The sequence below is a fragment of the Nelumbo nucifera genome, chromosome 3, assembly GCF_055504915.1.
Source record: "Nelumbo nucifera cultivar China Antique chromosome 3, China Antique-T2T, whole genome shotgun sequence".
Classification (NCBI taxonomy): domain Eukaryota; kingdom Viridiplantae; phylum Streptophyta; class Magnoliopsida; order Proteales; family Nelumbonaceae; genus Nelumbo; species Nelumbo nucifera.
In genome coordinates this window covers 14,937,397-15,008,864 of record NC_142651.1, presented here as the reverse complement: position 1 = coordinate 15,008,864, position 71,468 = coordinate 14,937,397, and the positions used below count along the sequence as shown (strand labels likewise).

General features: G+C 38.3%; 4 protein-coding genes across 8 annotated transcripts; 2 read left to right on the top strand and 2 right to left on the bottom strand.

The window, feature by feature from the left end:
- The first annotated feature begins 665 nt into the window (after window positions 1-665).
- Window positions 666-6,645, top strand: LOC104597545 (uncharacterized). 2 transcript variants are annotated; one of them, XR_016083913.1, is made up of 9 exons: window positions 666-802; window positions 1,365-1,679; window positions 2,752-2,823; window positions 4,385-4,452; window positions 4,735-4,888; window positions 5,673-5,756; window positions 5,904-5,993; window positions 6,153-6,363; window positions 6,465-6,645. XR_016083913.1 is itself a non-coding variant. In XM_010259152.3 (8 exons), exons 2-8 carry the CDS (start codon window positions 1,404-1,406, stop codon window positions 6,273-6,275), a joined length of 867 nt encoding a protein of 288 aa, XP_010257454.1. In that variant the 5' UTR covers window positions 666-802; window positions 1,365-1,403; the 3' UTR covers window positions 6,276-6,645. The 2 variants fall into 2 exon arrangements, 1 of the variants encoding a protein (XP_010257454.1); XM_010259152.3 differs by having other exon boundaries at window positions 6,153-6,645.
- A 7,512-nt stretch (window positions 6,646-14,157) lies between these two features.
- LOC104597530 (putative arabinosyltransferase ARAD1) lies at window positions 14,158-18,133 on the bottom strand. The gene is made up of 3 exons (XM_010259126.3): window positions 17,895-18,133; window positions 16,231-17,637; window positions 14,158-15,173 (listed from the first exon to the last, which is right to left on the bottom strand). Exons 2-3 carry the CDS (start codon window positions 17,203-17,205, stop codon window positions 14,652-14,654), a joined length of 1,497 nt encoding a protein of 498 aa, XP_010257428.1. The 5' UTR covers window positions 17,206-17,637; window positions 17,895-18,133; the 3' UTR covers window positions 14,158-14,651.
- Window positions 18,134-39,252: 21,119 nt separating this feature from the next.
- LOC104597516 (putative CRM domain-containing protein At3g25440, chloroplastic) lies at window positions 39,253-61,513 on the top strand. 4 transcript variants are annotated; one of them, XR_016084161.1, is made up of 6 exons: window positions 39,253-40,315; window positions 43,700-44,174; window positions 44,520-44,921; window positions 46,729-46,883; window positions 48,514-48,569; window positions 60,589-61,513. XR_016084161.1 is itself a non-coding variant. In XM_010259101.3 (5 exons), the coding sequence occupies exons 1-4, from the start codon at window positions 40,209-40,211 to the stop codon at window positions 46,879-46,881; spliced, it is 1,137 nt and encodes a 378-aa protein (XP_010257403.1). In that variant the 5' UTR covers window positions 39,253-40,208; the 3' UTR covers window positions 46,882-46,883; window positions 60,589-61,513. The 4 variants fall into 4 exon arrangements, 2 of the variants coding, with proteins under 2 accessions (XP_010257403.1, XP_010257415.1); XR_016084160.1 differs by lacking the exons at window positions 48,514-48,569; window positions 60,589-61,513 and adding exons at window positions 52,465-52,892; window positions 52,977-60,582; XM_010259101.3 differs by lacking the exon at window positions 48,514-48,569.
- A 570-nt stretch (window positions 61,514-62,083) lies between these two features.
- Window positions 62,084-63,660, bottom strand: LOC104597505 (gibberellin-regulated protein 6). The gene is made up of 4 exons (XM_010259089.3): window positions 63,354-63,660; window positions 63,161-63,196; window positions 62,985-63,018; window positions 62,084-62,710 (listed from the first exon to the last, which is right to left on the bottom strand). Exons 1-4 carry the CDS (start codon window positions 63,423-63,425, stop codon window positions 62,529-62,531), a joined length of 324 nt encoding a protein of 107 aa, XP_010257391.1. The 5' UTR covers window positions 63,426-63,660; the 3' UTR covers window positions 62,084-62,528.
- Between the last annotated feature and the right edge of the window lie 7,808 nt (window positions 63,661-71,468).

Sequence of the window (71,468 nt, the reverse complement as noted above, 5' to 3'; positions counted from 1 at the left end):
ACCTTGCAATAGCAGCCTGTAGCAGCAACCTGTACCTGCCACACCTGCCTTGGCAGTAATGGCTAGGGCAGTGGCGGTTATGCCAGATATGACCGAGCTCCGATATAAAAGAACCCCAATCCTCACGAAACGGAGGTATTGAAGCTAGCACTTTCAGCACTCTTAATTCTTTGTATCTTCTTTAAGTTTTCCTCAGAGTTCTAACTTAGCCATCGGAGTGTTCCCTCTGGGAGAGCTTTCCGGAAACCCTTCACCTTCTTCTTCCTCTCAGGTGCTATCCATCACAGCTAAGAACCAACTCTCAGCCAGGTGCCGTCCATCACAACTAAGAGCCAATTCTCAGCCAGCTAAGAATGCTCACTGCACCACTAACCTTCTTAGACATGGGCATGACAACCGAGAGCATAGGTGTGAGAGACTAATAGTAATTCCGCTCGGTAAAGACTATGAAGGTAGTAGGGAGGTTTTAGATAATTTACCTTTGAGAAAAAGACATATAAAGGAAGGCAATGCTAAATCAAGTCAACTACGCGGCAAAGTTCATTAGCGGAAATGGCAGCGGATTAACGTCGGTTAGCAAAGACTAAAAGAGTTCGAAACTTGACAAAATGTTACTTTGGAGCTTTGGACGGACGTTACCGAGCCTAGAGACGAGGTTCGGTTGAGCCGAGCCTAAGACGCTCATATCGGAGCTATAAATGGAAGTCCCGATAGAGAATTTTCAAAGCAAAGTCGCGGAGGAGAGGATTCCTTTGAAGCTATTTGGACGCCCAAACGCGCTAACCAACGACGAACATATCAGGTACCCTTCCTCCCTCTTCCCTCTTTCTCTTCCTCTTCCTGTTCTTCTTCTCTTTTTCTCGTGCCTGATTTTGATTCATTTGTTTTCTTTTTCTGTGATTGTTTTGGCCGAAGAAATCCTTCGATGTGTTGAAGTTTTCATCGGCGTCTTTGATGCCTAGGGTTCGATTCTTGGATTATTCTGTGTTTAGTTTCTGCAAAATTGTGCTTTCCTCTCTTTAAATGCTGTATTTTCCGGGTAGGCTTGCTTAATCTTGTATGGATCATCGAAAGTAGTCGTTTTTTTTTAAGAGAAAGATGCTTTTTTTTTTTTTTTACTTTAATTTTGTCATGTGTGGGTTCAGGGAAAATGATTTTGATGGATTGGGGGAAATGTTGCTTAATCTAGAATATTCTACGCTTTATTCTGGTTTTTGAAGGTTTTGTCAGATTCCTTTTCTCCGTAAAATCTGAAAATCTTCTTATTTACACAAAATGGATCTAGAGCTCTGACTTAGAATAGGTCAAAGTTGATCAGAAGGTCTTCTTTTTTATTTGATCTTGGTGAACTTGTGGTGAAGCAGGAGTTCTTATTTGAGCAAGGAAGGGAATTTTATCAAGGAATGGGGGATCACTTGGTTTTGTATGTTGATCGCCTCATGACACCTGCGGCTTTACACTCCACGGTAGGAGGTGAAGCTCCGGGACCTTCCGGAGAAGGCCCTAGTGCCCAAATTGCAGTTTCATCCGGTTTTTCCAGTGAAGATAACAAAGTTGAGGAACATGAGGTCTCTGGTGAGGAGGAACCTCTTCTTCAGACCATCGAATGCCGCATTTGTCAAGAGGAGGACCACATCAACAACCTGGAAGCGCCTTGTGCTTGTAGTGGCAGTTTGAAGGTATCCATCTTATGAGTCTTTCTGCCCTTCAATTTCTAATATAAGAATATTATGCCTTGTTCTTGTTCTCCGTATTCGCTTGATATGTTGTTGCTGTTGCCTCTTTGATGTTAGATTGTAGAATGACATAAAACCCAATCTAGTTCTGTTTCCTATGTTGAACGACAGAGAAGAACATTTTATAGTAAAGTCAAAACCTTGCGCAGTGGTTAGAATAGCATGCAATTAGTACAAATAGGTCCTAAGAGTTAATCTTCTGTTTCATTCAACATAACTATTGTTCTTTCTATGAATCTTCTATTTGAAAATTTCTGAACTCCCATATATCTTTTTCAAGTAAAGGGTTATATGCTCACCCCATCTTTGAACGAAGTACTTTCCATGTATTGTAGAGAGGATTAATTTATGAATTCAAGAAGGATTCAGAAGCTCTTCTATGTTCTTAAAATCATGATTGGTTTCTATCTTTCCCATTGAGCTGATGAATTCTGCTATACTATTTTTTATTCATCAATATGCACAATTATTGATTTGGTCAAAAGGTATAAATTCTTCTTGATGCTTGCATTTAGGTTGTTCCTTACCTTTATGTCTTTTCCTCTTAGGAAATGAGTTGGGCATCTTAATATCAGAAGTGAAAACTGAACTTGGAGGAAATTTTGTAGTATTAAACTATGATTTTCCCAACTCTTTTATCTGTTCTGGATAATAACAGCTTTGCTTTCGGTTTTCTGATAAATAATGCTAATGAGGATTTTTTAACATTTAAAATATTTAGAAGGGGAACCTTTAGCACAGTGAACCAAGTAATGATTGCCATTCTTCTTCATGCACAAGTAGTTCTAATTTTGTAGTCTTTCTATTATTTGGCTCTAGCAGGAAAGATATCATCTGGTATTTGCTTTGATCTCATAAAACTGTTCCGATGGCTGTTTTTCAAATGCATTTTTTTGTTGTCCATTCTTTTCCATTTTCCCATCTCTGTTTGAGATATGTTTTATTGTCTAGTTTTTCTTTCTGGGGGTTTTATCTCTTGGATTGGACACTGATATTAGAGTGAGATATTATGCAGTATGCTCACAGGAAGTGTGTTCAGCGATGGTGCAATGAGAAAGGGGATATAACTTGTGAGATCTGCCATCAGGTATGACAATTTCTTCTTAATACCTTGACAAATGCTAGTTTTGTTTTCACACTTTGCATAAGGGGATTTCTCCTACTTCTTGGAAATATAACTCCTATTATTTTATTTTCTCCAATAGTGTAATTATAACTATATGTTGGTTTTCCTCTTCTAATTTATTTATATGATTTTAGTTTACCTACCATATTGTCTTGCATAAATATCATAATATGCTGGGATAATGTTATCAGGAAGAGGCAACATTATTTCCTATTTAACTTTCATATGTGATAACAATTTTGCCTCTAGGTGGTAACATAGGTTTTGCTATGGTCGAATTTTTCTTAAGATGGCAAAGTTTTGTGATCTCACCGGCTTCTAAGTTGCTATGAAATATGGTCTTTTGGGATTGTTTGACAACAAATAGGCCATTCAATATGGTGTAGGTTGAAATAAAACTCTAAAATTCTTGGGATTATTTTCCACTTCATCCATCCCTTAATCAGCATGTATCTATGCATAAAACATGAACTTTGCCAGCAATACATGTAAATGATCAATGATTTAATTTCTTGCAGCAATATATCATATACCCACACTTCTTTTAATTTCAAAATAATGTAAATTACATATGGAATGAAGTTGGATCATTCATTTATTTTCTAATTACTAACGAATAGTCTAGACAGATGAATAATCTATTTTTAAAGTACTACATAAATGGTTCTTATCTTGTTTGTCTAGAAACATGTTGTTACATTGCTCATCATTGTTCTTCTCTCGCTCTATGTGTCTAATTTTGTCTATCTGTATGTCTGTATGTGTATATGCATTACCACTTGTCTGTTTACTTGATAAAGTTATTTAATCATCAAACCAGATTTCTAATTGTATATAAGAATATTCTTTCACGTTCATCTCTGTTAGAAAATATATTGAGCATGGACATATGATGGCATTTGCCTATTTAAAAGGAAAACAGATTGCTATTTTATATTGTTTTATGCTCTGTCAGACATAAAGAAAGTACATACCCTAGTTGGTTCTATAGCCCATCTATTTTCATAATTTTTGCACGTGTATTGCAAAATGATTTTTGGTTAGCTGACTGCAATTGTGGAACTTTTCTTCCTATACAGCTTTATCAACCGGGTTATACTGCACCACCGCCTCCACCACAGTCTAGAAACATGTTGTTACATTGTTCATCATTGTTCTTCTCTCTCTCTATGTGTCTAATTTTGTCTATCTGTATGTCTGTATGTGTATATGCATTACCACTTATCTGTTTACTTGATAAAGTTATTTAATCATCAAACCAGATTTCTAATTGTATATAAGAATATTCTTTCACGTTCATCTCTGTTAGAAAATATATTGAGCATGAACATATGATAGCATTTGCCTATTTAAAAGGAAAACAGATTCCTATTTTATATTGTTTTATGCTCTGTCAGGCATAAAGAAAGTACATACCCTAATTGATTTCTATAGCCCATCTATTTTCATAATTTTTGCACGTGTATTGCAAAATGATTTTTTGTTATCTGACTGCAATTGTGGAACTTTTCTTCCTATACAGCCTTATCAACCGGATTATACTGCACCACCGCCTCCACCACAGTCTGAAGATACCACAATTAATATCAGGTAAGTTTAATATGTAATCTTCAGTAGATTTCTTGCATTTGGATGATGATGATTGGAGTTGTCACTTTGGAATTTGGAAATGCTACTAAGGCCATCACCCATTGTTGGTACCAGCTATTCTGGTGTCTTGGTAGGGGTTGACGGGATACGAACCTGATCTTTGGCACTTTTTGCACAATATGGATATGGGTGCTCTTATTTTTGTGTTTGTGGCTTTGACATTTGAAGTTGGGATGGTTTTTAATAATCATCATTTCTTTTTATCCTTTTTTTTTGTAATAGTGGTTGGACAATCTCTGGTGCCCCTGTGGATTTGCATGATCCTCGACTCTTGGCAATGGCAGCAGCTGAACGCCATTTTCTGGAAGCTGAATATGATGAATATGCTGCTACAAATGCTAGTGGGGCTGCATTTTGCCGCTCGGCTGCTCTAATTGTAAGTAATTATAATAACTATCCATCAAAAGTAATTGCAAGTAATTATAATTATTGTTTACTTGTAAACCATGGGAGGTGGAATGATGCATGGACTACCAAAAGGTAAAAAGAAAATGTTTTTTTTTTTTATTTTTTATTTTGCTATTAATCTGAACGATCTGGAGCTATGATTTGTAAAGAAGAGAATATTTATATTTAGGAGGAAAACAATGCCATGCTGCTAAAGTGTTGTCAGTGTTTTCAAAACTGGACCGGACCGGAAAAACTGGGAACCAGTCACCTGACCAGTTCCATTTCACCCCAACACCGCTTTTTGGCCAAAAACCATTGATTTGGTCAGTGAACCACTGACCCAGGTGATCGAACTGTCAAACCGGACAATGGTTTTTGGTCCTTTTTTGTTTTTATTTTTTATTTTTAATTTTTTTGTCAGAGTGGGGTGTCAGTTTGGTCCAACTCGGACTGTTCAACCTGGGAACCAGACCCCAGAACGGTTCCTTGTTTGGTCCAGTTGTAAACCTTGGTTGTTGTAATGCATCATGTCGATTGTAGTCGTTTTAAATAAAATAGAACATCTACCATTCTGAGGTGTTTATTGCATATATTGCAAAATGCAAACCAAAATGAAAGAAAGAAAAACAAACATCTCCCCCCTTCAACTTTTGTATATCCATCTATCGGGTTTTCCTCCTTTCAATTTTTGTCATATTGGTTGTTATTTTCATTAGTAGTTCTTGCATGTTCATACTCTGAATTTAAACTTTTTTGTTTTCCCATTGCAGTTAATGGCACTTTTGCTCTTGAGGCATGCATTATCTATCACCAATGGGGATGGGGATGAGGATGATGCCTCCACCTTCTTCTCTGTAAGCAGGATTAGCAACCCAGTCCATCTTTAAATGGGTTTATTTGTTTTTTCATTGTTCCTTGCCATAGTTTAGATGATATTTGGCTAGGCATCTTAATACATTTTTACCAATAAAAAGGGTAACTATTTTTTGTTTTCTCAACAGCTTTTCCTGCTCCGTGCTGCTGGGTTTCTTTTGCCATGTTACATTATGGCCTGGGCCATCAGTATTTTGCAGCGCCGAAGACAAAGACAGGTTAGTGGATCCCCCCAACATTTATACTTTCTTAGTGTATATAGGGGAGCGCATCCCTGTGGTGCTTCGTGTTTCATTTGGCAAGGGGAAATTCTTCTAGGTTACAAGATGTATGTTAGCTTGGTTGATATAGTAATTAATACCTACTTTGTGAATCAGGAAGCTGCAGCTCTTGCAGCAACAGAGGTCGCATTTGTACTGCAGTCGGGGCAACGTAGAGGTTTACAGTTCACCATAGCGCCAGGACCTGCAGTGACTCCTCATCAGGAACCACTGCAATAGTAGGGACATTTGAATGTTAAAAAGAGGGATATTCGTTTACTGATGAACTAGTATGGAAGAGGCGAGAGAGGTTCATCAATTCTCATTTGTAATTTCTACACCTTTTACTCAGCTTTGTTGTTGTATAAACAATTAGCTTTTTGCTATTTTCTCAATAGATATATGTACATAAACTTGTGATTTTCGCAGCAACAGCGAGCTTCCCGTGAAACTGATGATCTGCGGGAAATGTTTCCCTGACAAATGAGAATTGAGAAATAATCATGGCCATGGGGCTATTTATGAATCATCCGCTCCAACCGGACCCACCCGGAACACAGTTGTAATTAATTATTCATTTTTCAATTTTATTTGCTTGCATGATCCGATATTGTTGGTCTTTGGTGCTCTATGGATACGGTAGAGATTGTCATTTTTTTTAGAGAATTAATTCTGATGATTTTTTTTTATTCCAATATTTGTTTTTCTAAACTTTGTTATATGAAAATTGTTTAAATTATTTCTTTCATTTTTTTATTCAAAACACGTTTTATGAATCGATTCTTTTGGAGATGAAAGATTTAATTTCAAAGAAGAAACCGGTCCTGAGTCTCTCTATTTGAAGCAGGATTTAATTTCAAAGATTTAATTTTATTCCCGATGCAAGGTTACAAGAGACTGTTGGGACAGTATGAGCACAGGCTAGTCCTGACCGAAGCTGATCTCAGTAATATCAGGGCAGGCTTTTTGAAGAAACTCAACCAATCCAATTAACATCCGGCTGGCCTAAATTTTTGTTGCTCTCATTTCCTCTAACTCCAATGCTACTAAAATGGCTGCAAATGGATCCAATTAGATCTTATCAATTGGATTTTTATTGGATTCAAATTGAATTTGGATTGTAATTAGATATTCAATAGTATACATAAATTAAACTAAAAAAGTTCAAAATATTATATAGTATATAATAAAATGAACTAAAATTTGCTCTTTTTATTTAAGGTCTGATGAGGCAAGATTCATTAATTGGAGCTTAAATTACAGTCTTGAATGATACAAGAAGGAATCGAGGACATGAGGCCGAAGTCTGTGGCCTAGAAACCTTCAACCCAAATCAATGCATTAATTGGAAATCAATTAAAAACGATATTGATATTATATTTTATGAACAAAATTAATTAAAAATTACTCGTATGAAACTTGAGCCTATAGAAAATTTAGCAAAACAATAACATCAAAATCAACTTAATTTACTAATGTATACGATATATAAGTTTTAAGTATATATGAACATATATGTATATATTTAAATAAAATTGAATCCATTATATCATATTGGACGAGGGTGGATCTATTGGAATTCGGGTCACCCTTGATAGGATGGAAGAACTCAAATTCAAATTCGGATAATTGAATACCGTTTGCAGCCATACAGTCAGTCAGGTTCACTTCTCTTGGTCTCCTACCACTAGAGAAACAATATCTACACAAGCCTTTGATTTGGCTATCCGAGTTACTGCCTGCCCCTACCCTATGTATTAATGCTGACCTTCAACAAGGCTCACTGCATGAGAAAACTATAACCCTGTGAGCTTTTGGTTTAACAATTTCGTTCACACTCGAGGTACATAAGCTCTCGAAATTACATGAAGAATTGAATAAGCGAAGAGGATAAAAAATTAAAGTAGATTCCTCATGATTTTGGAGTGCACAATCTAGAGAATGTGTCCTTCTGGTACCTTAAGTCTTAAGGATCTATTAACTAACTTAGGGAAAAAAAAAGCAAGGCAGCATATATTCTCCAAAAGAAAAATATGTAATATAGCCTGTACAGTACTACTGTCATTACTCTTTTTCTTAACATTATTATTTATGAGGGCCAAGGCATGGATGAATTAAAACAACCCCAAAAGCGAAACAAAGCAAACATGTTCTTTATGCTTTAACATAATTGTGTTTTTTGACATGCCATTTGCAGCCCATTACCATTGTGTGTCAACCATTACATTTGTCATACCAAAAAACATTAAGTGGGCCATGAGGCCCATGACTAAACCTTGGGTAACTTTGTTGCTTTTGTTTATTCGGTAAGATTTAGGACTGCAAATGGTATAAGCATACATTAATTTAATTCAAATTCCATCTATTTATAATTGGATCAAATATAAATCTACATAGAATTAATACGCATTAATTTTCAATTTTGGCTTAAAAGTCATAGGTTTAAATGTGGTGAAAGCTATTTTCAAGTCATTTGTTTATGATAACACTATTAAATTCATTTTCAATTTATTTTTTTTGTGGCATATAATACCTTAATAAAGCTATTTTAGTTTATTAATTACACAATATATTCAAAAAATGAATGTGGTAGAAATACATATACTGAGATGGATGGACAGAAAAACTAAAAAGGAACGAGATCAAAAGTAAAGATTTGAAAAACCTTAGGAGTGGCTCCAATAGATAATAAAATGAGAGAAGATAAAGTAAGATGGTTTGATCACATGTATAGAAGACCATCAATAACTAAGAGTGATTTATTGCAAGTTGAAGGGCTAGAAGGGCTAGGTATAGACCAAGAAGGACATGAGTCCAACTACCAAGAGATGATCTAATCATCCATAATTTAACAATGGAAATGGCATTAAAGAAAACATGACGGCTAACAGGATTCATGTACCCGACCCCATATGGTTGGGATAAGGTTTGGATGATGTCATGGTGAAGAATAGAAGATGATGAACTAAACTCATTATCCGAATCAGATCCAAGTCAGATTTAAGGTCTAAATTGGATGGATCAGATTCAATTTGAATTTGAACATTTAGCGGCTGTTTGGCATTGTTGCCGCTTTCTGGAACACCAGCGTTAAAGTTGCTGTTGCTCTAGGAAACGTCCTACCTGACAGCAACAATTTCAAACAAAAATAAAGGAACCGTTTTCTAAGAAAACAGTACTCCAAGCTACACATCAACAGCACGGTTTTCTCATGCAATTGTAACATCAATGCTAAACATATACTTAATGAATCAAATTAACTTGCACAGTATTGTGCCAGCTCTTTTAAACAAAACCATACACGTTGGATAACACTCCCTTAATTTTTGTATAATTTCCAAATAATATAGTAGGGCTAACAAGAGTACTTCATGAGAGTGTTCCCAAACTTCCATCCAGACTTGGATTGGTCTGGATGCTCAAAACAATGCATGAGCCAATGAGCTTTCCTCTGTTTTTTTTTTTTATTTGACGGTTTTCATAGGCTAAATAATCGAGATCTTGGTAAAATCGGTACTTGTGATGGAAGACAAGGTCGAGAAGTTCCTAAAAGCTAAAACCATCACTTCTAATGTCTCTAAAAACAAACATGGTCACAGACGCCCCTAATAAATCAGCAGCTCACAATAGCCAAAAGCATCTGACGAGAGAGAGAGAGAATAAGCAAATATAGAAATGCCAAGTGAGAAGAGAATAGTGCAAAGTTCAGGTAATGACCTGTAACAACAGCGATTGAGGGTTGCTTTAATTTCTTTTTCACTCTTTTCTTAATTCTTTCTCATATTCCGGGACTAATTTTGTATGAAGAGGTAGAACCCAGCCTAGACTAACAGTGTTAAGGTAAGGCGGGAGCTGGAACCTGATGAAGTGGGTCTTTGTTTAAGTTTAAATAAAAGTTCAGAAGACTACAACTTTAAGACCAATCCAGAGAATCTACAAAGACCTCTCAAGTCTCAACTATAAGCCCCCATTATTTTCTTCTTCTTCTTCTCCTCCTTTTACAAATCTCTACAGGGCCTTTAGACTCCCATTCTCCTTGGAATAACAACTTTATGAAGAGGTAACTAAGTGGGGTATCCTTCTAAGTACCAAACCTTAAAAAGTACATACCCGTACATAGCCAAGCAAGGGACCCACCTACACCTTTCCATTTCCCTATTCAGCATATCCTCTGTTTCAATCTTTTGATAAATTGGCCCTTTTAAAGATATCCAACGCCCTATAATTCTACACGTGGCATTGTTCTTGCCATCTCCATAATACTCCTACTTCACATGTTTTACTTTTTATCTCCACAGTCTCTACCACAATACAAAGTTAATCTCTTCTCCTTTCATTTTTCTTCATTTTTCCTATTTTTTAATTAAAAAAAAATCAGGCTTTGAGTGCCATTACTTGGAAAAGGTCCAATTGTTGGAAGGGAGGGGACATACATTGGATATCTAATAAAAAAAATCCACAGAATTGGATAAATAAAATGGGTTAATGAATTTGTAAATTTCTTCATTCAAGCCTCACCGATATTCTTATTTTATTCATATAAGAAACAGGATGGTCAAGTAGTGAATTTCCTACATAAATCCACCAATTTCAACCACGCACACGGACGAATCCTATGGTTGATCGAAATCACTCATCAGATAGGGGATGAAGCAAAGATGTGGGGGACCTCCTTATAACTATTTTCAGTTGTACTCATTAAAATAATAATCAATATAGGAAAACCTAAATGCATTGACAGTAGAGAAATTTCAGGTTTTATCTATGGATATGCATGTCCACTAGAGATTGGCTACAACTCATATCAGTCATATTTCCTGCCTTGTATTGATGGTTCTTACAACTAATATTAGCCATTCGAAGTTTAATTTTGCAACAGGAAACCTAAAACCCCCCACCTATTAAAAAAGGGCTTCTTTTACACGTGGCAAAGTCTTTGAAGGCAAAGCCTTTTCTATGAACAAGAGAAGAATGAAAGGAATTTTGGAGGCCCCATTTGAACTCCTAATTAATTTCCCATTTGAAAGATTCATGGGTCATTAAGGCAAGCTCATTATTCATTGGATAGCCCAACCCAACTAGTATTCATTTCTATGGTTTTTAATATCAGACTGGACTGGATGGTCAGACCGGAAAAACCGAGAACCAGTCAGGTGATTAGTTCCGTTTTATCTTAGAACTGTTATTTCCCAAAACCGTTGATTTGGTCAGCAAACCCCTGACCCAGGCAGTCGAACTGTTCGAACCATTCAATAGTTTGGCCATTTTTTATTTTTTTGTCAGAACAGGCCAACCGTTCGACCCGAGAACTGAACCCCTGACCAGTTTATTCGCTTCACTTTTAAAAACCTTGTTCATTTCCTTAATCTTATGAGGATTTTATGCTTTTCTATTTTTGGTATTGACATGTTATAAAGAATTTATACGTAATATTATTGAACTGATGTAATATTAACTCGAAATTTATAAACTAAGAAAAAAGGAAGAATATGTATAAATGATGAGAATGAGGTAGAGTGGAGGTATACATATAATGCCAACGGATAATCTGTAGTAGCTCTTAAAGGGGGGAGTTGAACCTTGTGGCGTATGAGGAAGAGTAGAAAGCAACAGCTCCCCACTGTTCTTTTACTTTAATTGAAAGCTAAAAGCAAATGCCCACCTATTAATAACATGCTATCAAAGCCGCGGCATTCTGCTTGGACCACGACCAGTCCAAATTCCACCGTCTTAAGACACCACAAAATTTAACCCTAAATTTAATAAAGTGTGAGAATCGATGCTTTTGGAATTTTTTTTTCTTAGTTGCATGTGATTTTATAAATTAATAGAAGATAAAAATAAAGGGAAAGAAGGTCTACATGGATAACCGAGAAAACAAATTAAAGAAAAATAAAGAAAGAGATGGGGGAGGGGAGATAATGAGAATATGAGATGGTGAGAGGTGAGATGTGGAGAGGCTTGTAGTGGGTCTTCTTTGAAACTTTGAATGTGGGGTTTGGAGCTGAGCAATCCAAAGAAACAGCAAAGAAAAGCATAAAGAAACCCATTCAGCACACGAAACCAAAGGACTGTTATTTTGTTGCATGGAGAGAAGAGCTTGGAATTCTAAAGTGAGAGAAGATCTCAGAATGGCATAAAGCAAGTATTTGGTTTTCTTGAGGGGGTTCCATTCCCCACCCTTCCTCCCAGTTCTTCTCTACTTTATGGCTTGCTTGTAACTGTAGCAATCTTGATCTTTGGCTCATGGCTAGCTTTTGGCTTTCCAGCCACACCAGAGACTAGACTAGTCACTAGTATTTGCCCATTGTTTTTTCTTTTTCAATAACAAATATTAAAGGGTAATAATCCCAAGATGACAACAACGACCCACCTAAGTCCTAACTCTTCTTAGTTTTTGAATCTTGAGTATTCCGATGACCTATTTCTTACTTTGATTATTTTAGTTTTTGTTGGAAAAATGCTCATCTATCAGGCCTTTACCTAGGAAAATGCTCAGAGTCACAGACTCATAGGCCGTTTCTTGGGCAAGACCCCCCCCTGGCCCCTAGATATGAGATATCTTTGCTTGTCAAGCCAAGCCAAGCCAAGCCAAACAATTGCAGAAGCCAGAAGGGACACGCCTTGCGAGCAGGAGTTTAGATAGAGAAGTATAAGAGAGGCTACACAGCTTGTACATGTCAGCATGGTCGGGTGATGTGGCAAGTCGGTTCAAAAGACCGGGTTGTCCTTGTTTACTGGACAAAAGCAAGGCCAAATGATAGGGATGTAGGGAACCAACGAAAAGATGCTTAGCTTCTCAAGGGTGGTGTTCCGAGCTCTTTATTCATAACTGTCAGAGACTTCTAAAACAGCCTTAATTTGCTTCGATTGCAGGCTTATGATTGAGGTGAATCTAAAATTTCTCTAGGTGTTATGGGGCCCTCTGCTTTACGCTTTTAAGCTCCCTAAATAACACATCAGATAAACCATAGGCTTATATGTACAGGAATGGGCCACAAGCATAGAAGGATTACAGTCTCAGAGCCGCTTATTTTCTCATTACTCTAAACAAGAGATACTCCCATTCCTCTTGTTTCTGAGTGTTGAAACCATGGTTTTCTGTGCTTATAGGATGTTTGTCCTTGTTATCTGTATTGGGTTCTTGGTTGTTCAACCACAAAAGGTTTCTGGTCTCAGCAGTATAGACCTTGTCCTCAGATGGAAGAAAGAAGAACAGGCACTTACGCCCAAGAACTCACGTTTCCTTGCGGCTGTTGAAGTAGAGGAGCTAAACACCAAGAAGAAATCAGTGTCCCCATCCTCAAGGCTAGACCCCAATAGGTCAAGCAAAAGAAGAGTTCGAAGAGGATCAGATCCAATTCACAATAGGTGTTGACACGTTTATTGAAGTTCTTGCTTCAACTACAGAATCAAGCAACAATGAAGCTGAATGACAGAAAATGATGGCTTTTCTCCATTCCTGAAACAAAGAGAAACCAGAGGGTGGTGGACATTTTCTGCTTCAGTCAGAGTTTTTATCCTGTGGGTTGGTTGGTTTTCTCTATTTTGTTTGATATTTAGAGGTTTTGTTACAGAGATGTGTATACATAGAGCTGCACTAGAGTGGCCCTTAAAGCCATACAGCGTTATCTCCATATTGTAAACTGAGATCCTAACCAATTATAGAAGAGAAAAGATACTGTAAGGATCATGCTGCAGGTTATCGAAAGCAAAATTACAATACAGTGGGGTTTCTTCTTTTTCTTTGAAGAAAAAGACTTGTATCTGTCTGCATTTGCAACTCTAGTTTTGCAGATTATACTGAAATTCTTTCACATCATTCCAGATTTAAAATTTTTCTGTATAAAGAGCCTAAGTTGTGTCTTAACTTCCTCCAAGTACTGATCATTTTCCCTCTTCATGATCATATCCCCGTCCTTGATGAAGTTTTTTTTCCTGTCTTGCCATTTTCTTTTGCACCACGTGCTTGCAAATGTCCCTGAGTTTTCAGCAACAAAGACTAAACTTAAATATCTCGCACTTCTTTTTCAAATGCATATCTTTCTTTTCAGGACCTTCATATTTATTCTGGTGGATTCTTGAATTCATTGCTTGCTTGTGCAAATGAGCAGAATGCGCATTTGCTAGAAATGCTTCTTTATTAAGTGTTTTGAAGCCACAATGTTGTAGTACATTACAAGGAGTTCAAATTTAATAACAAAAAAGAGAGGAAAAGAGAAGGATCAAACAGATAAAGCTCTTCTTTCAATTTACATGTATCTCTCTCAAAAACCAAGGAATCAAATAGATCTCTAGATGTATTGCAGATAAAGCTCATCATTTTGAGTATCAAATAGTTCTAGGAGCTTCATGACAGTCTGTCAAATAAATTCCACATTCAAGGAACGTTGCTGCTGCTGCTGCTGCTTATACTTTGACATAGTTTGCTTCTACCAGATTATACACTGTAACGTGGACTAGTACTCCTGATTTTCTTGAGCAAAGTATCTTAAAGGAGTTGTACGCTGAGTTGTGACATCAACCTTAGGGCTTTCCAAAAAGAAACTCTAGGCAAGGATCCACACTGGTTACAGGTGAGAAATATATAAAACTTCCATGGACATTCTTGTAATCCTATATAATCTTCCCAATGTGCTCAAATGGACGGAATCTGTTCTGACGGTGCACCCTAAGTCGAATTGATGGTACCTTACAGGAAACTGCTTTCCAAATCATTTCTACAGCATCCCCTGGCTGAGATGGATACCGATACTCAAAATGATGTTCAACCTCCTTTAGTTTTTCCCACATTTTGTTCCAATGCTGGTGCTTAATTCCCCTGAGTAGATCAAGTAGGAACCCCTTCTTTAGAGCATCAGATTCCCGTACAAATATACAGAATTCTGAGTAGTCCAAGACATCCTCATATGGGAGCTCAATCTCGTCACTAATGATCACAGGGACACAGTGGCTTGCAATGGCATCAAAGAGACGATTTGAGGAAGGGGTGTCTCCAGCAATGTTCAGACAGAATTTGGATGATGTCATCCCTTGACCCACTTTACCGATCCCATTATCATGAACACTTCCATATGTGAAGTGAACATCCTTCTCATCTTTGAGAAGATGGTAGAGTTTTTGACGAATGACTCCTCCCTGAAACATAAATCCATCATAACAATGCAGAGTGTAGAAGCTCATAATGACAAGGAACTCAAATAAATCAATCTTTTGCATATTATGTGTAAACAAAATGTATGATTTTGAAGCTTATTGCAAAAAGTGGGGAATAGAGAGGGTAGCTGCTGATGAAAAGGCCAGGAAGTAGAGTATCTGAAAAGCTTATGTTGGATATTATGTTAGGGTTTCAAAATGTTTTTTTATACTTCATAAAATAGCAACTGTTTCCACTAATTTGTTAAAAGGACTACCACATTCAATACAGGAGTAACAACTTAGCATTTTTCATGCTGTAAACATGGCAAAGATGAAAGTTAAATCCAACCAGATTCAAAGAGTCTGACCTAGGAAATCTCTTAGATAAACAAAATAGAAATGCAGGATCTCTTATGACTTGTGAGGCCACAAAACCAAAGGTCCCAAGAGGCAAATTTTGGCTGCGAGAATGTTGGATCCTTGTATAGACCCCATATGTAGAAGAGGATAAGAAGAGAATTTTATAGACATAAAATTACTGCACCAAGTTTTGAGCTTAGAACCTATCATAAAAAGGTATCAATTCCCCAATCCAATGATCATTTTTTTTAGGGGGGTAAAAGATCCTCCCTACAACAAACAAGAAAAGAGGATTTTTTTTTTGTCAACTTTGAGAAGAGTATTTACAAACTAAAATACCAATTACCTAACTTTACTTTTTGAATCTTCACTATTTCTTCCTTTCAATTTGATCTCTTGATATTGCTAAGAAACAAGAAAAAAAAGGATAAAAAAACTCCCATTTCCATTCTTTATCATACACGAGCATTTATCAGCTCAAGATAATCTCTCAGCATTTAGGTAAATGGACTAATGGGATTCTATCAAACAACTTTTTGGTGGAAAACTGGAAAAGATTTCTGATGATGTACTTCATCACAGGTATTATCATTAATCCACAAAGCAGGGAGATCTTGTTTTTAATGTGATATAATAACAAATCATGAATACAAGCTGAGAGTAATACAAAACTGGATAGAAGAACAGAAATACTTACATCTTTTCTATAAATTGCTCCTTGAAAATACACCAAGGTTGGGCGTTCCTCAAATGGCACAGAGTTACCACCAATCCGCACAACATGCTTGTATGGAGCAATTATATCCTTATCTAAGTTTGCTATCTGAGCTGAATATCTCCCAAAATCTGCAAGCACAAACATGGCAGAACCAAGCTTCTTCCTAGCATCCAACATGCTATTTGGATGGTGTGCTACAATTAGATGATCCTTCCCACCAGATCTCTTCCACTCATCACGATGCATCAGAAACTGCACCAACTTACTCTGCAAAATCTTGTTCATATTAACTTTCTCTGTTCCATGTAGCTTGGAATGTCTATTGTAGCTCAAAGATGAGAAGAAGGGCACAAAAATTATATCTGCCTGACTGACATTGTTCACTCTAACTGCACTACAAGGCCTTTCCACACCTGGGGTGCTCGATGAGAGAAGATCCAATGTGAGCCAATACTCCATACTGTGTTGTACGTTCAATCCACCAGGGTATGATGGGATGTCAGTGGGGTTGCTCAAATCTGGCCATATTTGACCAATTTTCCCATTCCAACCCAACAAACCGAAGTGAAATTGAGGAGGCAAGTCATACATAAACACCCTGAGGATGACTTGGTTTGGGTCACAGGTTTTCTTGCTTCCTTGTTGCAAAAGTCTCATCTCATCATTATTAGAACTGCAATCTTGACAGACATTATTTTGGGTACTTGATTTGGGTTTTCTAATATTTGTTGGAAAAGACAAAGGAAGGTTATTAGGAAGCTCATCACTTCTACTAACACTGTTGGAATTGAAGTAAACTGATGTTTTATTAAGGACTATCCCAAAAAATGATCCAGGTAACGATGAACTGAAACTTGATTGAAGCAGGAAGACATAAGAAGAGATCAAAACAAACATGGAGACGGTTATCATGCACAAAAGGAACCTTGAAGGTTGCATACTCTTTTCAAGCATGGAGAAATCTTGAGAAGCCAGAAACAACAAGCATAATAAATTTTCAAGACAATTAAAACAAAATTACATTGCAAAAAATCAATGTGTATCTCACAGTGCTGACAGACTGATAGGTGTTTCAACTCCTACCAAATAACGATAGCAGCTTGTGCTTCGCAAAAAAGAGAAATAAATATACTACACAAAGAACAAAAGGGAAGGCCATAACTATAATTGAAGTAGCTTAACCCAAATTCCTTTTTTTAGAACCCTAAAGGGGTTGTCTTCCAATAAGAAGACCTTCTCCTGGCATTGATTGATATTCTCAACATAATTCGATCCCCAAAAGGAGAACTTTCTTTTCTAAGGAAAACCTTCTCCCCCTGAATATTTGTCTGGTTCTCTCAAAAAGCCAGAAGATTCTCTACCATAATCTGGACGGCAAAAATCAATCTACAGACAAAAAGGGAACATAATTAAATTAACAGTCTTCAGCTATTAAAACATAAAAGCAGCATGCTTTATGTTTTGTTTATTTCGAGCTTAAAAACAGTCTGAAAACTCTGTCAAACTGAAAATGGAACACAGAGAAGCAAGAGAGGAGAACGAAGATAGAATTAAAAAAAAAATTAATCAGAAGAGTTCATCTGGGGCGTTCATATTTTGTGAATGCTAAAAGTGGGTAGATGAAAATATTGAAGAAGAGGTACCTGATGAGCTTGAGAGTAGAGAGATTACGACTTACGAGCGCGTGCTGAAGCTGAACATTGAGAAGGCAATCAATGAGTGGGATTTGGGAAGAATTATCTTTGTTTAAGACATTCTCTAGAGAAGGGTCAGAGTGTTTTAATTTGTCTATTGCTTTTGTTGCTCGCTCTAGTGATTTTATCTATTATTTTAATCGATTTTATTTTTACTCCTTGTCGTGTTCATGAGATGGATGGAGATCTACAAGTAGGTTTACCCTTTTCCGGAGGACGTTTCGTGTAGACTTTGGAATGGAGCCGAAGGAGTTGCATCTCAGCAACTGTGCACCGTTTTTTCCGACAAGAAGCGGAAGGTAAATAATGTATCTGTCCTTGATGGTCTAAAGCCGTTGGATTGAGGAGTGATGACCCAGGAATTGATAACGTCCACCTAGACCCAGGCTTTACGACTACGAAGACAAAAGAAACAGCCAAACAGGCAAACAGTTAACAGCGGTAGGGGGTTGGGATCTGCTACCAATCAAACGCTCCCTACCCCCTTCTCAGTGGAGACCTGTCACAGAACACTCCTCACACCAACCTCACAGCATATTATTCATGGCCTCATGGGGAGATGTTCGAGGAGAGGATATAAAGTCTGGATATGGTCCTAACACAGGGTTCCAACAACCGATCCAACAGTCGTTATATCTGTACATGTGTTAGGACTAGATATGATCATATGAGGTTGGTGTGAATTATGAAAGGTCTCTTGAACTAATACAATGGGAGTTACCTGAATTATGAAAAGTTTCAAATACCCCTCCGGCCTTAATTAGTGTGTGACGAAAGCAGATTTGGCCCTCCACTGACATCATGACACATGTCATCTCGGAACAACTGTACATGTGTTAGGACTAGATATGATCATATGAGGTTGGTGTGAATTATGAAAGGTCTCTTGAACTGATACAATGGGAATACCTGAATTATGAAAAGTTTCAAATACCCCTCCGGCCTTAATTAGTGTGTGATGAAGGCAGATTTGGCCCTCCACTCACATCATGATACATGTCATCTCGGAACAACTAGGTGACAATTTGCCTTAGCCAAAATGATGGAGTCCCAGTTGGCAACTTGGTGACTTGGTGACCTGGCGACTTGCCCCCGCCACTGACATGGTGACCTGGCAACCTGCCTTTGGTGCCGACCTAGCAACCTGACGACCTGCCTCTACCGCTGACCTGGTGGAAACCTAGCTGGCGACCTCATCCACAACTCAAAGCGGCTAGCAGCACCTCGTCCAGGGCCGACCTATGGTACCTCGTCAGTATTGGCCGAAGCTACCTCAACGTGAGGAGCGACCTCCCTCAAGGGCTTGCCGACTTGATTGAGGTCCAGGTGAAGACCTACGAGACGTGCTCACTGACGAATTCTGCATACATCCCATCACTCCTGGGTCTCTCGGAGCTCTCACACCAAATGTTTTGGAGGAAACCGAGTAAGGCGCAAAGATTGGCCTATGTGCACGACTACCTCCGAGGACTTCGGAGCAGTTAGGCACGTCTTCCTAGAGATCTCAGACGCATTGCGTGATGCCCACACCAAACAATGCTTATATAAAGGCCTTACCTCCAACATTAGAAGGGACATGCGCAATTTAGTTTTCGCAGCTCTCTAGCTCTCTTACTTTAAGCTCTCTCACAAAATCTCCGCATTCGCTAACTTAAGCATTGGAGTGCCCACCCCGGGAAAAGCAACCCGGGCACTCTGACATTGTTTCCTTGCATGTCGCATTAGAGTCACCTCTCCAGCTCGTCACCATCCAGCTAGGCATCAGAGCCACCTCTATAGCTCGTCACCATTCAGCTAGACATCAGAGCCACCTCTCTAGCTCGTTACCATCCAGCTAGGCGTCAGAGCCACCTCCCAGCTCGTCACCATACATCCAGGCATCAGAGTCACCTCTCCAGCTTGTCACCATTTAGCTAGGCATCAGAGCCACCTCTCTAGCTCGTCACCATTCAGCTAGGCATCAGAGCCACCTCTCCAGCTCATCACCATACAACCAGACATTAGAGTCACATCTCCATCTCGTCACCATCTAGCTAGGCATCAGAGCCACCTCTCCAACTCGTCACCATTCAGCTAGGCATCAGAGCCACCTCTCCAGCTCGTCACCATCCAGGTAGGCATCAGAGCCACCTCCCAGTTCGTCACCATTCAGCTAGGCGTCCAAGCCACCTTACAGGAAGGAACCATTCAGCTAGGTGTCCAAGCCACATTCCAGGTAGGGATTATTTAGCTAGGCATCTGAGTCACCAACCAACCAAGAGCTGCCAAAACGCACATCATCAGTGTGCACGTGCTTTTGCACGTGGTACATTTTAGGGATGCAAATGATCAAATCATGTTCCAATATGATCCAAAGTTCGATCCTATTTTGTTGGATTTAGATATCTTCATTCGAGTCTTTGGATTGGATTGTAATAGGATCCTGTTAGAAATCAAATCGAATTTGGATTACCCCCATTTGATTTGAGAGGATCCAATTCGATATATATTATTTATTTATAAATATGCTATTTATATTGCATTTTTGTTAATTTATTATATTATTTATTTTTATAAAAAACATGTATATATATGATGAAAATAGTTAAAAAGATACTTGCATTTTTTTCTTTATTTAAATTATTATATTTTATTTTTCTTTCAATAATTTATTAATTTAAAAAAATAAATCAAATTGGATCAGACTCGAATATCCGACTTCCTCATCAAATTTGAATTCAAATCAATGTTTGTGAGATCTGTGGATTAGATCGGATTTGTTGTTCATGGTCAGATTCAGATATACCCTATTTTGAATCCAATCCAATATGTTTGCATCCCTAGTAACTTTATAGGATGATGAAGATAGTGATGATGCACGATCTGGCCGGTCTTAGCTGTCGATAATCTTGCCTCTGAACCGAGTAACAGGGACCTGAAATGGGAGGAGAAGAGAAGCTCCGGGGAGAACCCGGCATAAGGGCTCCGAAGCTTAAGTTAGAATCCTTCAAAGGCAAGAATAACCAGATAGCGCGAGAGTTAGCATACCTCGTCCCTGGGGGGTAGAAGCTTTTATAACCACCTCGCGCACTCACTTCCAGGCCTCCGTCAGGTCGGGCATGATTACTTCTGAACTCCTGCCAGTTCGGGTGTCATTTCCTCTGGTCGGACAGAACCGCCACTGTTCCTTTTGTCGGAGCCGTCTCTGCGGCTAGTGACGACGGTTGCAGGTGGCGGTGGCAAGATGCCGTTTGAAGTGCGGCTGTCAGGCGTCAGATCCCAAATCAGTCAAGTACGTCGCCCTTGGATAAAGACGTCCTTGGTGTCGGGTATGTTTGGCTGGCCTGGTGCTTTGGAAGTGAAGTGTTGGAGTGGCGAGCGAGGTGCCTTGAGTTCGGTTTGGAGTGTTCCGAGCTGTCACGGGTCAGCTCGGGTCAGCTTTGTGAGGCTTGGGGCCCAGTATAGTTCGTGCTCCTTGCAGGGAGCTCAGGTTCTCAATAGGGAGCTCGCTCTTGACAGCTCAGGCTCCTAGTAGGGAGCTCGGGTTTTAGGGAGCTCGGGCTCCTAGTAGGGAGCTCGGATTTAGGGAGCTCGCTCTTAATCAGGGAGCTCGGGCTCCTAGTAGGGAGCTCGGATTTAGGGAGCTCGGGCTCCTAGTACCGAGCTCGGACTTGGGGAGCTCGGACCTTTGACAGGGAGCTCGGGCTCCTAGTAGGGAGCTCGGATTTAGGGAGCTCGCTCTTAATCAGGGAGCTCGGGCTCCTAGTAGGGAGCTCGCTCATAACAAAGAGCTCGGACTAAGTACAGCGGTCTGGAGTTCGGGCTCGGTAGTGAGTTTGGACTTGCTTCCGATGCTTGCTTTGGGTGCTCTACTGTCCCGAGCTGCTTGCCTTTGCCACGTGTCGGGCGATCACGAGGCCGGGCCAAATTTCCCTTCATCAGATAGCAATGATATATTTTCAAATTTCTCAAATTTTTTATATTTTTGTGTATAAAAATGATTCTTATTTATCATCATTATTCTTGTTTAATACGATGAATATATGATATTAGAGATGCACTGAAATGATTTCTACAAAATTTATTCATTGTGTAACTTTTTTGTATTTCTATCTTTTCTTGTCATTTTTATTATTTAATTATGAAACCAAGGGTTAACATATTTGCACTTAAGATTACATTTGTTTGTAGTGTAAATGCCGATTCAATACATAAATGTATTCTAGTTCAGTTTTGCAAGCATTTTGGTAAGCATACATTTGTATACTAATAATGACAATTATTACAACTTCCAAAACATGTTTGTACTCACAATTGATACAAAGTTTGTATCAAATTTTTGTATAAGAACTTTGCACTCATAGTTGGTTAATGTAAAAAAAAGGTGGATTTTGGTTTTGGAACCTGTGTTTGTAATCATTACAACCAAAAACCGTTTGGTTGAAATATATAATTTCTTGGTGCAACATTAAACCAGTTTGTATTCATAAACCAGTCAAAGTGAATTTTTGAAAGGTGCTTTTTTTTTTTTTGCACCAGAAACAAATGCAGCCTAGAGGGCTGAACTATTGTCCTACTACTAAACACTAGAACAATTTCACTCGGGCTAGTTTTGAATTTTGTATTTCATTATCATCATCAATAAAACAAATCTTTTTTATCTCACTTTTTCGTTAATATGTTTAATAAAATATTATCATCAATTTTCTATATTTTTTTTGTTTGATATGATGAACGCATAATATTAGATATGTGCCAAATTTTTTCTATAAAATATCTGCATTTTGTGTACTTTTTTTTTGCTTTTTTATGTTTTTATATTTTTATTATTTAATTATGATATAAAGGGTTGAAACATTTGTTTCAAAAGGTTAAATTGATGACACTCTACCAAATAGGAAAACGATTTAATTTTTGGGTCAACATTATATTTTGTATATCATTTTCATGATCATAAAAAAACAATTATTGGTTATTACATTTATTTTTATTTAATATGATTAAATAAAATATTTGTAAATTTATTTATTTTTTCATTTTACATGTTTCATCTTTTATTTAATTTTTTCTTATTTAATTCTAACATCAAGGGTTAACACATTTGACACCAAGGTTGAATTGTTATAGGATAACAATTTCATTTTTGTGCTAATTTTAAATTTTGTATTTCATTTCCAACATTAATAAAATAATTATTATTTGGTGTTGATAATTTTATTTAATATGATTAATATAAAATATTAGAGATGTGCCCAATTTTTCTACATTTTTTACTTTTTATAATTTTTTTCATTTGTTTCCATTTTAAAAGTTTTATTATTTAATTATGACATCATGGGTTAACCTATTTAACTTGAATGGTTGAATAACTTATCCATTAGGGTAGAAGAATGGTGTCATTTTTGGTTGGTTTTAAACATGGGTTTTATATTGCTAAAAATATTGGATGTATATTTGGTGGACAAAAATTATTTGAAGCAAAAAAAATAATAAAATTTATTAATGAGAAAAATAGATTAAATATAGGACTTAATGAGAGAGAATGAGAATTAATACCTTAAATATAAAACTTAATGAGAGGGAATTGAATGAGATTATAAGTAGTTCAAATTACATTTTTCTACCCTGCCATCATAATTTGAGAGGCCAAATTATGATAAGGGCATTTTAGTCATGAAATATGATGGGAGTTAATACTTCAAATATAAGACTTAATGAGAGGTAATTAAATAAGGTAAAAAAAGAGTTGTTCAAATTACTTTTTCTATCCTTAAAATTAGGAAATAACTAAATTAAAAAAATGGGTGTTTTAGTCAAACAAAAGTTTCACTCTCTCGTTCATACAAAACTTCTTAATACAAAATTAAAATGCACATCAATTGTTCACGTTTAAAATCAAAAGATTGTGGCAATGGATGCATTAGTGAAATATCCTTTTTCTCCTTCTATTTAAGGTTGAATAATAGTGTCAATTTTGTGCACCGAAATAATAAAAGTTGAATGCAAAATCTTTACAAATCATCTTCATTCATTACTTGTCCTTTTGCATTTAATGCTAAGACAAAATGTCCTTTATTATCATCACTCTTTTTCATATTTAAATAAACAGAAGAGGGTAGTTTTATCCACTAAAGAAAACAGAACTACAATGTTAAAACAACATTTTTATCATCATCTTCTCTCATGTATTCAAAGTCGAGAGACGAGAACAATTATGTCTACTAAAAATTCCAGAAACAGGTGGAATTTATTCACACATTTTTATAGTAGTATAGTATAGGTATAGATATAGATATAGATTACCCTCTTTGGGACAATTCTAATATATATATATATTTTAAAACAAAGCGGTCAAGATCACCTAAATAATCTATTCTCCTAAAATTTATTCTAAACTACCTCCCCCACTTTCTACAGAATTATCTCTAATTGCTATTTATCTTCTAAATTATCTCTAAATCCTATTTATCTCAATAATTATCCCTAATTTATAGAGAGTTTCTCTCCTAAATTATCTCTAATTCCTATTTATCCTCTCCCCTCTTTTTTATCTAAAGAAACTTTGGATTAAAAAATTTAAGAATTATTTAAATATTCTAACAAAATTATATAATAACTTTAAAATATTTATTAAAAACACAAAAAATAATTTTATATTTTTACAAAATATATCACAAAATTATGTACTAACAATTTAAATTATGATTTTTCGGATTATCAATTTAAATGCTTTTCAAATATTTAATAATATGTAATAGCTATAAATAAATAAAATTCAAATATTTTATAGATTATTTAAATATTTAAATAACTAAAGGTTTATCACAATTATATTTTAAATAGTTCAAATAACGAAATTATCTAATAAATAATTTTATATTTTTTACAAAATATATCACAAAATTATGTACTAACAATTTAAATTATGTTTTTCTGGATCATCAATTTAAATGTTTTTCAAACATTTAATAATATGTAATAGCTTTAAATAAATAAAATTAAAATAACAAAAGAAATTAAATATTTTATATATTGTTTAAATATTTAAATAACTAGATATTTATCATAACTAGATTTTAAATCGTTAAAATAATGAAATTATTTAATAAATTAAAAAAATTTCTTTAAAGAAGAAAAATAAGTATAACATAATATTGAAATTAATAATAATTTAATATATTACAAAATGAATAATGAAATTATGTAATAATAGTATAAATTATGATTTCATGGATAATTAAATTCCATAAATAACTATTATTTTAAAATTTTAAAATTTTACATATTATTTAAATATTTAAATAACTAGGTATTTTAAATAACAAAATATTTAACATAACTAGATTTTAATTAGTTAAAATAAAGAAATTATGTAATAAATTTAAAAAAGTTTCTAAAAAGTAGAAAAATAACTATAACATAATACTAAAATTAATAATAATTTAATATTTTTAAATAATATTCTAAATAACTAATTTCACTTATATCAAGTAATAATTCGAGAAAATAACTTTCAAGAAATTAATTTTTATTAATAATAATTTTAAACTCTTAATTTGTATTTATTATATAATTATATATACTAAAATTAATATTTATTGTATTTCAGTAGTCATTTATTGTTTTTGTGATAATTTTTTTTTTCAATGATTATGTATAAATTTATTTTGTTTTATTATTTAATAGAAAACTTTCAATAATTATTGGAGATTAAACTACTATTAGTGAAATTTTTAAATTCAATTTATTGTACTTATTGTATTTATTTTATTTTTGTATTTTTGTTATAACTTATTGATTAATATTTATTAAGAGGTTAAACTGTTATTTGAGTTTATAGTATTTATTGACTAGGTTAATATATTTTTGTAATTATTCTAGTTTTTTCATTATCAATATATTTTCAATAATTGTGCATTTTTGCTATAAATTTTTAATAATTATTGGAGATTAAACTATTGTTATTTATTAGATATGAGACTATTAATTTAGTTGAAATTATGAGCGTTCATGAGTTGGTTCAGTTCGGTTGTAGGCTATTTGGCCAACCAAATTGATTTGGTCAGGTTAGGGAGTTGGTTAGCTAAAACCGCGTGACTAACCTGTTTTGTGAAAACCAATCCACTCAAGTTGTATCAGTTTAGGTCAATTTTTTGGTTTATTTAGTCGGTTCAAAAGATTTAAACTTAAAAATTTAATTTAATTTTAAAAATTAAAATGCAATTATTAACAAATAAATTTAAAAATTATATTTTTGATATAAAACATTTTACATTAATAAATATGGGAAATTTCCCACTTTTTCATATTAAAATTTATATTTAAAATATAAAATATTAATATATATCCATGGTTAGGTCGTTTGATTATGGTTGGTCTACAAATGGCCAAAGTGAAATTTATCCAACTCAATCAAACTGGGAAATTTTTGAACCAAAGCCGATCTAAAATAATAGAAAATCGACCAACTTGGGTCAAGTTGATCGGGTTGGTCAGTTTCATTAGTTTGATAAATAAACCTAACTGAAATTAATTATTGTTATTTTTGTATTATAAAAAAATTATTAAAATTAGTATATAAAATATGAATAATTATTAAATATTTAAAAAGTTAAAAATATAAAACAATAATGTACTCTTATGTGATTCTATTAGGGTCATTTACTAGAACACATCTTATAGTTTTATATATTTAGTTAAACATACCTTATAGTTTTCGTTTTATTAAAACATCCCATATATTTTATCACTTATTTACTTAATCAACCTTTCATTAAGGAGTGTTTATTTTTCCATTAGGCCCATGATTTTTTATTCCAAAAATACCCTTAACACTTTTTTTCATATAGAAAACAAAATTAACCAAATATAGCCAATAGAGTGGTTGCCCGTGTCTTATAAAGGGAAAAAATGGTATTTTATTTTTATTTTCTTTTGATTAAATTTATTTAAATGAACATTAGGGTCAACATTGTCATTTTCCATTGCCATCTAATGGAAGATTGATTAAATCCATTGCAAATTATAAGTGGTGTTTTAGTAAAATTTTAACTATATGGTAGATTTTAGTAAATCCATGAAACTATAAGGAGTATTTTAGTAAATGACCATTTCTATTATTTAGATTTCGCTTAATAAATCCCATGCATCGCACGGGTCCCCGCTAGTATATATATTAAAACAAAGCGGTCAAGAAATTTTCTCCTTTTTTTGAATTTTTTGTTTTTTTATTCCATGTCATTTTTGAAACAATCAATGAAATGCATTTTCCCAATAACCTAAATAACCTATTCTCCTAAAATTTATCCTAAACTACCTCCCCCACTTTCTTAGAACTATCTCTAATTCCAAATTATCTCTAATTCCTATTTATCTCCACAATTTTCTCTAATTTAATAGAGAGGTTCTCTCCTAAATTATCTCTAATTTCTATTTATCCTCTCCCCTACTTTTTATCTATATCTATCTAAAGAAAGTTTGGATTAAAAAATTTAAGAATTATTTAAATATTCTAACAAAATTATATAATATCTTTAAAATATTTTTTAAAAACACAAAAAAAAAATTTTATATTTTTACAAAATATATCATGAAGTTATGTACTAACAATTTAAATTATGTTTTTTTGGATTATCAATTTAAATTATTTTTAAATATTTAATAATATGTAATACCTTTAAATAAATAAAATTCAAATAACAAAAAAATAAAAATTTTATAGACTATTTAAATATTTAAATTACTAAGTATTTATCATAACTATATTTTAAATATTTAAAATAACGAAATTATCTAATAAATAATTTTATATTTTTACAAAATACATCAAAAAATTATGTACTAACAATTTAAATTATGTTTTTCCGGATCATCAATTTAATTTTTTTTCAAACATTTAATAATATGTAATAGATTCAAATAACAAAAAGGTTAAATATTTTATAGATTATTTAAATATTTAAATAACTAGATATTTATCATAACTAGATTTTAAATAGTTAAAATAACGAAATTATGCAATAAATTTAAAAAAATTAAACCAGAAAAATAATTATAACATAATATTGAAATTAAATTAATTTAATATATTTACATAATATTGTAAATAACTAATTTCACTTATATCGAGTGATAATTTGAGAAAATAACTTTCAAAAAATAATATTTATTAATAATAATTTTAAAATCTTAATCTATATTTATTATATAATTATATATACTAAAATTAATATTTATTGTATTTCAATAATTATTTATTATTTTTGTGATAAATTTATTTTCAATGATTGTGTTTTTGTTATTTAATATAAAACTTTCAATAATTATTGGAGATTAAACTACTATTAGTGAAAATTTTAAATTTAATTTATTGTACTTATTGTATTTATTGTATTTTTGTAATAACTTATTGATTAATATAAATTTTCAATAATTATTTGAGATTAAACTATTGTTATTTATCAGAGATGAGGCTATTAATTTAGCTGAAATTATGAGTGTCCATGAGTTGGTTCGGTTCGGTCGTAGGCTATTTGGCCAACCAAATTGACCTTGTCAGGTCGGGGAGTTGGTAAACTGAAATCAACTGACCTTTTGTGAACACCGATCCACTCAAGTTGTATCAGTTTGGGTCGATTTTTTTGTTTGGTCAGTTGGTTCAAAATATTTAAAATTAAAAATTAAATTAAATTTTAAAAATTACAGTGCAATTATTAAAAAATAAATTTAAAAATTAGATTTATGATATAAAACATTTTAGACTAAGAAATATGGGAAATTTCCCACTTTTCCATATTAAAAATTATATTTAAAATATAAAATATTAATATATATATCTATGATTAGGTTGTTCACTTTTGGTTGGTTTACAAATGGCCAAAGTGAAATTGATCCAACTTGGTTGAATTGGGAAATTTTTAAACCAAAGCCGACCTAAAACACTAGAAAACTGACCAACTCGGGTCGAGTTGATCGGGTTGGTTGGCTTCATCAGTTTGATGAATAAACCTAACTGAAATTAATTATTGTATTATAAAAAATTTATTAAAAGTAGTATATAAAATATGAATAATTATTAATTATTTAAAATGTTGAGAATATAAAGCATTTGCATACTTTTATGTGATTCTATTAGGGTCATTTACTAGAACACATCTTATAGTTTTACATATTTACTTAAACCTACTTTATAGTTTTCATTTTATTAAAACATCCCATATATTTTACAACTTATTTACTTAATCAACCTTTGATTAAGGAGTGTTTGTTTTGCCATTAGGCCCATGATTCTTTATTCTAAAAATACCCTTAACACTTTTTTTTGTACAAAAAAACAAAATTAACCAAATATAGCCAATAGAGTGGTTGCTCGTGTCTTATAAATGGCAAAAATGGTATTTTAATTTTTCTTTTCTTTTGATTAAATTTATTTCAACGACCATTAGGGTCAACATTATCATTTTCCACTATCATCTAATGGAAGATTGATTAAATCCATTACAAATTATAAGTGGTGTTTTAGTAAAATTTTAACTATAGGATAGATTTTAGTAAATCCATGAAACTATAAGGGGCATTTTAGTAAATGACCCTTTCTATTATTTAGCTTTTGCTTAATAATACTTATTGTATCTATTGTATTTTTGTTGTACTTTATTCATTGATATTTATTAGAGATTAAACTATTATTTGAGATTACAATATTTATTGACTAACTTAATATTATTTTTTTAGTATTTTTATAATTATTGTAATTATTTTATTTTTATAAGTTATTTATTTTATTTTTATTATCAATATATTTTCAATTATTGTGCATTTTTGCTATAAATTTTTAATAATTATTGGAGATTAAACTATTTTTATTTATTAGATATTAAAATTTTAATTTAGATGAAATTAGAAGTGTTGATCATAGCTTGGTTTATTTCGGTTGTAGGCTATTTGGCCACCAAATCGACATGGTCAGGTTGGGGAGTTGGTTACTTGATATCTACTGACCATTAGTGAAAACCAACTAAATTGGGTTGTATTGGTTTGGGTTGATTTTCAGTTTGCTCAATTGGTTTGAAAGATTATATTGAAAACTTGATTTTAAATTTTAAAGATTACATTAACATTATTGAAAAATAAATTTGTAATATAAAATATTTGAGACTAAGAAATATGAGAATTTCCTCACTTTCATGTTTTAAAAAATTATATTTAAAATATAAAAATACTAAAATATATCTGTGATTAGGTCATTCGATTTTGGTCAATTTACAAATGACCATAGCGAAACTGATCCCAATTTCAACCAGAAATCTTAGAAACTGAGCAGTTTAGGTCGAGTTGGTCGGGTTGGTTGGTTTCATCAGTTTGATGAACAAGCTTAGCTGAAATTAATTATTGTTATTTTTGTATTATAAAAAGTTATTAAAAGTATTATAAAATACAAATAATTAATCATTATTTAAAAAGTGAGAAATATAAAATAATTATACTCTTATGTGTTTTATTGTTTAGCAAAAAATCCTGTGCATCGGGTCCCCACTAGTGGTCCATTAAAATTAAAATTGTTGGAGGTACTCAAATGGGGATAAAAATAAACAGTGTAGAATGACAATAATACATTCAGCTAGGGGTGCAGAGAATAGCCATTTGTTTGAGGTTGAATCCTCTTGTAAGCAGATATGAATTTGGAACCTTCATGATTATTGGATGGAAAAAGAAACTACATCAAACTATTCTACATTTGGTTTAAATGTTGTGTATACTAAGTAGTGAATCAATGGGTTCAAGTATCATAATTTATGGTCATTGAATCATTTTATTCATTATATACAATATTTAAGTCATTTTTATTTGATTTTATGGATTTGACTATGATACTAGAAAAAGAACATGTATCCAATCAACCATTATCATAAAAGGGGTAACCAAATATGCAGGGGTTTTTGATTGGTCAAAACACCTCCAATATCATGTATTCTTTTCTACATTATAGATTTTCTTTCATTTTATTAAGTATATGTTACCATCGTTATTTTTAGTTTAATTTATATTAAATACTAGAAATCTAGCTCATAAAATTTGATTGGAATATTAACATATATCTGTTTTCATCCCATCCATTTGCAACCTTACCTTCAGCCCTATTCTTCATGATGCATAAGCCACACCCAGCTAAACCCCTATTCGCACATCTATCGGCACAAGATTTTACCATTACACACCAAACAAGTCAATTAGCAAACAGCTAGGGGTGAGCAAAAAAACCGAAAAACCGAATCGAACCGAAAGATTAGTTAATCAAATCGATTGGTTCGGTGTTTTTAGAAAACCAAGGGTATCGGTTTGGTTTTGGTTAACCAAGATAGAAAATCGGTGGTTAACCGAATAAACCAGTATACATATATTTCTATATAGTTTATATATATTTTTTATATATTATAAATTAATATATATGCATTATATATATTTGTAATATATGATATATTATTCATTATTTAAAATATAATATATATATTTATAAGTTTTTATTATATATTTATATATATATTATAAAAATTAAAAAACTGATAAACTGAACCGACAGTTAATTGAACCGATCAATCGATTAATTGATTGATTTTGATTCTGTTTCGATTACCGATTTTTCAAAAACTGGTACTATCGATTCAGTTATAAAAAATGCCCCACAATTCGATTAACCAAACTGTGAGCACCCCTACAAACAGCAACAATACATATGTATTGCATATAAATCAAAGGCTACGAATATAGTCTGAAAACGTGGATATCAAGTGATTAGCATATGCAAAGGCCGGGGCTGTTGATAGTACTTAGCACCGTTTGTTATTAATTATAACTCCTCATTATGTACTAAGCACTGTTGGTTATTAGTTGTAGGTTTATTCAATTCAGAGAGAGAGAGAAGGAAAAAGAGGAAAAGAAATGGTTTGAACGTGAAGTCAAGACAAATATTGGCATGAATTCTTTCTGGCATCATGATATTGCCTATTGATAGTTTGATGCTTTGCTTGGGTGGGCATCAAAATTCAAAATAATATAAATAGTGAGAGGAGAAAGAATATGACCTCGGGTATCTTTCATCTTACATTCAATCACTCTTGTCATTTCATTAAAAAAACTCGTCAACTTGTCAGTTCTTTCCCTTTCTTGGGTGGTAAAGGATCATCCCAAATCGATTTCTTCTTTGTTTTTATTGATGGTTGAATAAAAAATTACCTGAAATATACTACCATTCCCAAGTTGAAAGTGTCGAGAGGTTGGCTAATGTTGGTTTTTGTGTTTTGTTGCAAGTTGTTCTCAAGTGCAGCAAGGCACAAATTCGTTCATCTCGGTTAAAATTCAGTCAGAATCCAGAATCCTCTGTGGGTATTTTTTATGTTCGTCTCCCGTTTGAGAGTTTGACCAATTAAAACCCAGTCTGTAAATTTTAATGAATTTCTGATCTTAATAGGAGCCCTAGTCTACTGCTTGCACCAATGTGTATTTGCAATTTTGGAAAGTCAGTCATCTCTTTTAAAAGAATCTTAGAGTTGATTTGCAAATTAATAAACTCATCAAGAGTTGATTTGCAGGAATATTCACTACTCTTTATTCATCCAAACAATTGTTTTCTTTGAGAAAAGATGTCGTGGAAAAGATTTTCATTCAGAAAGAGGAATAATGCATGGGATGGTTAGCAAATATTAGCTAATATCTTGGGGGGTGCTTGCCAGTTGCCACATATTGTGCATAGTAGAAGTTTATCCATTGTTAATAAAAAGAAAAAAAAAAAACATTGAGAATACTATAACAACAAACTTAATCTATACTCAGTTTCTATACAGCCAGTAACAATCTAATGCAGTATCAACAAGTGAGTTGATTGTCTTGCTTTGTCGGCTAATGCCAACAGTCCCTTAGAAAATTAATATTGAAGTTCTAAATCTCCGATGTTGTCTCTATGAGATTCTCAAGAACATGTGAATGCTTTCTTCTCTGTCTCTCATCATCCAAATTGTCACCTCATCACTCGCGGAACTCTCATATGGGGATACTGGTAACATCATAGAATCTGTACAAGCTCCTGGGCTAAATCACTCTTTCTGATGCTAGTTCGATCAAACACCGTATCTGCTTCTTGAGAATCTACCAATCTGAAAACCTCTGCTGCAAGTCCAATCATTACTTCCTGTATTGCCTTGAGAACCTGTCACTGAGATAGATGGACAAATTAGGATATCTTATTTTGTACTCCGAGAAAACAACCTAATTCACTGTAGGCACATAGGTTGCTCATCAAATTTCTTGCTGAATGTATGCAAAGTATTGGTTCCCCCAGTGCCAGAACAAGCTTATGCAGTACCCCCAATTTCAATATCCGATGACAGTTTCTCTTGCTCTCCAATGCCAGCATTGCAAGCGCTTCTCAAGCTGCAACCCTCACAAGTCACATCTTTCTGTCTTTTTGCAGTAGGAATTTGTTACTTGAAGAAGATATGTAGTGGTTCTTTAATGGTTCCACCTGTGCTTCCAAGTTCCAATCCTCTCTGTTGCATCCTCCTCAAAGGCCAAACTAGTTAATATTTCTATCCCCAACTTTTTTGCAGCTCTGACTGCTTGTCACCATACTGTAGAATGTCTCTGATGTTACTAACTGCGAAAAATCTCCGACATCTCTCGCCAGAGAAGCTTTCCTGTGTCTCCTGTGGTACTGGCAAGCCTCTTCATCACTTGCGGGGATAGCTTCACTGTCTTGATTTGAGAATCTGGTATATGCTCATCCCTTAGCCATCTCTCGTAACATGTGTGAAACTCAATAATTTTTGGTAGGACACCTCTTGTGCTCCCTATCTTTCCACAGTTATCATGGTCTCCAGCAAGCTTCTTCAGAATACAAAGACCAAAGTGACTGAAGGCTGAAAATTCATAGTTTTCATGGTCCAAGACTACATGTCTCTGGCAGAATTCATCGGCTGTATCATTGGAACTCCGACCAGTGTGGAGCAGCGATGACATTGATTCCATCACACCAGGAATTCCAGCAACACGGAGGGAATTTTGCTTTTTCCCTCCTAATTCTGACAATACATCTGCTGTAGCTTGCCTGATCTCTTCTTCCTGTGGATGTCCAACATCTCCACCAGTCTCAATTACTGATATAGATATACCTATTTTTTGCAGTGTGTCTTGAAAACTTGAGATTGGTTGATAACTTTTGAAGAATCCTAGCTCCAATGAGCAGCTGCTCATCAGAGGAACCAGAGGCTAAGAACTCCATGGTAAAAGAAATCAGATCCATTGTCAAGCCATCAAAGATACTGCCATTTTCATGCATTTTCTTTTTGCAAAATTTCTACATTTTCTGTAATTTTATGCATTTTCTTTATTTTCTACAAAACTTGTGCAATTTCCGCATTTTTTTTTTCATTTTTAACAATTTTCTATAATTTGTTTTGCAGTTTTGTGATTTTTTTTTCTGCCTTTGCATGCATTTTTTTGCAAAATTTCTGCATTTTTTCTGCATTTTTACAATTTTTGGATATATGGATTGATCCAACCTGTATCTATCACGTGACAGTCATGAGAGTAAAGTGGTTCTCTCAAAATTGATTTACATGACAGGCATGAAAAAAGGATGAATAGTTCTCTAAGACTCCTAGAACGCTCCTTAACAGACCTCACAGCATATAACAGTCATACATTAGAAACATTTCTCGAATGTTGTGTGAAAAACGCTTGTGAGGAAGAGATCCCAATTCCAATGTAGATGAACAAGTGGGTCAATCAACATGGATCGACTAAGTAGGTCGGACCTTTTACCTGTAAAAAAAAGTAGGTCGGATCTTTGAATAAATACTTGCTTGCCTATGTTCTATGATGAAACGCCCGCCACCGAGGAGAGCTTGTGAACTTTGTGGAGGGTAAATTTGGAATTTTAAAAATTAAATCATTAAGGGTAAATCTCTTAAACTATCCCTATCGTTAATATCCATTAAGGTTTTGTTTTACACACGTCACATCATGTAATGTATAAATTTTCTTTAAAACCCAATTTTACCCTTCATCCCTCTCCCTTCTTTTTCACCATCCCTCTCCCCTGTCACTGCTACAGCGAACCACTACTCACGGCCGTCGGTGGTGCAACCATTCCACTAAAGCAATCAACTAGCGTTCTCCAGCGTGCCCTGGCATCTGAACCCAACATAAGAAAACCCGCGGTCTCCGTCTCCAGCAGTCTGCTAACGTGAGCTCTTTTGTCCACATCCACTACAGTGAGAGAGAGAACAAATCTACTGAACTAGACTAGCACACTCCCTCCACCACTCAGTACACTTCCTAACCCAAACAGAGCACACATTACTTCAAAATATTTTGGTTTCATCAATAGCAAAAGAAGATTATCGGTGTTTTACCAATGAAGGAGTTCTTCATCACTTTGGCAGAAGCAACGCTTCGCTCAATCTGCGTCATCTGTCCAATCTTTTCTTCTGAAGTCATCGTGTTCAAAAGATTTTTGACCCGAACATTTAGTGGCTGTTGAGGGTCTTTATATTTGAGGTACTCTGCTTCTATGACTACCCAGGAGCACAACAACAGAAACCCCATTAAGGGGGTTCAAAAATCTTCCCATCTTCTGGACCCTGTTTGCCTTTGGGCTGAAACCATGCAATAAGGAGAATCAGAATGCATGCAGAGAAGTCATAAAAATCCTAAGATGAAGTAAATGAAAGAAAATTCTAAATAAAACCAGAGGCATTGCAAGATCGATAAGTAGATAACTAAAACAGCAAAATGTAAGTAAAAATGCATATTGTATATTTTATAGATGAAGAGTAAGAAAAAATCTATCAATTTAACACGAAAAACCCCAATTCACATATTCAATAGCTCAAAAAGAAATTCAAAACGCAGGGGAAAATGCAAAGTTAGATCTCTTTCAATAAAAAAAACAGTTGGAAGTTGCAGATCTGAGAGGGGGGCGGAGGAAGAAGAAGAAAATAAGGAGAACGAAGAGTGGAAGGGGGTCTCGGTGCCCTCTTTGAGCTGCAATGGTTCCGGGGAGTTATGGGAATTGGAGATCTGGGAAGGGGGTGGAGGAAGAAGAAGATCAGCGAATTTTATTCCTCAAACAACTCGTTTTTTGGAGTTTAATAGGAGAGGAATTGCACCTTTCCAATTCAATCTTCTACAGCGAATTTTATTTTCTAGCTTCACAGGATATACCCTTAGTTTCATGCTTCAAGCAGTAAGGTTTCACCAGTTGGGTTTTATTTTAAAATTTGAGGAACAGTAGAGGGCAAATTCGATATTTCATTTCTATGTCAATTTTTAAAAATAAGGCACTTTAAAATAATATATAAAAATTAAAGGTACAGTTAGTCAATTTCGCTAACAGTAGGAATAGTTTAAGAGATTTATATATTTTTATAAGCGTTTTGTGTTAATAAAACTAATGGAAGGGAGATTTTTGTAATATAAATATTTGGGGAGTTTTTTGATAGAGTCAAGTTTCAGAGAGATTTATAATATTGTCAGAAAAGCCAGGGGAAGTTTTTATAATTTACCTTGATATAGAAGAGATGAAGGAAAGTTTCCGTGTCATGGTTCTCTCTTGAAACAGCGTTTGATGACGATGGTTACACATTCAGCAAGGCAATAGTGTCACGGGGGTAGTTCTACAGCGGAAGAAACTCGTGCGGCGTCCTGGCCAAGGCAGGCCAAGACAAGCCTTTCTGCGCTTAGAGGCTAGGAGTTGCCCGATGGGATGGCTCCACCAACGTCAGTAGTACTAGATCATGACCTCAAGTCCAATGGCCGGGGCACTCTCCTGGCTCAGACCGGTCCATGGGAGGCGCCACTTACGTGCTAAAGGGGGACAACCATCATGGAAGGCGACCATGCGCCGATGAGGTGACTTGGCACCGATGTGAAGGGTCTCCTGTATGCCGATGATGACAGGCACCTGTGTGCCCTGATGATAGGCAACCGCTTGGGCCGAAACACACCCGTGCGCTAAGGGCAACGGGATAGCTCAATCAGCTTGGGCAAGGGGCTGGCGAAGTGAAGGGACGTGCTTGAGCCAGGCCCGCATGCCAAGCCTCCCTTGAGTATCGGTAGCGCAGTGCCGGTCCAACACTGTCCCCATGAGCAAGTGTGCGCCCATGAGGAACCCTGGTAGCCATGCTAGCCGTTAACCAGGGCCGCCCCGCAAGGGGATGAAGGTCTAGGAGTGCCAAGGTTAGGCACCCAAGGAGGTCGACCACCCCTCCTCAAAGAGTACGTTAAGCTTCTGGTGGTCTGCCTGAAGATGACATCAGTTCTCCCAAAAATCTTACAGGCGAAAATGACGGGCATGTCCCTAACGTAAGCCTGCCAAGCGTAGGCAAGGCTAAGCCTGTGCTGAACCGTAACAGGCTCCCCCACTCAATTCATTGTCGTCCTCGACAATGACTCCTTCCGTGAATGGGCGTTTGAGTCCCGCGCCATCCACTCTTCTGCCAGTTCGGGGCTCGCCTGGCCAACCCGGGTCTTGCCTATATTGGTGTCCATTTATGGGGACGGAACCATTTCACCATGCCGGCCTGCCTGGACATCACCCCCAGTGTCGAGGTTACTCAAACCGCGCAATGGCTATGCCGTTGAATGTGAAAGAAGGGCCCTCGAAGAAATGTGTGTGGTGCTTCGCGGAGGTCCGCCCCATGTATCATCTTACCTCAAGGCTCAACCGTCTTCATGGTAGCTTTTCTGTGATGCTACCGAACACGTTGATAGGTCTACTCCTCATGTTGGCGATGACACGGGTACCCTTTCACCATGCTGGCCTGCCGACTTCACCTCGCCCTGCGCGGGTTACTCAAACCTAGCCATGGCTTATGCTCTCTGGGCCCTCGAAACTACGCTTCGCCTCGCCGACTCGGGCTACATCTTCACTCCGAGGGGGCCCCACTGCTGCTGCCTCAAGGAGACCTGACCGCTTCAAACGCGAGTGTGGCAACTTTTACCCATGAGTTGCCGAACATGCACTCGCCTTAAGATGAGCTTCTGCTGCTGCAAGTGTTCAACCTGAAAACTGAGCATGTCCACCTGAAACTTTGCCGGTGTAGGGCCGCCATGCTCCAACGGCTAGCGTAACCGCATTCCTAACAAGGCCCACGCGTCTGCCCCCGCATGAGGACAACAACCAATGCGTCTGCACCCGCAAGGGAAGCTGTTTTAGGGTCATTGGAATGGGAACGCGAACATTGAATGGCCTCTTGATAGGCCTGATCTGAATTCTGCTTCGGTAGTGTACCCACATTCCTATCAAGGCTCACGCGTCTGCCACCGCATGAGGACAACAACCAAAGCGTCTGCAACCGCAAGGGAAGCTGTTTTAGTGTCATTGGAATGGGGACACGAACTATGAAATGGCCTCTTGTCAGGCCTGATCTGAATTCTGCTCGATCCTGGGTGGAGGTGACTAGGGACCGCACCCCACAAAATGCTGCTTGTCGAAATGACCGCTTCAACTGGCTCTGGGCTAATCTGTTGAAAACCAACTGCTGTTGCAATTAGCCAACTTGCTCTGATACCAACTGTCACGGGGGTAGTTCTACAGCGGAAGAAACCCGTGCGGCGTCCTGGCCAAGGCAGGCCAAGACAAGCCTTTCTGCGCTTAGAGGCTAGGAGTTGCCCGATGGGATGGCTCCACCAACGTCAGTAGTACTGGATCATGACCTCAAGTCCAATGGCCGGGGCACTCTCCTGGCTCAGACCGGTCCATGGGAGGCGCCACTTACGTGCTAAAGGGGGACAACCATCATGGAAGGCGACCATGCGCCGATGAGGTGACTTGGCACCGATGTGAAGGGTCTCCTGTATGCCGATGATGACAGGCACCTGTGTGCCCTGATGATAGGCAACCGCTTGGGCCGGAACACACCCGTGCGCTAAGGGCAACGGGATAGCTCAATCAGCTTGGGCAAGGGGCTGGCGAAGTGAAGGGACGTGCTTGAGCCAGGCCCGCATGCCAAGCCTCCCTTGAGTATCGGTAGCGCAGTGCCGGTCCAACACTGTCCCCATGAGCAAGTGTGCGCCCATGAGGAACCCTGGTAGCCATGCTAGCCGTTAACCAGGGCCGCCCCGCAAGGGGATGAAGGTCTAGGAGTGCCAAGGTTAGGCACCCAAGGAGGTCGACCACCCCTCCTCAAAGAGTACGTTAAGCTTCTGGTGGTCTGCCCGAAGATGACATCAGTTCTCCCAAAAATCTTACAGGCGAAAATGACGGGCATGTCCCTAACGTAAGCCTGCCAAGCGTAGGTAAGGCTAAGCCTGTGCTGAACCGTAACAATAGGGCAGCTGGACGGATACTCAAAACACGTATTGCCGAACCCGACTAGCATGCAAGAGCTGGACAAGCTGCAAGGAGTCGCCTGTGATGTGAGGAGAGGGATAGAGAGAGTTTGGAGGAGAAAATCCTTTTAGATATCCTTCAGTCTGCTTGTTTCTATGACAACTCTTTTGGCCATTTAGTGGAACGGTATATCTCCACAAATTTCTGACAAAGGCCTACGGGTTTATCATCGTTAAAAGCAATCCATCGAATACCAGTTGATGTAGAGGTGAAGTAAGAGCGAGTATAGGGTGAAGAGTGGTTTTGTTGGCTGTTTCAATAATTTAAATGGTGTAAAATAGAGAGGAGGAGAGGGAGGGGGGTAGAGATAGGGAAGGTGGGTACTGGTTTGGTTCTCGGTTGTGGCTTGACATCGTTTACGATCAAAGCTATATTTCGATAAAAGAGCAAACAAATGATGGAAGTGGAACTGAATAATGAATGCTTATCAAGCGTGTGATTTGTACAGGTTATTGAGACAAGGAGGCAGGTTACTGAGAAGGGTGATTTTATCATCAATGTGATCTCTGAAATCAGATTTTATCATCAAACATTTCATTTTTAAAGGGACTTTCACTCGAATATGGCCAATTTGGATCTGGTTTGTTATAACTTACAAATTTGAATTGCATTTGTGGTACGAATACCATTTCATGTTGTATCACTTAGTCGCCAGTCGCCGAAGGAAAGGAGAAGAGTGACATAGAGAGACGGAAGCTCGTATCTTTCTTCGCACATGGACTAAGGGAGTCCCGTGTTTAGGAGAGGTGGCTTTCCCTAAATGGGAGGACACTGATGGCGGACAGAGTGGGAAGACAGACGATTCCATCCCGAGTCCCCTGTAGTCGTTACGCAGCAGCTAAACGAGGTTTTTCAGTAAAATTTCTTTTTCGTGAAAAACATAATCTGAGTTTTCCATGGCGTCTCTGGTTCGATTCGTCAGTCATAAGAGGCTTCAATCCATACACTCCGTAATGATTTCTTTGTATCGAGACACTGTATTCGATCACTCTCTTTCATCCAGGTATTGCTTCTTCACCTCTAGGTTCGTTCTTTTTCAAGGATTTTGTAGTTTAATGTTTCTCTTTATTTTTATTGATAAAAAATGTTTCTTTTTTATTTTTGTGGTTTGGATATCACCTTGCATCCATTTCGTCGTCGTTCACTTTCAAGATTTCATTTTGGATTTTATAGTAACGAGATAGTTTATAATTCTTCCACTTAAATATTAGTTAGATTAATTAGGTTAATTACGTATTTTAGCATTTATTTCAACAATTAGTACAATGGGCTAGTCTCTTTCCGGTTGCTGATTGAGGCTAATTATGGCGGCATAGTGTTAGTAACATGATCTGTGAGTTGCAGACTGTGAAGTCACCAACTAAAGTCTGCTGAACTGTCAGCCTCGACTAGATTTGCTTGATATAGTTGTAACTTCCATTTTCCTTTTTTCTCTCGACTCATCCTTATCTGAATGCACCTTCTCTAGAACTGAGAGCTGGTCAGGCCTTACATGTATTGCAGTTTGTTATGAATGTCAACCATGCAGATTCCCTTTCGCATTGGTGGTCGTTCTGATTTTGCCAGTGGCTAGGTCTGTTTCTACAATCAGCAACTTTGAGTTGCAAAAGGGTTTTGAATGAGAATGGTTTCTCAAAAATAATGATCTTTAGTTCTTTACTAGTGTTTTCTTTCATAGTTGAAGAGAAGAGAAAACTTTCCAGTCCTTTTTATCTTTCTCCCATTCATTTTCAAGTTGACACCAACGACCAATCCATGATGAAAAGGAAAAAGAAGAAAAAGGAATGGCTAATTATGAGTAGAAGAATGGGTTTTAGTCTCATTCAAGCATTTGAAAGAGACAAGTGGAAAAATAGATGATTCTAAGATAGAGAGGATGAACTAGGAGTATAATCATTTTAAGACACAGAGGAAATCCTTGGTAAATTCAGAAATGAAGCCTGTATAATTTTGGTGAGAAAGTATTGGGTATAACAATAATTCTTATAACTGACCCATAGACTACAAAGTGAAAAATAATGTCCACGCTATATTACCTTTTGGATTCATATCTGCTAAGTGCTAACCTTTTGAATTCTGCTAGTAAATATTGAAAACTCCAGAAAAAGAAAAAAACCTTATCCTCTTTTTTTTTTTTTTGAAAAGTGGATTAGTATGGTTGATTGAGTAAGGTGATTGCCATCAGTAATTGGATGGATGTCTACATGTTCAGTTGGCCCTTGGCCCCAGAGGCATCTTATTTGGGAAGCTAAATCTTTGCCATATCGCTTGAACAGCTTGTTCATGTAGATTTGTAGATCATCAGATGACAAAGAAGGGGGTAGGTAGAGTTGACTTAGTAGGCCTGAGATTTCATTTACTAAGCCTTCGATATAATTTTATTACTTGAGGTTGAGAAATGTCACTTTAAGATGTTTACTTGTTCCCTGCATTCATTTTATTATTATTATTATTATTATTATTATTATTATTATTATTATTATCATCATCATCATTATCATTATCATTATGATTATCATTATCATTTGAGGATTGGTATAGTATTGTATTGAAAGAAAACATTTCACAAAGAGGGCCATGTAAAACAAGCGACTGTACATTGAGGATTTACAAAAAAAAACAACATATATTTGAGAAACTGAAAGAGCATATCTGTGAAAAAAATTTGCAGTAAAAAAAGCACTGTAAGGCTTTCCTTTAAACAAACCATGCATATCTGCCCAAGACAGAAGCATTCCTGATTCTCTTGGTTACCACAGCTTCTTCACTTATACTGTTTTCTAAAGATACATGCATTTCTTCCTCACTCATTCTATTATATATTACTATTAATAGTGTTGTGTTGTGAATTTGTGATTGTTGTTACTGATTAAAAATGAAATGAACTGAGGTTCAATTTTGAGAACGAAATTATTGATGTTCTGTTTGGACAAAACAAGTATGATGTTTAAACATACCAGGATTAGAAATTTGTCCATAAAATGTATTTTCACACATGAAGCTAAGGTGGCATCCTTTTTCCCCCAATCCACTACTTTTTCCATGGAGCTAGTTTAAAGCCTGTCATTTTTTCCTTGTCTGAACTATATGGGGCCGACTAAGTTAAAAGCCTCCATCATGTGCTAATTTCAATTTTCAAGGTCATTTGTCACATAGACTCTCCTAAATGAACAATGTGTTTGTGTCAGACATGCATTCACCAGAGTCCATGGATTATTGAGGACATTTTTACATGACATTTTCTGTCTCCTAACTTCATCATCATCATCATCATCATCATCAAAGCCTTATCCCTAGTGGCAGAGCTAGGAACTTTCTTTTGGGGGAAGCAAATTAAGTAAGAAAATGAGATAGGGAGTAGAGGAGGTAGGGTTTGGAGAGAAATGGGGCAGGAAGGTTTGGGTCTGTTAGCAGTTTTTTTTTTTTTTTTAAAGAAAATAAACAAAATTTTTAGTTTTGTGAATTGAAGGAGGGTTAGAGAGTGATCCTTAACATTTTAGTGGGACTTTCAAGGTTGGGGAGGGGGGGGGGGGTGCAAGGACCCACTTAATTATGCTTCTGACCCTGCCTCTTCTTACTAACTATATAAATAGTGGTTTTAACAAAAAAGTTTGGGGGACTAAGGACCCCCCACCAATATGCTTTGCTCCACCCCTGCTTATCCCAACTATATGGGCTTGGCTACATGAATCCTGTTTTGCCATTCTGTTGTTTAGTGCCATATCCATTGTTAAATAATAAGTGCTTAATCATTTCTTGCTACTTCAAACCATGTCCTTTTCGGTCTGACCCTAGCCCTTCTATCTCCTTCAACTTGCCACAGATCACTTCTGTCTCCTAGCTTATTTGACATAAATGAACAGACAATGTAACAAATGTGACTTAGTAATCAAGGCAACATTTTTTGCAGGTATATAATCTTAGAAAGCATAAAATATGAACTATTTTAATAGTATAAACTTTTCCATAAACATGTCCACGAGTCCATGTTTTATCATCTTGCTGAGTCAGACTCCTGGATGGACATGTGTCAGAAACCCTTATTGTTTAAATGAACTTCTAAAGAACCAAAATGGCCAAATTCTGGTAATATTGCCTGAAGTAGCATTTGTTGTTCTCTTTCTATGGATTAGTTATCTATGTATGTGCATTTTAGATTTATTTATTTGTTTCCTATTCCCACTTTTAGTCTGTGTGGAAGCTCGAATGAATAAGAAAACGAGTAAATTTCTTCTTGGCTTTCAAATCTGATGGTCTTTCAAGGCTAAGCAAGATCCTCTCCTTCAACAATATTGGTTTTTAGGGACACTGCAGTGTTTGGTAATAATGTTTATCTGATGACTTCTTTGTACTACTTTATGATTAATTGGTAGCATTCTTTATGCAGGGGTTCTCTGGTCTGTTTCTGCTGTTCAATTCAAGCCATGCCTAGACTCTTATATTTGCAGAGGACAATTTCCTTTAAATGTTTTTTTACTCATGTTGCATGTGCACACCAGAGAAGCTATGGAGCAACTAGCTGTAGCTTAGAATCGTTATGCATGTCTACTCTGTTTTCTTCTTTGTGCTCAAAAAATACAAATTTGCATGAAATCCATAATGCTCTTTTAAAATGGCAACAAGTTAAATACATGAGCAATGTTCCAGTGATGCTAAAAACAGACAATGATATGGTTAGATTTTGCCTTGATAAGTTACCGCCTGACAAGAATGGGTCCCAAATAAAAGGGAAGAAGATGCCCAAACGTGTGAAGATGTCCAAAAAAGCAAAACTAAATGAACTCAGATTCTACCGACTCAAGGCCAAGAAGAAGATCAGGTCCCCAAATCCAGAAGTTAGGATTAGATACAAACTTGAAAAGGTTGGTATACTTAATGCAACTCTTCTTTCCCTGTTTAAGATGCCACTTTCTTTCTACCATGTAGATGCTCTAGACAAGTTTTAAATAAAAATTATATGAATAAATTCCTTGTGTACATTCTAATTCTTTTTGGAAATCCTTAAATTATCTCTGAGCTTGAACCTTTATATTGGCCTCACTGTAGGATTCACTATTTTCAAGTGATTTCACTAGAAGGAGAAGAGGGGGATATCACATATGCCATCTTGCATTAGTGTCTTTCTTCTGTTTTCGGCAAATATATATATCTTCAGTAATGCAAAATATTAGATCAATATCACTGAAATTTTATTTTACCTGCCACAGGCTAAACGGAAGGAGCTGTGGCTGATTGAAAAGCTGAGGAAATTTGAGGTTCCTAAAGCTCCGGCTGAAACATATGATCCGGAAAGTTTGACTGAAGAAGAAAGATTTTACCTAAAGCGCACTGGTGAGAAGAAGAAGAATTATGTCATAGTTGGAAGACGTGGAGTATTTGGAGGTGTAGTTCTCAATATGCATCTCCATTGGAAGAAGCATGAAACAGTGAAGGTTGTTTGTAAACCCTGCAAGCCTGGGCAGGTTTATGAATATGCTGAAGAACTTGCACAGCTAAGTAAAGGCATTGTAATTGATATAAAAGCCAACAATACTATAATATTCTACTGTGGAAAGAATTATGTCCAACCACAGGTTATGTCACCTCCAGATACCCTATCCAAGAACAAGGTACTGCTCTCCATCCATCCTCTATTTCATCTTGGAAAGAAAAGATTCAGTAGCTTTATTTATTCACTTGCAATTTGATAAAGAAAAAGGAGCATAATTAATAAGAACCCTGAGAATCTGGGAAAGAGTTATAGAGGTGCATAATTAATAGCAGATGTTATGGACCTTGTCATCAGCACCCTGAGAATCTGGGAATTTCCAAACCTTGAAAGTAGGGGTGCTCATGGTTCAGTTAACTTAACTGTGGGCCTATTTTCCAAACCCAACCGGTTATTGGAAAACCGTGAACTCAAATCGAACTGAAGCCAATCAGTTAACTGGTTGATCAGTTTGGTTCGTCTATTTTTCGGTTTTTTGATATTTATAATGTATATTATAAATAATATACAAATATATAATAAAAATACTAGAAGTACATATAATATATTATTTTATAAAGAATAAATAATATATTATATATCATAAAAATATATATTTATATTAATGCATATATTCATTTATATATATAAAATATACCGGTCGATTCAGTTAACTGCTGGTTTTTTGTATTAGTTAACTGAAACTGAACCAGTAACTTTGGTTGTTCAAAAATACTGAACCAACTGGTTCGGTTAACCGGAATTTTTGGTTTGGTTTTTCAGTTTTTGATGATCACCACTACTTGAAAGGAGGAAAATCAATACTTTGTTATCTTACATGAGGGGGGTTGGGCACTTGGGCAGTCCTTTTTGTAAACCCTTATCTTCTTTTTAAATCATGTTCTCCCATTTTAAAACTAAGGAACACCAAAACCTGTTAACTTTGAACAGGACAAAACCTAGTTGACCGACAACTATGACTTTGACTTACATAACTTTTAATGTCATCAGTATTACTATTACAACTAATCTAATATAACAATAACTTCCAAATTTTATACAAGCTCAAAGTAAAATAAAAATGACCATATAATCAGAAAATAGCTACTATTTATTATGAAAATATCCCATGTATCTATCTAGTTGACAATATCTCCATATCCACAAATCAAATTGCTATGAAACTTCATGTGATGCAATAATGTGCCAAAGTCAACTGTGGATAAAGTTACTTTCTGATCAAATGGTTGGGTTTCTCAATATAATGAATTGTTCTCAAGCTGGGCATCCTGGGAAGTGCAGCACTGCAAAATTTCCTTGTTCCTTCCATTAGCTTATTTATGTCTTTGTCTCTATAACTGATAACTCTTTATCATTTATCCCCATCTTGAGTGAACTCAACTCTGATGAGTTTATGCCTGATACTGTTCATATTGCCTGCCTTTTGTCCACCATGGTATCCTATTTTTTTCTAAACTCATTTTATGGATTTGTTGCTTCTTGATTCTAAATATTTGCTTCAGGTAACATTTTCACTTATAGCTAAGGACTGGTACCCAATGTTGGTCCCAGATTTTTTTTGGGGTGGGGCACAAAGTGGCTGCTCTCTGACTTGAACCCATTTTCTCTTGCTTTCAGCCTGAGATTTTATCACCACACCAAGCAGTGATCCCCATTTTTGCTCCTATAGATGTTTTACAAAAATAGAATTGTTATTGTTGTTGCTGTTGTTGTTGTTGTTGTCAGTGAAGGCTTTGAGTTTCCAGATATGGGAAAAGATTGAAATTCCTATTTTATATGTGTATTTCTTCTTTTATACCTGATTAGAATGTATCTGTCATTTCAGACGTGACTATTTTTTATACTCTTATCTTGCACATATATGGTGAAATCTTAGCTTCAATATGCTAATGTTCTCTTTCTGCTTCTTATTTCTCTGAATGTTGCAGGCCTTGGAAAAATATAGGTATGAACAGTCTCTTGAACACACAAGCCAGTTCATTGAAAAATTGGAGAAAGAGCTAGAAGAGTACCATAAGCACCTTGCTAGATACAGAAAGGGAAAAGAGACTGCATCAGATGATTCTACATCTAATATCTGATGGTATTTCTCTTTCATATCAGCTTTTATATTTCTTAAATATTGCTAAAAGAAAAAAAAATAAAGGGAAATCTCCTATAGGGTTGGTATAATATTGGGGTGCTCTTGTTTATTGGGCTTTTTCTTGCCCTGAGACCACAAATATAATATTTAAGTTGAATCCAACCATATAGGTGGCTGAAGCTTTGGATCCTAGTCCAGCATCTATCTGGTTATGATTGTCATGTCCATGTAATGATTAGTGAAATCTCAGGCAATGATTTTTATTTCTAAGCTAATTAAGTTCAGGCAAGAACATAACCCTAGCTGGCTAGCTGCATTCAAAATTACAAGAAAGAGTCACGAATCATCATGTATTAAAGCATCAAGTTCTCATCTCTAATCTGAAGGTGGAGAGCAAAGTTTGATAAGGAATCTGAAGGAGCTGGTGAAGAATTTTGAGCTCATCTCTAATCTGAAAGTCAACCTTGATAAGAGTTGCATAGCAGGAATCAACTTAGAGGAAGAGGAACTGGACTTTTCTGTAAATATTTTGGAGTGTTATATCGCTAGTTGGCCCTTGACGTACCTAGGACTTCCTCTAGGTGCAAACCCCAAGGAAAGTAGATTCTAGAACCCCATAGTGGAGAGATGTGCAAAGAAACTGGCAGCTTGGAAGGGGAAATATGTATCTCTGGGAGGAAGGATTACCCTGATCAAATCCACACTTGCTAACCTGCCAATCTATTTCCTATCAGTGTTTAGAATTTCCCAAAAAGAAGCCAAGAGAATTGAGAAGATTATGAGAGACTTCTTGTGGGAGCTGGATGATGGAAGGAAGGATCATTTGATTAAATGGGAGGTGGTTTGTAGAAATCTTCAACAAGGAGGATTGGGTATTGGTAGTGTGGATAAAAAGAATAAGGCATTGTTAGGGAAATGGCTTTGGAGGTGGCCGGTGGAAAGGGATAGATTGTGGCATGAAGTAATAGCCAGCATAGGGAAATGGTTGGGAAGTAGGTGTATCCAACAAAGCTACTCTGGCCTTGCCTTGGAAAGCTATTCACAATATCCTACCTCACTTTCTCCGCTTCGTCAGGAATGATGTTTGTTCTGGGATTTCTGTTAAATTTTGGGAGGATATTTGGCTTGGTTCTTGTCCGTTAATGGAACTTTTCCCCTCATTATACTTGGTTTATTTGTACAAAAATGAGTTTGTATCAAGGTTTGTTGTTTCCCCTTCAAATCCTATGGACCTCAACTGGGACTTTGGATTTCGTAGAGGTCTTGGGTATAATGAAATTTTGGCTTGTTTGGACCTTCTACAACTCCTTCAAAATGTTTGCTTGGTACCTGGTAAACTTGGCAAGTGGATTTGGGCCCCCAACCCTAAGGGCTTGTTCTCTTGTGCTTCTTTGTTCAGACCTTTTGTGATTCCTCAGTTTCTTCCTTTCCCGTCAAAGAGTTTTGGTGTAGACCCATTCAACCAAGGTAAGAGCCTTCTGCTAGGAAGTAGTTCATGGGAAGATAAATACTATGGACTTGCTTTAGAAGAGAAGACCTAACTCCTGCCTATCCTCGAACTGGTGTGTCTTGTGCAAATCCAATAATGAGAGTTGTTGCCACTTACTGATTTCCTGCCCCTTTGTTGCAGATTTTTGGCTTTGGTTTTCTTCTTTGTTTGGGCGCAGGTGGACGTTACCTACGAAGGTTACTATGTTATTTGATCCCTCCTGTTTTTCTTCTTAATATAAAAATATTTTTATTTAAAATAAAGAAAAATGAGATCTCCCCTTCCTCTTCATCCTCCTCCTAACCCCCCTCCTCTTAAGGAGGCATACGCCTCCTTGTGTTCGGGAGGCTTACGCATCTTGCGTCCTGAATTACGCCTCATGCCTCTAGGTAGTGGAACGCTTCGCATCACGCCTCCATGTTTTAAAACATTGGTTGCGTGTAGGCCAATTCAACCTGGTTGGACCTTTTCTTCCCTTCTATGGTCAAACCATTATGAAGGCCATTACCCAATATTGGTCCCAGATATTTGGGGTCTTGGGAGGGGTAGATTTGGTATGCCCTCAGATTCATACCCACATTCTTAAGCTTGCCAGTCTGGCATTAACCAAATAATGCCCCCCATATGGTGAACTGTTATGAATAGAGTAGAAGATCAAGACTGTAATCAGTCTTGAATCCTAATAGGTTTTAGGTTTACAAAATAGAAGAAAAGTGAGAGAAATGAGAGAGAATAGAAGAGAAACAGGAGAACACAAGTGGTTGAAAGGAGGGACAGATTCTAACAGATCTGCCGCCGCCACTTTCTTATTATTTATAGGTTATGTTTAGTACATAAATGGAAATGACACATTTGCCCTTAGTACTTACATAATAAATAAAGTAAATAAAAGCTAAAATAAATAACAACTGAATTAACAAACTGACTCAAACTGACACTACTATAATTGAAACAAATAACTACACATGCTGTCCTACGAACACAGTGGGGACCACTGCAGTGGGGCCCACATCAGTGTTCTCTACACTCCCCCTCAAGTTGAGATATCTATCATTCCCAACTTGGATAGGTCTGTCTCTAACTTCTTCCTTGGTACAACCTTGGTGAGGATATCCGCGAGCTGCATATTAGATGTGATGTACGGAAGACACTTCTTGTGATGTGACCCTTTCTCGCACAAAATATCGATCAACTTCGATATGTTTAGTTCTGTCATGCTGCACTGGGTTGTGGGCTATATTAATAGCTGCCTGATTATCACAATACAACATTAAGGGCTTTTCATAGTCAATACCCAACTCTTCAAGTAGTGACCTCAGCCATAAGATTTCAGCCACTCCATTAGCCATTGACCTGTATTCCGCTTCAGCACTGGAGCGGGAGACAATACTTTGCTTCTTACTCCTCCAAGAGACAAGGTTACCTCCCACAATGGCACAATATCCAGAGGTAGACCTTCTGTCATCAACACTCCCAGCCCAATCGGCATCTGTATAGACTTCCACACTCATGTGATTATTGTTCTTGAGCAGTATACCTCTACCCGGGCATCTCTTCAAGTATGCTAATATTCTCTCTGCCGCAAGAAGATGAGAAGTTCTAGGGGAGTGCATGTACTGGCTAACAACACTAACTGCATAGCTGATATCCGGCCGAGTGAGGCAGAGATATAGGAGCTTTCCAACCAACCGTTGGAACATAACTTTGTCTTCAAGAGGCTCTCCGCCCTCTGCACTAATCTTGTGATTTTGTTCGATGGGTGTATCAGCCAGCTTAACACCCAACTTTCCAGTTTCCGCCAACAGATCTAGAACATATTTTCTTTGAGAGATAAGAATCTCCTGCTTGGATCTAGCAACCTCAATACCCAAAAAATATTAGCATACTTGATGAAGGAGCTGTTTGAGGGACTCAATCTCATGACTGTCATTTTCTGTCACCACAATATCATCAACATATACTGCAAGTAGTGTCAGAGAGGACTCCACCCTCTTGATGAATAGTGTATGATCTGACTGGGCCTGTACATAACCAAACTTTCCAAGGGCTAATCTGAACCTATCAAACCAGACTCTACGTGATTGCTTCAAACCATACAATGCCTTGTTCAGTCGGTAAAACCTTCTTACCTGTCTCTGTATCATAGAATCCAGGAGGCAACTGCATGTAAACCTCTTCTTGTAAGTCTCCATTCAGAAAGGCATTTTTAACATTCATCTGAAACAGGGGCGAAGAATGATTTGCTGCAAGGGATAACAGAACTCAGATGGTGGTCATCTTGGCTACTAGGGCAAAGGTCTCCAAGTGCTGGAGTGGTGAGCGAGGTGAAGTCTTGAGTTCGGATAGGGGAGTGTCCCGAACTGCCATGAGGCAGGTCAGTTCGGGTCATTGCCTTGTGTGAGGCTCGAGGCCCAAGGGAGAGTTTGGGCTCCTTGTAGGGAGTTCGGACTGTTGGTAGGGAGTTCGGACTACTGGTTCCTCCCTTTGGTGCTCGCGCCCCGGACGCGCTATTGTGTCGAACTGTTTGCCTTTGCCATGTGTTGAGTGATTACGAGGTCGGGCCAAATCTTCCTTCATCAATTGCCCCCCACTCCTCGTGCTAAGGGTCTTGCCTTGGTGCGGGGAGTTCGCAAGGTGGCAGGTGGATTTGTCCCGTACTTCGAATCTCGGTTGACTGATAGCACGATGTGCGTTGTCAGGGTTCTTTGGGTTTCTTCGAGCGCCCAAAAGGCGGGAAACGCGCCGACCTGCCTACAAATGCCGACAGACGTGACAACGCGCTATTTATTTCAAAAATTCAAAAAGCGCGCCGCTGGAAGACTTGATAGCAGGCGTCTTTTCAAATTTTGAAAACATGCCGCTACCACTTTTAATGTGAGGAGACGTGCGCTGGCGTTCTGTCAGTTTCAGAAAGACGTGCGTCAGCGCTCTGTCAGTTTCAGAAAGACGTGCGCCAATCACGTCTAGGTCTCAGGGGACGTGCGGTCAACGTGACTGCGGGCCGTCGGATTGGCTTTGATCTGTGTTGTTGCTTCTCGGTCACTGTGGGTATAAATAGTGGGGGACCCCAGTCGCTTTGTCACTTTTGTGCTTTGTCTCTTGAGCTCGCGTCCAGGCTTTCAGTTTGCGTTCAAGGTTTTTTGCTCGTTCAATTTCCCGTAGTCTTGTTCAAGCTTTTTTCCGGGTGAGTACCTTCTTGAAATCCACCTTCTTTCCTCGATGTTTAGCTTGGATAGCTCAGACGGTTTTTCAAGTGGGTCAGATGCAGGTTCCACGAACCAAGTTGCATCCCCTGATAGTCCTAGCGAGCCGGAGGTAGAGCTCGAGGAAGAGTTCGAACCCGTAGGTCGAGTCGCCTTGGGTAGTTTGGCGTCCACCTCTCGTCGGGGTCGGACGTTAGACAAGTTTGGCCCCTCGACCATGATGCCTGAGGGGCTCCAATCCCTTATTACCTGTTACAATTTGCCTGGGGAGTACGGTTATTTGGGTAGTTTTCCTTGGGAACACGGTTCTGATGAGATCGTGATATTCCGGGAGCAGCTCGCTGCAGGGCTGCGATTGCCTTTCCATCCCCTCCTTGTTGAGGTCTTGAATCACTTCGGCGTTACGGTCGGCCAACTTCACCCGAACTCCATTCGTAATTTGGTGGGGACAATCTCCCTATTTTGCGAACAGGGCTTTCCTTTAGACTTGGAGATCTTCTTTTCCATCTTAATGCTTAAGAAGCAAGCGGGTCTCCTCCCCGGGCGTAGGCGTGCGTATTACCTATCTCCTTGCCTGGGTTTTAAGCTTTTACATGAACTTCCTAACAAGGTCCCGGCGTGGAAGCGAGACTACTTTGGGGTGCGAAGTATGCTGGGGTGGCCGTTTCAGATCGGATGGGGGATGGCCGCCCCTGACTCCGGTGTTACACTTGACAAAGAGACGGTGAAGGGCCTCCGGCAATGGGCGCGGCTTGGGCTAAAGTGCCAACAGTATTTGATGGAGGCCAAGCTCATTGCGGCCGGCCTGAGTTCGGGTAGGTTCCTTACTTAGAGGTTCTATTTTGTTCTGTCTCTTGCTTTTTTCTGATGCCAAACTCTTTTTTTGCAGGTGTGATGGACTCAGGAAGGACTCGTGGTGGGCACTTGTTCCAAGGCATGAAGAGGAGGAAGCGAGTCGCCAAGCGTACTCGCGCCGAGCTGCCCCAGGATGCGGAGCCCGAGGTATCGGACTACCCGTCAGATGATCCGCCCAGGGAGCTCGAGATGGCTCCTCCAATGCAAGAAGCGGGAGGGGGCCCGTACGCTGAGACTACTTACACGGGGGCTCTCACCTACTCTGGTGCTCCTTACTCTAGGTTTGCTCATACGTGAGCTGGGCCCTCGGGCTCGGGGGCCCCAGGGGAATTCAGGAGTGTGCTGTCGCCGACCTACGCTCTTCAGAAGAGTAAGGAGGCCATTTTCCCCGAGGAGGTCGCGGCGTGGACTGATCTCCCTCTGCACCAGGTGGCCTGCCGTGCTGTTACTCATGCCATGGTGGTAAGTCAGACTTTTTATCGAGCTCTTTTGCTTTTATCCTTCTTGCTGTCATTCTTTTGATCACTCGTTCTTTCTTTTTGGTAGGTGAACTCTTCTATCCACGCCTTGGCGGCCCAGGTGGAAAGGAGCTCGAGGCAGGCGCGAGCTGCTGAAGAGGCTCTTCGTGTTGCCGAGACGACTTCCCGAGCTGCTGAGGCGGCTGCTCGTGCTACAGAGGCCAGGCAGGCGAGGTCTCAGAGAGATGCCGAGGCCATGGGAGTCGTAGTGAAGCACATGGTGGACCTGAGGCTGGATTTGCAGCATCAGGTCGAATACCTTCAGGAGGACATTAGGGAGAGGATGCAGATCTTTTGTCAAGGTATTGAAGATGCCAAGAAGAAGGCTGTTGATGAGTACATCGCCTCCCCGAGCTTTGACGACCTAATGGTGGACTCGTACCAAAGGGGCTTCAAGCTAAGCCGGTGGATGATCCGGAATACGTACCTCGAGCTCGATATCAGTGCCATATCCACTTCACGCATAACTCAGGAGATGGCCAATGCTGCTGATGGTGAGCCAGATTCCAAGGGCGAGGCAGGGCCTTCGGGTATCGTTGAAGTGCCTTCCGATAATGAAGTAGCTCCGGGCCTGTAAATTTTTTTTTTCGAAATGTACTCCCTTATTTTGAAATGGAATGACTTTTCTTTTGGTTAACTATTTCTGAGATGCCGATGTCCCTATTAGTTCGTTGTCTCTGTTTCGCCTTTGGCTTTCTTCGCTTGCCTATGCCGAGGTTCCTTTGTTAGCTTGGCATCCTAGCCCTAAGGCTTTGGTGGCGATTTTATCCACTTCGCTTGGTGGTCTATAGGTAGTATCGCTTTAAGTTGACGATGTTCCATGTTCGGGGTACTTGCTTACCCTCTAAGGTTTCGAGCTCGTATACCCCCCCGAGTGCTTTCTTTACTCTGTAGGGTCCTTCCCAATTTGGTCCGAGTTTGCCCACGCCGGGTTCGGGTACCATGATCTTACGGAGAACCAGGTTGCCGACGCGGAAGCTCCGCTTTACTCTGGCATTGTAGTACCGAGCTACTTTTTGCTGGTAGGCCGCTGTTCGGATGTGCGCGAGGTTTCTTACCTCATCCAGTAGGTCGAGGTTGGTGCGCAACTCGTCTCCGTTTGTTTGATCGTCATATGCTTCTAGTCACAATGTAGGTATTTCGATTTCTGCCGGGATTATCGCTTCAGTGCCGTAGGTGAGGTTAAAGGGGGTCTCTCCCGTGGCGGTTTTTTCCGTAGTTCGGTGAGCCCATAGAACATTTGGTAGCTCGTCCGCCCACAACCCTTTAGCCCGGTCTAGTCGTGCTTTCAGTCCGCGGAGGATGACTCTGTTCATTACTTCTGTCTGACCGTTTGCCTGCGGGTGTACGACCGATGTGAAGTTCTGACGAATTCCCATATCTTGGCTCCATTCTTGGAACTTGATATCCTTGAACTGTTTGCCGTTGTCGGAGATCAGTACCCGAGGTAGCCCGAAGCGACATACTATGTTCTTCCAAAAGAAGTTCTGTATGTTTCGGGCTGTGACTGTTGCCAGAGGTTCAGCTTCTATCCGTTTTGTGAAGTAATCTACAACCACCACTAGGAACTTTCTCCCACCTATTGCTGGCGGGAATGGCCCCAGGAGGTCGATGCCCCATTGTGCAAAGGGCCATGGACTAGTGAGGTACTTGAGGTCGGCAGCAGGCTGATGGTGGATATTGGCATGCTTCTGACACTTGTCGCATTTTCTGACGAGCTCGACGGCTTCTACCTTCATCGTTGGCTAGTAGTATCCTTGTCGAAGTGCCTTTTGGGCGAGGGCTCTGCCCCCAGGTGTCCGTCGCACAGACCTTCATGAGTGTCGCAGAGTACGAGCTCGGCTTCGGCAGGTCGCAAGCAACGCAGGTAGGGGAGCGTGTAGGATCGTCAGTACAACCGTTCGTCTATTATGACGTATTTGGCTGCCTGGCGCTACACCCTTTTGGCTACATTGCGGTCCACAGGGAGGGTTCCATCTAGTAAGAAGCTCGTGAGTGGGTTGATCCAGCTCGACTCTGCTTCAAGGACGGGAGCGACCTCCTCTGCCCCACCGAGAATGCTGGGCCGAGGTAAGTCCTCTATGTACACGGTTCTCATGGTGTTGACTCGTGCTGGCTAACCGGGACAAGGCGTCGGCCTCAGTGTTCTCTGACCTCGGGATTTGCCTGATGAAGTGTGACTGGAAGTTGAGCAGAGCCTCCTTTACTTTTGCCAAGTATGCAATCATAGTGAGCTCGCGTGCTTCGTATTCGCCCGTAACCTGGTTGACCATGAGCTGGGAATCACTGCAGATAACTACGTGCTTTGCTCTTACCTTGTGCGCTAGGTTCAGCCCGGCTATCAGTGCCTCATACTCCGCCTCGTTGTTGGATGCCGCAAACTCAAAGCATAGTGCGTATTCCAATTTCGTGTCGCTCGGGCCGCGTAGCACTATTCCAGCCCCGCTGCCCTGCTGGTTCGAGGAGCCATCTACGTGAAGGATCTAGGGCTCCTCATCCCAGTTCGCGTTTGGCCTAACCAGGAGAGATGCCACACTGGCTACTACTTCACGGGGTTTAGACTCTATTGGCTTGGGAGCTTCGGGCTCGCCCGAACTGGGGATCTCGGGCTTGACCGGCCCAGGGGCTTCGAGGTTAAACGTGCACTCAACGATAAAATCTGCTAAGGCTTGGGCCTTAATAGCAGTTCATGGCTTGTACTAGAGGTCGTACTCGTTGAGTTCGATGGCCCATTTCGTCAGTCGACTGGAAACCTCGGGCTTGAGTAAAACTTGCCTCAGAGGTTTGCCAGTCAAGACGATGACAATGTGAGCCTGGAAGTATGGGCGGAGTTTCCGAGCTGCTATCACCAATGTGTATGCTAGCTTTTCTATCTGCGGGTACCTTGTCTTTGCTCCCTGCAAAATTTTACTAACATAATAGATGGGTCATTGGACCCGATCTACTTCTTTTATTTGTACCGAACTAACCACCTCGTCGTTTGCCGAGAGGTATAGTTCTAGGACCTCGCCCTCCTCGGGCCGGGCTAAGGTTGGCACACTAGCGAGGTAGCATTTTAGCTCGTCGAACGCGAGCTGGCATTCTTGGGTCCACTCGAACCCTTTGCCTTTGATTGCTTTGAAGAAAGGCAGGCAGCGGTCTGCTGATTTGGACATGAAGCGGCTTAGAGCGGCTATGCGGCCGTTTAGCCTCTGAACTTCTTTTACTTTCCGGGGTGGTCTCATATCTAGGATAGCCTTTATCTTGTTCGGGTTGGCCTCAATACCGCGCCGGTTGACAATGTACCCTAGGAACTTGCCCGAGGTGACACCGAAGACACATTTGTTAGGGTTTAGTTTCATGCTAAATTGACGCAGGATTTGGAAGACAGAATCTAAGTCTTGTATTAATTCCTGTGAAAATTGCGTCTTGACGACTATGTCGTCTACATAACATTCTATTTTCGTGCCAATCAAGGGCCGAAACAGCCTATTTACAAGTCTTTGGAAGGTTGCTTTGGCATTTTTTAATCCGAAGGGCATGACCTTATAGCAGTACAGGCCGAACTTGGTTATGAAGCTGGTTTTTTCCTCATCGGACTGGTCCATCCTGATTTGGTTGTAGCCCGAGTAGGCGTGCAGGAAGCTTAGCAACTCATGTCCCGAGGTCGCGTCCACTAGGCGGTCAATTCTGGGGAGGGGGAAACAATCTTTCGGGCAAGCTCGGTTTAGGTCGGTGTAGTCGACGCACATGCGCCACTTGCCGTTTGCCTTTTTCACCAGCACTGGGTTGGCTACCCAGCTCTGGTAATGAACTTTCCTTATGAAATTTGCTGCGAGGAGCTTTTCGACCTCCTCATCGACCGCCCTCCAGCGCTTTGGGGCTAAGTTGCGTTTCTTCTGTCTAACGAGTCTGACTACAGGGTCAATATTAAGTTTGTGAGTTATAAGGCTGGGGTCAATACCGGGCATGTCAGTCGCGGACCAGGCAAAAATATCTAAATTTTGAAGTAAAAACTCACCAGTTCGGTTCGTAGTGGTTCCTCGACGGAAGCACCGATTTGTAGTGTGCGAGCTGGGTCTGTAGCCAAAGTCGGGACTGCGACCGTTTCCTCTGTGGGCGAAGCTCGTTCCTCGCCTTGCTCCGTAGGCTGCTCCAGTTCAAGGTCGTCGGCCGCCTTGGTTTTTCCCTTCAGAAGTCTGTAGGGAACTTCATTATCAAATAGTATGTGGAGACTACTGCCCGCAGGATATGCGTAATTGGCCGCCCTATTATGGCATTGTATGGGGAAGGGGTCGCGACCACCAGGAAATCATGGTTGAGTTTGACCGCACAAGGCCATGTGCCGACTTCTACAGGTACTGTTATTTTTCCGAGGGGCCTGACTTCCTCTCCGCTGAAACCCACAAGAGGAGTGTTCGCGGGCTTTAGCTTGCTCTTCTGCAACTGTAGCTGGTCAAATGCTGACTTGAAGAGGATGTCCGCCGAGCTGCCCGAATCCACGAGTACGCGCCTGACCTCGAAGTCGTTGATCATCAGTTTTATGACAAGCGCGTCATCGTGGGGGTAGTAGACCCCTCGCGCATCGTCTTTCGTGAAGAAGATCGGCTCTTCAGTCTTTGGTCTCTTTGGGGGGTTCTGTTCCTCTTGGGCTGCTTCGCGAACTGATGTCCGGGCCACTGCCGAAGTACACCCTGCTACCACCGAACCTCCCACTATTACATGGATGGTTCCCCGAACCGGCCTCTCTTCCGGAGGCTGTCGTTGCAATGGTTCGGCTGGTCTGCTGCTAGATTCGGGGGCATCCTTTCCGTGCTCCCCTTGCCGACCTGCCTTATTGTTATTATTATTATTATCATGCTGTACAAAATTCCTCAAGTATCCGCGACGGATGAGTCCCTCTATCTCGTCCCGGAGATTATTACACTGTTCGGTACTATGACCGTGGCCTCTATGGAAACTACAGTACAAATTTTTATTTCTCTCATTCAGATTCTCCTTTAGGCGAGGTGGCCACTTTACGTATGGGGTGTCCTTGATTGTCATTAAGATCTCGGTCCGCCTCGTGTTTAACGGCGTGTAATCTGTCCAAACTGCTAAGGGAGGTCGGAACGACTGGTTCGGCTTCGGCTCCCGGGCCGGGTTTTTTCTGTCGACTGGGTTGGAGGGCTCGCCTTCCCTCTTTCTTTTCTCGTTCCCGCTTTCGGTCCGTTGGTTGATTTCTTCCTCTGTTCTCATGAACTTATCCGCGAGCTTGAGGAATTCGGCCACGGCTGCGGGCTGGTTAGCTACCATGTGCCATTTGAACTCTTTGTACGTTACTCCTCTCTTGGCTGCCGCGAGCTGCACCGCGGGGTCTAATCTCGGTATCTGCAAGCACGCTTCATTGAACCGCTTGATGTAGCCCCGGATGGATTCTCCTTCTCTCTGGACTACTCCAAAGATGCTTTCCTCTGTTCTGGGGCACCACTTGTTGGTGACAAAGTGTGCGGTGAAGACCTGCACGAACTGGGCCCAGCATCTTATCGACCCGGGGGCCAGGTTCCTGTACCAAGTGCGGGTTACCCCCCTGAAGGTGGTGGTGAAGGCCACGCACATGCACGATTCACTGGCCCTGGCGAGGTGCATTTGGGACTGGAAAGCATCAACGTGGTCGTTGGGGTCGAAGGACCCATCATACTTGTCCAAAGGTGGGAGCTTGAAATCTCTGGGCATGGGGACTACTAGGAGTTCTGATGCGAGGGGGGAAGGAACTGAGAGAATCGGGGCAGCTTTTACCTCGTCCGAGCTCGTCTCTTCCTTACTTCTGAGCTTGGGCAGGACACGGGTGGCAGTTCGGCGCCTTCGTTGTTGAGTGGGCCTGGTACTGGCACTGCTGGCCTCTGTGTTGCCGAGCTCCATGGGCTCGGAATGCTGGTAGTCTGCTGCCAGGGCGCTGAATCGGTTCTCCGTGAGCGGGAACTCGGGCCTGGAGCGTCGAGGTGCTGACTTTGCGGGCGAGGTTCCTAACCCGCCTGCGAGCTGCGAGCTGCGAGGCGGGGGTGATTTTTCTCTCTCTTCGGCCTGGGGATGAGGCCTGGCTGTTAGGGGGGTTCTGGGGCCGGGAGGCTTTTCCCTGGTGGGGGCATCCATCCTGAGGGGAGGCCTTAACCGGCTTCGGAGCAGGGTGCCGAGGTGGAAGTAGTGGTTGGTTCAGAGGCAGTTGGGGGAACTGCTGCTGATAGTGATACTGGGAGATGTTGTGCAGTACTTGGTGCTGCTGGAGCTGATGTTGCTGGAATTGTTGCATTTGGGCTTGCATTGCCCGCATGCATTGCATCAGGTCGTCCAATTGGTTCTGGCTGATTGCCAGGGGGACAACAGTTGGTTCAGTAAAGGTTGTTTCGATAGGGAGAGGAAAGGGGATGCTCATGGCAGGAAGGTTTACGGGCGCCACTGCTTGTGGCGCATTCAAGCTGGGGATCCCATCCACCGAAAGGGGGATGGTGAGCTGTTTGACGCACACCACGGGGACTTGAAGTTGTTCCTCGGTGGTGTTTGTCTCTGTGCCACGTCTGGCGTTGCTAGAAGAAGCCATGAGTGTTGGGGTTTTTGGAGAAAAGAGGTTATGAGAGTTTAGAGGGAGGCTTTTAAAAGCGTTTCCCACAGACGACGCCAATTGATGGTGCGCAATCCGACTGGTCCTAGCTGTCAACGACCTTGCCTCTGAATGGAGTTACAGGGAGCCTAAAACAGAGAAGATGAGGAAGCTCCGGGGGGAACCCGGTATGAATGCTCCGAAACTCAAGTTAGAATTCTCTCAAAGGCAAGATAGAACCAGATGGCGCAAAGTTCACATACCTTGTTCTTGGGGGGTAGGGAACTTTTTATAACCACCTCGTGCACTCACTTCTAAGCTTCTGTCAGGTCGGGTATGATTACCTCTGGGCTCCTACCAGTTCGGGTGTCATCCCCTCTGCTAGACAGAACCGCCACTGCTCTCTTTGTCGGAGCCGTCTTTGCGACTGGCGATGATGGTGGTAGGTGGCGGTGGCAGGTGGCCGTTGAAATGCAGCTATCAAGCGTCAGATCCCAAGTCAGTCAGGTGCGCCGCCCTTGGATACGGACCTCCTCGGTGTCAGGTATGGTATGTTTGTTCAGTTCGGCGTCCTGGAGGCAAAGTGCTGGAGTGGTGAGCGAGGTGAAGTCTTGAGTTCAAGATAGGGGAGTGTCCCGAACTGCTATGAGGCGGGCCAGTTCGGGTCATTGCCTTGTGTGAGGCTCGGGGCCCAAGGGAGAGTTCGGGCTCCTTGTAGGGAGTTCAGGCTCCTTGTAGGGAGTTCGGACTGCTGGTAGGGAGTTCGGACTGCTAGTTCCTCCCTTTGGTGCTCGCGCCCCAGGCGCGCTGTTGTGCCAAGCTGTTTGCCTTTGCCACATGTTGAGTGATTACAAGGTCGGATCAATTCTTCCTTCATCAAGTACCAAAAACAAATAGAGAGGAGGGCTTGAGCATTTTAACTCCGATGAATCCCTTTCACATCTATACTACTTATAAAAAAGCAAATGCCCTTTTCTTTCTAGAATTTTCATTGGACAATTTCTATCCACATGTCTAAGCATACAGTGGACATAAAAATGGCATATATATTCCTTATTCTCACTTTAAAAACTGTCATGTGCAGATGTGCGCACCTGTTTACTAGTTTCACAAATAGTCGCTTGAACTCTAAGCGGCTCCTACCCAACAGTGAATGCAAGAGATCTCAGTGACAAACGCTTGAAGTCCACTTTCGAGATACAGGAGAATGATATGCCACATTTGAGAACGTCTTTGAAAGATGCCTGGATCGTAATTTGAAGAGATGTGCGGCAAACCAAGCTCATAATTTGAGGCTTCTAGAAGATAAAGTAGATTAACCAAGGTTTATCTGAGGCTCGTTAGATCTGATTGTGGAGCTATCTCAGTCGTATTCTTGGAGAGATGGAGGGAGGGATCTTTTAGGCCATGTTTGGTTTGAAAGAAAAGGTAGGAAAACCTATACAAACCTTGTACACGTTTCCCTACATTTTCTTTCAAACCAAATACAGCCTTAAATTTTTCTTGAAGAAGTCAGGTCTTAGTTTCTTGAATTCTAGTCTACAGTTGTATACCGAGGTTCTAAATTTCGGTATTGAAAAGTGTATCAGTATAGTATAGATATGGTGGAATTATTGAGCAAGTATGAATATCAAGAATGTTTCGATAAATCTTATAATTACATTAATAATACTAAATCTAAGTTTGAAATAATTATAAATAAGATATAAATATATTTTAAATTTGGGGATGTTTGGAAAATGAAAGAAAAATGAAGTATTGAATATTAATTAATAATAACTTTTATTAATACTATTCTATCTGTGAAGTATTTGAAATTGGATTAAAGGTTAAAAGGTAAAACCTTTATTGCTTAAACAAATTTACTGTGGTTAAGTGATAAAGTTTTTGTATTTGTATGTCACACACATAGGCATGAGCTTAATCCTCTAAGCTTCAATGTAATTTGGACTTTGGCATTAATTATGAATTTTAGTTGGTAATGTTTATAATTAGAAGTGTCTTCATCATCTCCTTCGTCAGCCGGTCTTTAGCCGTATAGTTTTCGGTTTTGGTGGGTCATCTCCTCTATGGATGTGACATTTGACACGATGGAATAAAAAAATGCAGTGTGGCACAGCGGAGTGAGAGATGGAAGATGCATGCATCCAAGGAACTTGTCAATTTTAGCGTCGTCAGTCCAACTAAGTTGAATTTGGATTTAACGGATATTAACGATATAAGATGGTGAAATCAACTGCACATGGCACATGGGCCCTGGGGGGAACGAAGGAGGAGGGTCATTCCTCATTCCTGCTTTTCCACTTCCCACCTTTTATCTATATGCGTGATTGGGAACTCTTGAGTTTGGTTAAAGCTTAAAAAAAGGACATCCCCCTCGTTGCTAGTGTTAGGAGTCTGGTGACTGACCACTAACCACCGACCACTGTTAGTGGATTACCGTTTTATCTGTTAATCCTAAAGTGATTGACCCCACTTTGTGTTTTACTTTAATACCCAGACCCAGGCAGCCATCAATCTTAATGATCTTCACTGTGTTTTGATTTGTATTATATCACAGTGACTAATGAATCGCAGACTGTAGAAAAAGAAATTAAGCTTTTTTTTTTTAATATTATTTAAGATACGATTATAAAAAGTAGTCACCCATACAACCATCATTGCCTTTTCTTTACTTTGGCCCCACTCTCATTTGGGAAATACAACACCCTTGAAATTCGAAACCCAAAGGAGCGATTCACTCCACTCCAACATTTGAGACTTAACATTAACAGTTACAGTAATTGAGGAATTAAGAAATAAATAAAAAACAAATCATCATCTGCAGTCTGCACTCACTACTACTAGCAGTACGTACTAGTATTTAGTATAATAAGTAAAGAAGGAAGAGACTAACTAGCAATTACTTTGGTAGATTACGTACTAATGCCTATTAATCTCTACTAAGTAGTGGTTGTAACCGTGTCTTCTCCCCCCTCTCTCTCTCTTATGATCTTATCTATATATGTCAATGTATTTGAGTCATCAAGGGCATTTGGGTCCTCCACGCTTGGTCTTCCAGTTGTTGTAGCAGGGACATACGCCCTTGTTGCCGTAAAAACCCGGAGGCACGCACAGGCATTTGTTGCAGCACTTCTGACAGAAGAACATGCATGGCTTGTGGTACTGTGTCTTGCTGCATCTCCTCGTGCATTGCGATGGGCATTCTGATCATTTTCACACACATCAAAGTTCAAAGTTCAAACACAAACCAACGTCAATCTATGATTAATATCAAGTTCAATCTCCCAGCAATTCCCCCCTCTCTTTCCCAGTCTCCCTTGAAATCCTTCTTTTTCACCCGTCAGATTAAATTGGTTTGACTGACGGGCTATAGCGCATTTTATGCACTGGTTTGCGCGATCTTGGTTTAGTTAGCAGGAGAAAGTAGAAACAAGAAGCAAGAAGCAGCAGAAGAAGAGGGTATAGATAGATACTTACGGTATGATTTCAGACTCCCTGGTCCAGATCGGTTCTGAAATATACAAAACATTGATGGTGTTTAGTCTATAGAACCCGCTAAAGCAATTAAGTCCAGACGGAAACTATCCATGAATCACTTGTATATATTTCCAAAATCGAAAAAAAAAACAGAGAATATGGGTAAGAGGGCTTACACTATCCAAGTGATATTCTGCCTCTCTGGCTGATACCTGCAATAAACCAGAAAAGAAGAAGAGAATAAGTAAAATGAACATCCAGGATAAATGCTTTTTGTTTTTGGTAATGGTAATGGTAATGGGGTTGGCTTAATCTAGGCTAACGTGAACCGTGTGGGGCTCAACCCAAGCAAGAAATTAAAGCACTCACCACGGTTCCATGGAGAACAGAGATGGCAAGCAGTACCAACAACATCACACCCACAAACTTAGCCATGGCCATTCTGCTACCAAATTACAAACAAACGCAGCAACAAATGAGCAAACAAAGAGGAAACCCCTTCCCTCCTCCTCTTTCTTGTCTAAGGAAAGAAGACAAGCGAGAGAGAGCGCTAGAAAAGAAGGATGAGGAAGAAGAGGATTTGGTTGCAAGGGTCGTAGGAAATGGAGTATAAATAGGAGTGATGTGCTTCGGACCCCACGCCTAGTCCTAGAGGTAAGAGGTGGTGGTGATGGGCTGGTGGCGGTGGCGCCATTTGGAATTTGGATAAAAGATATCACTAGCCTTCATCTTAATACAAAGCTGTCCAGCATTCATTTTCATTTTCTAATAATGTAATCATTTCAAGTACATCCAGTAGTAAAAATACACTCAAAGAGTCTAAGGTTTAAAAGCTCAAAATAATTTAATTCTCAGTTATCCGACATGCTTGACCACTGTATGGTAGGATCTGGACTCCAGTGTTTGGACCTAATTGAATAATCGACTCTGCTTGGGGTCCATATGTCTCAACTCTGAACTTGGTTAATAATAACCTCTCAGCTTGGCTCTGCTTCCAAATTCCAATCTGAGCATGTGAATACGTTAGCCGGTGGCCAACAATTGTTGTAGTGCATGAATTTCACAAACCGTCGAGGATTTAAACAGTGTTATTTATTTTAGTTTTATATTTGGGTTTTTTTTTTTTTGGTTATTCGTAAATAACTTTTCCAAATTGCTAATTGCGGAATTTGATTCTCATCAACGCTGGATTAACACACCAACGAGGTTGGTGGCTTTGAATGACTCAAAGCGTAAAAGTAAATAGCACTGTTTAGAGCCTCAATGCTTTGTGGACTTGATGCCTTGGAGTAAGGACGGTGGTTTTTGGTGATTATAATGTTGCAGCTGGCGTGGATGCAACTTTTACTACTAAGTCATAACTCATGAAGTCATGATGGGCTGTTTCCCATGTGCTGGCTCTGAACGATGCACATGACCTAAAGCGGATTCCAAGGGACAAAAGTGCATTCCGTGCGCTGTAACCCATCCCTTTCATATTGATCGCAGTCTGACCCTATTCTATTCATAATCATATCATCATATTAATTTCAGTTGTACGACTTAATCCATCATCATTAATCTAAACAGATTTTATTGACTAAATCTTTATCTCTCCCCGGCCACTTAACTTAGCCTTAAACCCCAACTCCACCCTCACCGCCCTATTACACTATCTGAAACACATTAATGCATTCGTTATTATAATTAATGATGTATCTCCAATTTGAGGTTAAAACGCCCCTATTGCAAACAAAGAATACTAAATATGGCTTAAATAGTGAAGCCATAGGATAGGAGTTAACGGAAAAACGCCATGAATACATTCAACGGGATAGTACGTTTCTAAGAAGAAGAGGAACAGTGGTGGACTTCACCAGATTAAGCTATCGGAAACATGTTGATATCATAAACCTACCTCTATCGAAAAGATCTTTCCTTTGCAAGCAGTTTATAATGAATCCTTTCAGGCTTTCAGCTTCTATACATTTGAATCTCCTTCGATGATGATGATGATGATATAAGTAAAATAAATACATGGATGTTTACACTTATGCTACACTTGCCATGTTTCTGTTTACCGAAATCTTCAATCTTTCAGAACGGTCGGTGAGGTTGCAGCAGGTAGGTTGTGATTCGTAATTAATAATGATGATGTACGGTACCTATATAACAGTGCGTGCTACATATACACAACACTGTCCTGTTTGCTGTTTCCGATCTTCTTCCCGTAAATGGGGCCTGACATATTTAACCCCCCCAACTTTTGATGTGTAATAAGTAATGTAGGAAGATAGATGATGCATGGTGACCACTGGGTGGGTGATGGGTCCCAGGCCACAGGCTACAACGTGGTCCGACCCCATCTCATAAACTTTGCCACATGTCCTCAATCCCCTGTTTATCGAATCTAGACTCACCCACCACATGTCACTTAAGAAAATTTCTTAGTGGGCTTCGGTTCGGTTGGGATTTTCTTAAAATTTAAATGGATCTGGATCTGGCTCAAAAGACCTGAGCCCGATGCAGTGTGAAATGAGAGTCATTTAAATATATTAAACTTAGGTCACATTAATGTTTTACATGGTTAATCTAGGCAGTGTTTGGTATGAGAGTCATTTTTCCACAGTGTTTTACATGTAAGTATTTTGATCTTTCTCTCAAATATTCTTGTTTGGTTGAATATTTTTAAATTGTTTCAAGCAAAATAAATTAGAGAATCTATTGTTTCAGCTACATTTGAGAAATGCTTAGAATCCATCCATGTGAGTGCAATTGGAAAATCAAATTAAGGTGAAAGCTAAGAAAATAGTACAAACCTATGTACGTAGAAGGTGGACAATTATTGAGCTGTCTCACCATGGGCATGTATGTGCAAAGGCAATGATCAACATCCACATGGAGCCCCAGCAACTTGCCTTGAATGAGTTTTAAACAGAGATCCAACACAAATACATATATATATTAAAAAGAAAAAAACAAATAGAGATCCCACACCCCATTAATAATATATGAACCCTAATGTCCCCATTACCACTTGAGACCATATAATAACTAAATAATTTTTTACAATAACGTTTGCACTTCTTTTATAAACAAATAAAAGAAATTGTGCAATTAGATTTGTATCATCCAAATCTATGAAGAAAATCGTTTAGGGTACTGCAGACATCCTGGAAACGTCAAACTGGAATCCATCTAAACCTAATTGCCATGAATTCTTACATGGTTGAATAGGATGAATTTGAATTTGAATGAAGCTGAAATGCGTATTTCTCTTGTCGAAACACAACTTTCTATTTAATGCAATGTGGGAATATGCCCTGAATGGTGTGGATCGCACAAAGGGACGAGAAGCTTAATTATTGCATACTAGGAACCAACATGTGGGCATGTTTCAAATACAGCCAAAAAGTTTGCATCTCTATTTATACTAAAGTACATAATTGCCCAGTTTTTACCCCAACAAAAAAAAAAAGATATTTGCCTCATTTTATTTTAGTAAGGGTTATAAAAATTAAATCCAAATAGCTAATGCCTATTTATATAGTACATCCTCTTACACTAGTATTTATAATAGCATAAGTACTGGTATTATTGGGGCCTTATTTTCCTGTTTACAGCTGTTTATTGTATTAATCGCTTCAGTCCTTGTATACAACCAACAAAACATGTTTGAATTCCCTTCCAACATAATCTGGCATTGTGCATCTATGAATGCAAATGGGATCGGATCGGATTCGAATCAGTATATATTTGAATTCGATCTGACATTGTTCATGTCAGATTTGATCTGACTCGAAGATTCAATTGGATCTGATAGAACTCGAGCTGAATCAGGGGTGAAGTCAGGAATTTTTTATGAGAGAGACCAAAACTTATGCATGGCCCATAGGAAAGCCAACCATTGGGTGAAAAGTAAAGGAAGGGAGGAAACTTACATAAAAAAAGGTATTCAGTGTGCAGATTTCTAGACCATGGGGGGGGGGGGGGGGGGGGGGGTATGGCTCCCCTGGGTCCCTCCTAACTCCTCCCCTGATCTGAATTCAAATCCTATCGGATCTTTGGATTTGATTTGATCCATGTGCATCTCCCCATGGGATTAGGATCAACCATAAAACCATGACTCGCCATGTATGTGATGTGCTGAAGGCTACTTTTAATAAGATGAACATAGCTGTTAGGTAGATCTTTCAACAGCCAAGTAGATAATAAGGCACATTGAAATTTGTAAATTAGGGGTGATAATTCTTGGTCTGGCCTAGCCTGCAAATTTCTGGGCCTGGGCCCAGGTTTTTGTTTACAAGCCCGGCTTAGGCCTGCATCAAGCCCAAAAAATTCTGCACCAGGCTTGTGCCCAACATATTATATATATATATATTATTTTATATTAAATATTTACTATTTTATATAAAATATAAAAAATAAGTTTTAACATAAAAATACTAATATTAATAAATTGACACATGTCAACAATGTGTGAACACTTGAACCAACTCAAGTATGAGATGATGGCAAGGCCTTCATTCTCATTGCGTAAGCAATGTGAGACTTTGAAAAACATTCAATGGTAGCATTCACTATTTAGTGTTGCTCTAAGTCTCATATTGCTCAAGAATAGGAATGAAGGCCTTGACTTCAATCTATAAAAGGATAGGTAAGCCAAATTAAACCAACTCTAGGAATAAAATGAGGCCCATGCCTTTTTCTTATGTTTAAGTCCAAAGCTTGGCCAAACCCTATTTAACTTGGGCTTGTGACATATTTTTTGCATGTATTACATGCTATTTAATTAAAAAAAATAAATAATTAATTTTTTATTGTTGAATGTTAAAGGCCCAAACTCATTTCTCATTAGGCCCAGAAAAAACCCGTAAGCCTGACTTGAACCTGGGCTTAGGTTAAAGCCCTCATCATTGGTGCTAAACCCAACTTGGGCCCGGCCTAGGTTATAGCAAGACTGTGCATGTCACCTTGGTTCTCCTTGCTCCATTACCCCAACCCTACATTTTCCTTGACTCTCTCTCTCTCTCCTCTCCCCCTTCCCACCACTCTCAATATGCCATCTCAGCCCCCTCTCTCTTCATTCTTCTCACTTCCCATTGGGTTCTCTCTCTCTCTCTCTCTCTCTCTCTCTCCCCCCCCCCCCAACTCATGTCTTTGACTTTCTATAACAACCTAACTTCTCTCCTTCATTAGCTCAATATATGTTTTATCCTCTCATTCACTTCCTATCTCTAATTCCCCTCTATTCTCTCCACTTTCTCATAAAAATAGGGCCATAATTTATTAAGATTTGGTTTTCCAAATCAAGCAATATTTATATCTATAGACATGATTTCGAGCAAAGAGAGGGGAATAAGGGGAATTCGATGTTTCTTATACATTCACTAGCGGGGACCCGTGCGATGCACAGGATTTATTAAATGAAAGCTAAATAGTAAAAATGGTTATTTACTAAAATACCCCTTATAGTTTCATGGATTTACTAAAATCTACCCTATAATTAAATTTTACTAAAACACCACTTATAATTTGCAATGGATTTAATCAATCTTCCATTAGATGAAAGTGAAAAATGACAATGTTGACTCTAATGTTCATTTAAATAAATTTAATCAAAAGAAAATAAAAATAAAATACCATTTTTTCCCTTTACAAGGCACGGGCAACCACTCTATTGGCTATATTTGGTTAATTTTGTATTCTATACAAAAAAGAAAGTGTTAAGGGTATTTTTGGAATAAAAAATCATGGGCCTAATGGCAAAATAAACACTCCTTAATGAAAGGTTGATTAAGTAAATAAGTGGTAAAATATATGGGATGTTTTAATGCACAAGATTTATTAAGCGAAAGCTAAATAGTAAAAATGGCTATTTACTAATACCCCTTATAGTTTCATGGATTTACTAAAATCTACCCTATAATTAAATTTTACTAAAACACCACTTATAATTTGCAATGGATTTAATCAATCTTCCATTAGATGAAAGTGGAAAATGACAATGTTGACTCTAATGTTCATTTAAATAAATTTAATCAAAAGAAAATAAAAATAAAATACCATTTTTTCCCTTTACAAGGCACAAGCAACCACTCTATTGGCTATATTTGGTTAATTTTGTTTTCTGTACAAAAAAGAAAGTGTTAAGGGTATTTTTGGAATAAAAAATCATGGGCCTAGTGGCAAAATAAACACTCCTTAATGAAAGGTTGATTAAGTAAATAAGTGGTAAAATATATGGGATGTTTTAATGCACAGGATTTATTAAGTGAAAGCTAAATAGTAAAAATGGTTATTTACTAAAATACCCCTTATAGTTTCATGGATTTACTAAAATCTACCCTATAATTAATTTTACTAAAACACCACTTATAATTTGCAATGGATTTAATCAATCTTCCATTAGATGAAAGTGGAAAATGACAATGTTGACTCTAATGTTCACTTAAATAAATTTAATCAAAAGAAAATAAAAATAAAATACCATTTTTTCCCTTTACAAGGCACGGGCAACCACTCTATTGGCTATATTTGGTTAATTTTGTTTTCTGTACAAAAAAGAAAGTGTTAAGGGTATTTTTGGAATAAAAAATCATGGGCCTAATGGCAAAATAAACACTCCTTAATGAAAGGTTGATTAAGTAAATAAGTGGTAAAATATATGGGATGTTTTAATGCACAGGATTTATTAAGCGAAAGCTAAATAGTAAAAATGGTTATTTACTAAAATACCCCTTATAGTTTCATGGATTTACTAAAATCTACCCTATAATTAAATTTTACTAAAACACCACTTATAATTTGCAATGGATTTAATCAATCTTCCATTAGATGAAAGTGGAAAATGACAATGTTGACTCTAATGTTCATTTAAATAAATTTAATCAAAAGAAAATAAAAATAAAATACCATTGTTTCCCTTTACAAGGCATGGGCAACCACTCTATTGGCTATATTTGGTTAATTTTGTTTTCTGTACAAAAAAGAAAGTGTTAAGGGTATTTTTGGAATAAAAAATCATGGGCCTAATGGCAAAATAAACACTCCTTAATGAAATGTTGATTATGTAAATAAGTGGTAAAATATATGGGATGTTTTAATGCACAAGATTTATTAAGCAAAGCTAAATAGTAAAAATGGTTATTTACTAAAATACCCCTTATAGTTTCATGGATTTACTAAAATCTACCCTATAATTAAATTTTACTAAAACACCACTTATAATTTGCAATGGATTTAATCAATCTTCCATTAGATGACAGTGCAAAATGACAATGTTGACCCGAATGTTCATTTAAATAAATTTAGTCAAAAGAAAATAAAAATAAAATACCATTTTTTCCCTTTACAAGGCACGGGCAACCACTCTGTTGGCTATATTTGGTTAATTTTGTTTTTTGTACAAAAAAGAAAGTGTTAAGGGTATTTTTGGAATAAAAAATCATAGGCCTAATGGCAAAACAAACACTCCTTAATGAAAGGTTGATTAAGTAAATAAGTGGTAAAATATATGGGATGTTTTAATGCACAAGATTTATTAAGCGAAAGCTAAATAGTAAAAATGGTTATTTACTAAAATACCCCTTATAGTTTCACAGATTTACTAAAATCTACCCTATAATTAAATTTTACTAAAACACCACTTATAATTTGCAATGGATTTAATCAATCTTCCATTAGATGAAAGTGGAAAATGACAATGTTGACCCTAATGTTCATTTAAATAAATTTAATCAAAAGAAAATAAAAATAAAATACCATTTTTTCCCTTTACAAGGCACGGGCAACCACTTTGTTGGCTATATTTGGTTAATTTTGTTTTTTGTACAAAAAAGAAAGTGTTAAGGGTATTTTTGGAATAAAAAATCATGGGCCTAATTACAAAACAAACACTCCTTAATGAAAGGTTGATTAAGTAAATAAGTGGTAAAATATATGGGATGTTTTAATGCACAAGATTTATTAAGCAAAAGCTAAATAGTAAAAATGGTTATTTACTAAAATACCCCTTATAGTTTCACAGATTTACTAAAATCTACCCTATAATTAAATTTTACTAAAACACCACTTATAATTTGCAATGGATTTAATCAATCTTCCATTAGATGAAAGTGGAAAATGACAATGTTGACCCTAATGTTCATTTAAATAAATTTAATCAAAAGAAAATAAAAATAAAATACCATTGTTTCCCTTTACAAGGCACGGGCAACCACTCTGTTGGCTATATTTGGTTAATTTTGTTTTTTGTACAAAAAAGAAAGTGTTAAGGGTATTTTTGAAATAAAAAATCATGGGCCTAATGGCAAAACAAACACTCCTTAATGAAAGGTTGATTAAGTAAATAAGTGGTAAAATATATGGGATGTTTTAATAAAATGAAAACTATAATGCATGTTTAACTAAATATGTAAAACCATAAGATGTGTTTTAGTAAATGATCCTAATAGAATCACATAAGAGTATACAATTGTTTTATATTTTCAACTTTTTAAATAA

Bases quoted from the DNA above. Each gene is read 5' to 3' on its own strand.
- LOC104597545 (XM_010259152.3), top strand. From the start codon at position 1,404: ATGGGGGATCACTTGGTTTTGTATGTTGATCGCCTCATGACACCTGCG. The intron at 1,680-2,751 runs GTATCCATCTTA...GATATTATGCAG, and splicing joins CTTGTAGTGGCAGTTTGAAG to TATGCTCACAGGAAGTGTGT. The intron at 4,889-5,672 runs GTAAGTAATTAT...TTCCCATTGCAG, and splicing joins GCCGCTCGGCTGCTCTAATT to TTAATGGCACTTTTGCTCTT.
- LOC104597530 (XM_010259126.3), bottom strand. From the start codon at position 17,205: ATGCTTGAAAAGAGTATGCAACCTTCAAGGTTCCTTTTGTGCATGATA. The intron at 15,174-16,230 runs GTAAGTATTTCT...TTTATGTTTCAG, and splicing joins GAGCAATTTATAGAAAAGAT to GGAGGAGTCATTCGTCAAAA.
- LOC104597516 (XM_010259101.3), top strand. From the start codon at position 40,209: ATGGCGTCTCTGGTTCGATTCGTCAGTCATAAGAGGCTTCAATCCATA. The intron at 44,175-44,519 runs GTTGGTATACTT...TACCTGCCACAG, and splicing joins TTAGATACAAACTTGAAAAG to GCTAAACGGAAGGAGCTGTG. The intron at 44,922-46,728 runs GTACTGCTCTCC...TGAATGTTGCAG, and splicing joins ATACCCTATCCAAGAACAAG to GCCTTGGAAAAATATAGGTA.
- LOC104597505 (XM_010259089.3), bottom strand. From the start codon at position 63,425: ATGGCCATGGCTAAGTTTGTGGGTGTGATGTTGTTGGTACTGCTTGCC. The intron at 63,019-63,160 runs GTAAGCCCTCTT...TGTATATTTCAG, and splicing joins CAGAATATCACTTGGATAGT to AACCGATCTGGACCAGGGAG. The intron at 62,711-62,984 runs GTAAGTATCTAT...GAAAATGATCAG, and splicing joins AGGGAGTCTGAAATCATACC to AATGCCCATCGCAATGCACG.